General features: G+C 36.8%; 1 protein-coding gene and 1 long non-coding RNA gene across 6 annotated transcripts; both read left to right on the top strand.

Annotated features, from left to right (window-relative positions):
* Positions 1-14,152: 14,152 nt before the first annotated feature.
* On the top strand, positions 14,153-32,922 carry LOC145958254 (uncharacterized). 5 transcript variants are annotated; one of them, XR_014433947.1, is made up of 5 exons: positions 14,153-14,340; positions 14,496-14,551; positions 16,062-16,109; positions 16,249-16,567; positions 16,654-17,162. It is a non-coding gene; the product is annotated as an uncharacterized LOC145958254 (long non-coding RNA). The 5 variants fall into 5 exon arrangements; XR_014433943.1 differs by lacking the exons at positions 14,153-14,340; positions 16,654-17,162 and adding exons at positions 23,596-23,715; positions 23,798-24,099 and having other exon boundaries at positions 14,378-14,551; XR_014433946.1 differs by lacking the exons at positions 14,153-14,340; positions 16,654-17,162 and adding an exon at positions 30,953-32,922 and having other exon boundaries at positions 14,378-14,551.
* A 12,944-nt stretch (positions 32,923-45,866) lies between these two features.
* LOC145957865 (uncharacterized) lies at positions 45,867-54,576 on the top strand. The gene is made up of 6 exons (XM_083074288.1): positions 45,867-45,997; positions 46,416-46,497; positions 51,481-51,605; positions 52,515-52,599; positions 53,038-54,318; positions 54,439-54,576. Exons 1-6 carry the CDS (start codon positions 45,867-45,869, stop codon positions 54,574-54,576), a joined length of 1,842 nt encoding a protein of 613 aa, XP_082930414.1.
* The last annotated feature ends 17,513 nt before the right edge of the window (positions 54,577-72,089 follow it).

Here is a 72,089-nt window from a genome sequence, read left to right as displayed (position 1 = left end):
TCTTGCTTGAGTTTGAAGCTTGTCTTGCAAGCTTCTAAACTCAAGCAAGGTTAGCTTAACCTTACCTTGGTTCCTAAAAGAACCATGGTCAAGGTTTAGCTTCTCCTAGAAGCTAGCTAAACTGTAGGAGTTTAAGTTAATCCTACCATGGTTCTTAATGAACCATGGTTAGGGATAACTTCTCCTACAAGCTACTATTCCCTATATATTTGATTTTCCTACACTTGTACTCACTTTTGACATAAATGAGAATCAATCTTCAGATTTTTCTCTCAAATTCAAGAGTCCAAAACCGTGAGGAACTTTCTCTCCTAAGTTCTCTCCAAAGTTCTTCAAACCTTAGCTTAGGTTCCTTAAGCTTCTTCATCCAAAGGAAGTAACCGAACCTCCTTCTAAGGCATCACCTCCATTGAAGATTTCTTCAAGGAGATTTCAAGCTTTGATCCAAGGTCTACCTCAAGAGATTCGGTCCTAAGCATGGAGCAAAGTGGAGGAACATCAATAAAGTGCAATGAGGAGGAGGCACATTCCTACCTACTATGGGAGGGAGCTTATGAATAAGCTCCAAAGGCTCCAACAAAGAGACATGTCTGTAGAACAGTACAGGCAACAAATGGAGCTATTAATGATGAGGGCTTGTATCAGGGAAGAGGAAGCTACTACTGTAGCTAGATTTTTGAGTGGTCTTAATTTAGAAATAAGAGACCAAGTGGAGCTACTACCCTACAGGGACCTAAATGACTTGGTCCAACTTTGTGTAAGGGTAGAACAACAAAGAATGAGAAAATCTTACAAAAATAGCTCCAACTCTTCATTTCTAAAGAAAGATTCCAAGAAGGAGGGAAAAACTTTTGAAAAGAAGAAATCTTTTGAACCCTCCAAAAATCTAGCCACAGAAAAAGATAAGGGAAAGGGAAAGGACACTACACACACTAGTTCTAGGACTAGTGATATTAAGTGCTTTAAATGTTTAGGGAGAGGCCACATTGCCTCCCAATGCCCCACAAAGAAGGTAATGATCATGAGGGGGCATGACATTTATAGTAGCCAAGATGAGGTTACTACTTCCTCTAGTAATAGTGAGGAAGAAGCAAGTGATCAAGAGAAAGGTGTAGAGTCTACTTTTCCTTATGAAGGGGAGCTCTTAATGATTAGGAGACTCCTCAACAACCAACCTAGTGATACTCTATCACAAAGAGAGAACATATTTCATACTAGATGCAAAGTTTCAAACAGTGCATGTTCTCTCATTGTTGATAGTGGCTCATGGTGTAATTGTTGTAGCACTAGGCTGGTTGAGAAGTTGGGTTTAACTACTAATTCCCATCCTAAACCTTATCAACTCCATTGGATTAATGAGGATGGTGATTTAGCAGTTGACCAACAAGTAAAGGTCAAAATTTCCATTGGGAACTATGAAGATGAGGTGCTATGTGATGTAGTACCAATGGAAGCTTGTCACATCTTATTAGGAAGGCCATGGCAATTTGATAAGAAAACCATGCACAATGGCCTTACTAACGAGATTACCTTTACACATAAGGAAAGAAAGTTTGTGCTTCATCCTCTTTCTCCTCAACAGGTGGCTGAGGATCAAGCACAAATGAAACTCAAAAGAGATAGTGAAAAGAGATTTATAAAAAAAGAAGAAAAGAGAGAAAAAAAAAAAAAGTCTGTGAAACTTAAGGATAGAGAGGAATCTAGGGAGAAAGGAGTTCCCTTCCTAGAGGTCGTTAATCAAGAGAATAAAATTTCCAAACAAACCCTCTTGATTCAACAACCCTCTTATTTCCTTCTCTGTAAAGGAACTCTTTCTTGCACTGCCACATCTAGTGGACATGAGACTTTACCTAAGGGGGTAAAAACACTTTTAAAAGAATTTGATGATCTATTTCCTCCCGAGGGTCCAATGGGCCTTCCTCCTTCTAGAGGAATAGAACATCAAATTGATTTGGTGCCTGGAGCTAGCCTACCTAATAGGCCTGCCTATAGGACCAACCCCCAAGAAACTAAAGAAATTGAGTCTCAGGTCCAAGATTTGTTGGAGAAGGGCTGGGTTCGAAAGAGCTTAAGTCCTTGTGCTGTTCCAGTGTTGTTGGTTCCAAAAAAAGATGGCAAGTGGAGAATGTGTTGTGATAGTAGAGCCATCAACAACATCACTGTGAAATATAGACACCCCATCCCTAGGCTTGATGACATGTTAGATGAGCTTCATGGAGCCATCATATTTTCTAAAGTTGATCTTAAAAGCGGATACAATCAAATTAGAATCAAAGAAGGAGATGAATGGAAAACCGCTTTCAAGACCAAGTTTGGATTATATGAATGGTTAGTGATGCCTTTTGGGCTCACCAATGCTCCTAGTACTTTCATGCGTCTCATGAACCATGTCCTTAGGGATTGTATAGGTAGATTTGTAGTAGTTTATTTTGATGATATTCTCATATACAGTAGGAGTCTAAGTGATCATATAGGACACTTAAGGCAAGTTTTTGATATTCTTAGGAAAAATCAACTTTTTGGAAATTTAGAAAAATGTACCTTTTGTGTAGATAGTGTAGTTTTTCTAGGGTTTATAATTAGTAAAAAAGGGGTTCATGTGGACCCCGAGAAAATCAAGGCCATCCAAGAATGGCCCACTCCTAAAAGTGTTGGAGATATTAGGAGCTTCCATGGTTTGGCAAGCTTCTATAGGAGGTTTGTTCCTAATTTCTCCACACTTGCCTCCCCATTAAATGATTTAGTCAAGAAAAATGTGGAATTTATATGGGGAGAGAAACAAGAAAATGCCTTCATAACTTTAAAGCATAAGCTTACTCATGCACCACTTCTAGCTCTACCAGATTTTTCAAAAACTTTTGAGTTAGAATGTGATGCTTCTGGAGTTGGCTTAGGTGCGGTTTTGTTACAGGGTGGGCACCCTATTGCATATTTCAGTGAAAAACTCAAAGGTGTCTCTCTTAACTACCCTACCTATGACAAGGAGCTTTATGCTTTGGTTAGGGCCCTTCAAACTTGGGAACACTACCTTATTCCCAAAGAATTTGTCATTCATAGTGACCATGAGTCACTTAAGTATCTGAGGGGTCAAGGCAAACTAAACAAAAGGCATGCTAAGTGGGTAGAGTTCTTAGAACAATTTCCATATGTGATTAAATACAAGAAAGGGAAAAATAATGTTGTGGCTGATGCCCTTTCTAGGAGACATACTTTGTTAGTCTCTCTTGGATCTCAAGGAGGTTTCTATATTTCTGAGGGGTACTTGTATAAAGAGGGAAGAATTTGTATACCCCAAGGATCTATAAGAAAACTCCTTATTCAAGAAAGTCATGAGGGTGGTCTCATGGGGCACTTTGGAGTTGAAAAGACTCTAAGCTTTTTAAAAGAGAAATTCTTTTGGCCCCATATGAGAAGGGATGTTGAGAGGTTTTGCTCTAGATGTATAGCTTGTTTACAAGCAAAGTCTAAAGTAATGCCTCATGGCATCTATACACCCTTACCTGTTGCTAACTCTCCATGGGTTGATATTAGTATGGATTTTATTTTGGGCTTGCCCAAGACCCAGAGAGGCATGGATTCTATTTTTGTGGTAGTGGACAGATTTAGTAAAATGGCCCACTTTATACCCTGCCACAAAATAGATGATGCAAGCAACATAGCAAGACTCTTCTTCAAGGAAGTGGTTAGACTTCATGGTCTACCCAAAACTATTGTCTCAGATAGGGATACTAAGTTCCTTAGTCATTTCTGGAAAACTCTTTGGAGTAGGCTAGGAACTAAATTACTTTTCTCTACTACTTGTCACCCACAAACTGATGGGCAAACAGAAGTAGTTAATAGATCCCTATCTACAATGTTAAGGGCAGTCCTTAAGGGTAACCATAAATCTTGGGATGAGTACTTGCCCCACATTGAATTTGCTTACAACAGGGTAGTCCATAAGACTACCAAAATCTCACCTTTTGAGGTTGTATATGGTTTTAACCCTCTTACTCCTTTAGACCTAATACCCCTACCAGATTCTTCTCATTATTTTCATAAAGAAGGGGTATCGAGGGCTGAATTTGTTAAGAAATTGCATGAGAAGGTTAAAACTCAAATACAACAACAAAATGAGAGAACTGCTTTAGATAGAAGCAAGGGAAAGAAAGCCCTCATTTTTGAGGAAGGGGATTGGGTTTGACTTCACTTGAGAAAGGAAAGGTTTCCTTCTCAAAGAAAGTCAAAACTCAACCCAAGAGGAGATGGTCCCTTCCAAGTCCTCCAAAGAATTAATGATAATGCTTACAGGTTAGATCTTCCTAGTGATTATGGAGTAAGTAACACTTTTAATATAAGTGATCTTATTCCCTTTGCAGGTTATGATGAGGAAGAAGAACCTATAGATTTGAGGACAAATCCTTCTCAAGAAGGAGGGGATGATAGACCATGGGCCAAGGGCCCAGTGACCAGAGCTATGGCTAGGAGGATACAGGAAGAGCTGGATCTAGAGAAGACTAATGGGCTTGTCAGGCCCAAGATAATCTTCACTTGGAATGCTCTATCATGAAGAGAAGGCCTTAGTTCTACTTGTTTATATTGTACAGTTTATACATAGTCTTGTGTATAGGTTATTTTTGCCTTTGTATTTGTGAGGCACTTTACTAGCTTTTTCTAGTGTTTGTATATTGATTTTGAGGTAGGTTACTTGGAGAGTTTAACTCCATTTAACCTCCCTAGTTGACACACTCATTCTTTATTTTTTCAGTAGGAAAAAGGGGGTGACATTTAGCAAAGCTAGGGAGTGTGCTTAGAAATTGGGCCAGAGTTGGGCCTAGGCAAAATTTTACATATTGGACTCATTTTGCTCCTAATTTTTCATAGATTTGATTTAGCTAGGTTTCATCATCATATGATGAACCTAACTAAACCAAATCAAAGAATTTCAAATTAAATCAAGGAGCAATTTGAACCATGGGCCGCCTAGCTTCCTTCCTTCTCTTTGGCCGAATTTTTCAAGCATTCTTGCTTGAGTTTGAAGCTTGTCTTGCAAGCTTCTAAACTCAAGCAAGGTTAGCTTAACCTTACCTTGGTTCCTAAAAGAACCATGGTCAAGGTTTAGCTTCTCCTAGAAGCTAGCTAAACCGTAGGAGTTTAAGTTAATCCTACCATGGTTCTTAATGAACCATGGTTAGGGATAACTTCTCCTACAAGCTACTATTCCCTATATATTTGATTTTCCTACACTTGTACTCACTTTTGACATAAATGAGAATCAATCTTCAGATTTTTCTCTCAAATTCAAGAGTCCAAAACCGTGAGGAACTTTCTCTCCTAAGTTCTCTCCAAAGTTCTTCAAACCTTAGATTAGGTTCCTTAAGCTTCTTCATCCAAAGGAAGTAACCGAACCTCCTTCTAAGGCATCACCTCCATTGAAGATTTCTTCAAGGAGATTTCAAGCTTTGATCCAAGGTCTACCTCAAGAGATTCGGTCCTAAGCATGGAGCAAAGTGGAGGAACATCAATCTCCTCACCTAGTTCCATCACATGATCTAAGTTAAAGAAATCAATCTAATGGTAGGTTTTAAGAAAAAATCATTCAATTGAAAGTTATTGAATGATGTAATAATTAGTAAAAGTTACACCGATATAATTTGATCTCTTCTAAGGATCTGTTGACATCATGGTGTCAAATTAGTAAAATGACACCTTCAATAGTTTTTTATAGAATACAAATTCAACTAATCTAATAATTGTATTTGATGATATTCCACTCATGATCACACATTTCAAATTTCACATGAATTAGATTTTTCTTGATAGGTTATCTAACAATTCTTATTTACATGTATTTTGAATACATTTTATACTTTAAAATAAAGTTATTCAATGAACTATTGAATAATTTTAGAATCATATGAAATTTTCTTTTCTTGATCGATTCAGTAGTACAATCAAATATAATGGTAATTAAATTGATTAAATTAATTTTCATTTTATAAAAAAAATTAAAAATATCATTTCACTAATTTGATACACACACATACGCTTATTAAAAGAAGAATCTAATGGTCGGTTATCCTACAAGCTTTTGACAAAAAAAAGTTCACCAATTGTGGTGATAGCTATTAAGGATCCCAAAACACACACACATTAAAAGAAGATTTTGATGGCCGCTCATCCTACAAGCTTTTGACAAAAAAAATCACTAATTGTAGTGATAGCTATTAAGGATTCCAAAACAACCCTCATGTATTGTCAATAGATAATAAAGAGAAATGTTATTTATATAATAACTCACAATAAATTATATAATTGAGAGAAAATATATAAGATGCAATAAAATTCAAAAAACAAAATGTGTTAGGATTGACCAAAAGTGGACATTAACTAATAAAATCAACATTACTTTATGACCTATACCAAAATTGTAAAAGCTAATCTAATAGTTAACCTTTTGTAATTGACACTAAATTTGAAGCTATGTAAAATTAAAAAGGTTGGTCGACACCAATTGTGTTGACCAACAAAAGTCAACACTATGAAAGGAAGACATGATAAAAATATGTTATTGTTGCTAATAGTTTGGCATGTCTAACAAATCATCGTGTCATGTCCAAGTTGTATAATATTTAAGAAATTAATAGCATAGAAATGTTTTTGTATAACTTTAATTTCTATTCTTCTATCATTCAAAGAGTTGACACAAGGACAATAATATCTTCCATTACTACGTTAAACATCATTCCTTTAGAAAATTGTATAAACTTTGTCACTTCATTCTCGTACTCTTCACTCATAGATTTAACTTATAAATATGTATGTTTAACTAAGTAAAAAGATTTGGTACATTACTAACCTATGAAAGTAGTTGTAACCTAAGTTATATCAAACTTAAAACTAACGAACTAACAAACCAACTTAGGCTAATAAATTAGTACCTACCTATTCATATAAACTTAGGCACATGTTACTAACTATTAGAGTTAGGTATATATTAATAAACTTAAGTACATATAAAATTAGGTATATATTGAAAGTGAAACAAACATATAAAAGGGGAGGTTGAATATATGTGATAAGTTTTTCGCAAGCATTTTTGTAGAGGCACAAATATAACTTACAAAATCGTTTTCATCCAAAAAACAAGTGTAGAATATAAAAGAGAAATGAATGAATTTGTTTTTATACTATTTCACTCAACCTGAGCTACATCTAGTAGTTACCTTTGAACTTAAAGGATTCCACTAACAATTAGAACTTACAATTATTCTCGATGTCACTTATGGCTTACAGATGTAAGCTACTACTTACGATATTCTTTACAAGATAAAGTGTTTACAATATAACTTTCAAAGAACGAATATGTAAGTTCTATTTTTTGCATTTTAAATAAGACTAGAAGAATTTGGAAGATATATGACAAAAGCATAAATGTTTTGCCTTTTCACTATCACTACCAAACATCAAGTCAAGCAATGTAACATCTTAGGTTTTCATGCTTTAATGTCTCTAGAGAGTCACGTGAAACAAGCCCAAAAGATACAAAATTTTCTAATCAAGAAAATAATAATAAGAATTTTAAAAGAATAACAAGTTTTTCATAAGTAAAAACAACCAAGTTGTAAAAGAAAATAAAAAATGCTTAGGGTTTTCAAAAGCAAGAAAAAACTCTTTGTTGTAATCTATTAAGCTGAATTCAATTTCTTAAATTATGTTTGTGTTTCCTGGAAAGAATAAGGACTTTTTATTGTAGTTGGTTAAATGAAAATTAGTCAATTACATCATATTTTAGAGAACAAAAGGAAAGCCAACACCTTCTATTGTAATAAATTACATTAGAGTAAATGTGTTTCTATACAAAAGGTGTATCAAAAGTAAATGATTATGTATTTCTTAATTGATTGCGACTTTATGCCAAACCATGTTGCACAATCTAACCAATTTCATTTGGAATATGTAATAAGTTACATTTGTGTAGGTGTAAAAGCCATAAATGGAAATCGTATGTAGTAACTAATTACAATGTGTGGTACTCGATTACATTTACACATAACATGTTTTTGGGAAACCTAGATTTCCAACATGAGCAATGTAATAGATTACATAGCAATGTAACCGATTAAAATAGTTACGAAAAGTTTTTTTTTGTTTAAACCTTTAACTCTCATAACACACACATATGTGAGAATTCTCAAAGTGCATCAAAGAAGTGATTAATCTTGAAGCTTTTTCAAACCAAGAATTTAGTTCTTTCTTTTCAAGAAACCAAGAAAGATAAAATTGGATTCTTAGAGTGCATCAAAGAATCAATAGATCTTGAAGCTTTTTCAAACCAAGAATTTAGTTCTTGCTTTTCAAGCAACCAAGAAAAATGAAAATGAAAAGGCTTCACACATGTTAATTTGTTTCATATTTTTTTGTTGTAGGAATTAATATGGATTTCTAGGTAGTTGGTAATCCCATTCATAAAGTCTATAATCTAGGGATATGGCTTCTCAAGTGTACAAGTTAGGTAAGAGGTTTCTAATTGTAATATGAGGAAGGGGTTTCTATTAGGGGTTAATAGGAACGTTCATAATCTAGGTTTGATCTAGCTTGATTGTTTTGTAGTTACAAATTTTTGCATATAGTGGAAGTCTTGTAATTGGTGGTTGTTTACAGAAGATTGGATGTAGCTTTCGGTTTGAAAATGAACTAGTGTAAACCTTATGTGTGATCTTCTTTAACTCTACTCTTTTGTTACTTGTTATAACCTTGATTCATTACTTTAATCTGTTGAAAGTTTTTTTTATTCATTTTAATGAGTTCCAAATTTTCAAGATAACTCATTAAATAAAATCATTTTGATGAAACAACTTTTTTAAGATTTAAATCAAAGGGAGGAAACACGCTTCTACTTGAAAACTTTTATACTTCAATTTATCTCCTTCCTCCTTCTTGAGGAGCCTACATTTAAGCATAAGCATACTCAAGAAGGTAACTTGCTAAATTAATGATAGACTAACTTAAGTTTTTCATTATTCATTTGGTGGATGAAAGATTTCAAGACATAGAGCGAGAATATTAACAGTTTTAGCATAGTTAAAAGCAGGTTCAAATCATTGTCTTTAGTCTTTCAAGTCTTTATATATATATATATATATATATATAAGCTTTTTGGAATGGGATTGTTGTGTTATTTTGGAGCCCTTTAAGACCGACCTTATATATTTTTCGTCAATGCCTAACTGATTTATGCGTTAAAACATAGATGATTAGATTCAAAAGCTTGAAAAAGGCTACAAGATAGATAAGGTATAATTTATGCACACTTTTACCCTAAATATACTATTATAAAACTATTAAGAAAATATGTTTCTCTAGAAAAGATTAAACAAATCAAATTTCTTTATAATACTATAAAAGGGTTTACACATCTTAATTTTACTTAATAAAACTCTATTATTAATCAAATGAAATAAAAACAAAATATAAGTTCATAATATAAACTCAAACTAACCTTTACAAAATCTTCAGGAAAATCAACATAATAAAACAACTTTAAGTTAAAGGCATAAAATAAACACAATATTCTTTAACCCTAATGTCACACTATCAAAAAAAGGTAATGGCATAAAATCGCAACCTCAAATCTCATCTCCCTCAAGCTCAACCTCATATCCCTAATAAGCTCCTACATGATGTTCAACCTAAACAAGAAAACTACCACAAAAACAACAAGAGTAGTGAGAATATATCTCACACAAGTATAAACACATACAAGACATATGGATAGTCTACTAACACACCACATAACCACAACTCGTATCAATAAAAATCATTCGATAGTCAATATTCATGATACTTCATTCAACACATCAAACTCAAAATCATCCACATTACCATTCAATGACTCTTGCAACTCATGTTCCTAACTCAATATGTATGTAGTACCAATATCCATCATCACCAAAGGCACTCCAAATACAAGAGAGCCTAAGAGAATATGGACTAGATCACAACACACTTGATCACCCTCTCAATCCACTTTCAACTAGGGGAGATCTATTAGGATTCAGTTAGAGCATTACAATCGACAATGGACACCTCCCATACATGTTAGAGGTTCCTTACCATAATGCTCCCACGACCAAGGTAGAAGATCATAGAGACCCTTTTACATAGATTCAGATGACCTCCCAAAGAAATTATGTATGAATGCATGAACTACCATACAACACCATCAAAGAAAGCAATGGGTATGCTTTCATTGTACCATTTTGTGTGGATACATGAAAGAGAAAATAAAGCATATTTTCAATCATCTCAGGATATTATAACACTTATCAACGTTATTTTTGAACATGTATAAGGTTCAGTTAAAGCCCGAACGCATTGAAGCAAGCTTTGGACTTGTATAAGCTATAATAGGCAAAGCAAGGTTGGTCCTAACATTTTATGTGCCTTGGGAGAACGATAAATATAAGCCTTTTTATATCTTTTGATGATAACCATATTATTCTTACAAAATATTCAACCGACTTCATTGATAACTAATCTTTATCAAAGAACTTGATTGGTTATTTCAACATCTTATTAAAGGGAATCAAGTCCAATACCACTCAAATTAATGACTTGTTGATATGCGTACTTATATATAAATATTTTAAATTATAAACATCTATAACATAAATAGATGCATAATTTAAATAAAAATGACATATTTTATTACATTTAACAAATAACATACATTGACAAATCTAAAAATGATGTATTATATTTTTCATTCAACTTATTTCTATACTATTGTTTATTATAAGATGTAACACCCCAGTTTTCATATCTTATAACAAGGGAATGGACTTCTATTATCAAGGAAAGGAGCTCCCAAAGCATGGGAACAACATGTTATGACATCAAAAGGCCCAAAGCCTAATAAGGGTGTTTTAGTACCCCAAAGCGGGTTGTTCTCAAAACGGAACGGGTCGTTCCCAAAATTGGAATGGGGCATTCCCAAACTATAACGGGTTGTTCCAAACTACTAAAAAGACCTATAAACCTAGTTGGGAACGACCCGTTCTGGTTTAAGAATGGATCGTTCCAAACATGATCGTTATGAGTTAAACTCAACTCCAGAACGGGCCGTTTTGATTTAAGAACGGTCCGTTCCAGATGCAAATTTAGCACATGATGAAAGGATCCAGAACGGGCCATTCCAGATCCGAAACGGGCCATTCTGACCACTTCTGACATCTATAAATAACAAATTCTAACACTGCTCTTGGATACATTCTCTGAAGACTAAGGAGAACCAAGAGAAGGAGATCAACCAGATTTTGCTCTAGCTTCACCTTCTACTTGTCCAGGTAAGGGGGAGTGAGAAACCTTGCTCGGGGGTGTGGGAATAATTGTTGGGTAGTAGGATTGGCCCCCAATCCCTTGCCTGATGCATGCTCTAGGGATAGGTAGATTATGAAAGTTTTCTGTTTTAATATCTGAGTTTTCTGTTGGGTTTCTAGTTGGATGTGATGCATGCATATGTGTTTAATTTTGAAAATAGGCAAGCTTTGATATGAATTAGAATGCTCTGTGGGTTCTTGTGGGAACCCTATGAGAAACAGGCAAATTTCTAATGTTTTCTGTTTTTCTTTCTGAATGTTCTGTTGCGTTCCTTGTGTGATGTTGAGTGTAAAGATGTGTTTAATTTCAAAAATATATAGATAAGTTTTGCTATGAATTAGAGTGATCTGTGGAGATTATGTGAATATGATGAGACAATGTGAAAAGTGAATATAAACATGATGAGGATAAGAATCAAATGATGATCTTATGAGTATGACTGTGTGAAATGTGAACAAATGACATGAGACATAATGTGAATGACGTGCTATTGTGAGCACTATGACTATGAGAATGTGACACATGATGAAATGAGATAAGACATGAAAGTCCATGACAAGTAAAGTGATGAGTCCATGAAGTGTGAATGTGTGTGACATGCATCATGTGCATCTATGTGAAGGGTACGATGTGGAGTACACCGTTAGGGAAGGCCCTCCTTGTGTAACATCTTGGGGGAGTCCTAAGGGATAGTGCAGTTTGGATGTCTCGATTCTGCCCGTTTGTGAGCACGAGACATAACTTGCAAAGCTTCGCTATCCCGACCTGACCCTAGCAGTACATCCTTCTAGTTGAGAGTGTATGGATAGCTCCCTACATGTACTCCTAGACTACCTTAGGTGTGTTGCTTAGGCAGCACACCAGTGATATGTGATATGAGACTGACGGCACATGCATGCATTTATGAGTCGAGTCCATGACATCATTGCATGGTAAATGAGTGTGTATGTGATACTGATTGTGTATGTGTATTGTTTACATGTGATTTGTGCTTGTGAATTATGTTTATTGTGTGTGTGTTACTTAACCTTTATTTTTGTACCTGAACTTGAGTGAGATGTTTCTTACTCCCTTATTGTTCTTTGTATGTGTTTAAATTGTGTTGCAGGTGATCATCAGCATGAGGATGTTGGTGATGAGGCTTAGGCTTCAATTGGGCGTGCTTTGATAGGATATGTGATATCGGGGCATAGTTAGGCTTAGTTTGGGAATTTAGTTTCTTTCTTTTGTTTTGAAAAACCTTTAACTTTATTTCTTCTGTAATTTCTGCAAGTGAATTATGATTATGTTTACGAATGTGAATTCTCTACTCTCATGTTAGTGGAACCATGGTTTTAATTCAAAAGATTTATTTACTCCAAGAATATGTTTTCATAATTATTGTATATGTATGTTGAGGTAGAGGGTGTCACATAAGATATTATATAAATAGCATTGAGGACTAAAAGTGGTGTATTTTCAAATTAGAAGGCCTATAATAGGATAAAAAAATTTAAGGATTAAAGCCAAACTAGAAAAAATTTATAAAGACCAAAATCATGTTTTACTCTTTTAGGAATATGATACATAAAAAAATAATAATAAAAATAAAAGAAATTTATAATCAAATCATAAATTTATATTTAGATACAAAAATTAAATTTATCAGTAATAATTTTAATACTTAAATATGTTTTTAATCCATATAAAATGAGGGAGTATACAAATTTAAAAATATTAATAAAAAAAAACATATTAAAGAGACTAAAATAGAAATATGTTTTTTATATAGAAAAAAATATTTAAGTCTAATTTTACTTTTAAAAGTAATATAAAAAATTATATGACAATTATATATAGACGCATATATCCTTACAAATTTTAGTCCTCTTAGTTATGGGGGGTTGCACTTTTAGACAATACCCAGGATTGACTCTTGGATAGGAACGTTGATTTATCATATTGGACATTGAATGCATATTTAAGTTAGACACATAAGAATTATGTTACACTTTTTATTTTTATGTGTTTGATAGAAATACTATTATTAAGTTTGAAAATATTGTCTCCATAAATTTTTCCATAGATGCATGTTTCTTGACTTAGTCAAATTGTTAGTTATCAATATTATGACTTTAATTAGTGTTAAATATTCATAAATTTCTCTGATTTCAACACACTTAAACCAATAAATTAGTACAAATAACCTAATAACTAAAAAAACTTGTTACTTATTATTAACTTACACTACAAAAAAAATAACCTATGCCTACAGACACTTTTACTTATAGACCTGAATTAGTGTAGGTAAAACTAAGAAAAAAAATTTACCTACCAATGTTTAATGTAGGTATAACTCAAAAATTTATACCTACTTTTGTTTGGTGCAGGCAAAACCCAATACAACTCAAAATTCTTTTACCAACAAATTGTCAATGTAGGTAAAAGCCTTTAAAGACTTATGCCTACTACTACTTCATGTAGGTAAAAAGTTTACAAGATTTATACCTACAGTTGTTTAATATAGATAAAAGTCTATTTAAAACAAATAAATAATTATATATAAGACTAATTAATTTCATAGAAAATCAATATCAATACAAACTATATAATTAAAATATGAATTAAATAATCAATAGAAGGGAAAATGATTTTAGAATAAAATGTATAAAAAGGAAGAGAAAATAATGATAGAATAGAAGTGTGATTTAAAAATAATTATAAATATAAAATGATTTTAGAAAAAATTGTGTACGAATAATAGTTATCCTCGTGCCATGTCATAGAAGTGAATAAAATGACTTATTCACTTTACACCATTCTTTCTCTGAGTACCCATTCCATAGAAGGGAAAATGTCATAGTAGCACGCATTCCTCGCTCAGTTTCGTTGGGAAAATGTCATAGTAGCACGCTTTCCTCGCTCAGTTTCATTTCTCCGTTCTGAGTCTTAGTTTGACGCACAACCTTCAAATACTTCTTCAATATTGTTTATTAACAGGTTTATCTTGCTTTTGTTTCTTCTAATCTAGGTTTTGGTTCATATAATCCCAAGTCCTCTACTTCGTTGCGCTTTACTTTTGGATTTTATCTCGTACTTTTTTTCTTCTTGAGTCTAATGTAGGATTTATTTATTGGTACTGATTTTGCTCACAGATGGCGAAAATGCACTCACAGATCCCGTGTTTGAACGTTCATCCGTTTGTCAATAGGTATTTTATATCTTCTCACTCTTGGATTCTTCCTTTGTAGATTACATTTTAAGGATCATATTTATACTCTTAGATTCTTCTTTTATAGATTTTCAATTTTGTCCATGTCCTGAAAACTGAATCATAATTGTATTTTGTTTAATATATTTGTCTGGATCTTAATACTAATAATATTTTGTTAATCTGTGTTTTATCTCTGCTTTATTTTAAGCTTCCTAATTAGTAATTACAGATTGCATTGTTTATGCACATGAAATTGGATTCTCTGTTTATGTTAAATAACCTTTTGTATTTCTATCTTTTTCTGTTTTTATCTCATTTACCTAAAAATTAAAATGAATAACTTTTTTGTATTTCTGGATGTTGAGTTGTTGATTGTAGAGGAATTCTAACTTTAGAAATGGATAATCTGATTAATTTTTATAGTTATTCATAGCATTGGTTGCCTCTATCAGTTTGTGCTTGGTCCATGTGGCTGACCTGTGGGGTTGATTTTTGTTTTCTCTATTTTTCAGTATCAATATTACTGCAGGTTTTTAAAATCTAGTACTCTAGAAATAGCTAAATCCAAAGCACCGTGGTTAATAAAATAACCTGTGAAGCACTTCTATATTTTTATATTTAATTTTTAACAATTTAATGTGTAACTGGAACATGATAAATTTAAATGAAGACTGACTGAATTTTTATCATTTTAAATACCACACAATAGGTTGGATTACTGAAAAACAACAGTTTAAAACATTATTCCTTATTATAATCCGGAAAATTTTGTTATACATTCCTTCTAAGTAACTATTTTAAAAAAGTTTTAAAAAAATTAATTTGGTTAGCTTCGGTAATTGCCTCCTTGGAACGGTTGCTTGGAAAGGAAAAGAAAAAGGAATGACATAATGTTGTTATGGTTTATAATTTCAACAGAAATTGCATAATTTTGTAATTTCTGGAACTTACAAGGTTTCTTCCTGTATATGTAGTAGTGAAATGGTTCTGCTAATATGATATGAGAATGCCAACTATTGAAATATCAAATAATAGTTAATGGCAATAAAATTGAAGTTCAAATAGGAAGTATATGTACTATGGTTAGCGCAAAACAAAGTTGTGACAGACGACATGAGTTGGTGGTTTATGTATCAATATATTTATAAACTTAAATCACTTCCCATTAACTATAATTTTAATTTATTTAAATTAAATAGATATATTGTGATCAATATACATTTACCCCAAGGAGGACATCAACTAATGTTTTCCTGTCAAGTGTAGAGTAAATGATACTAGTCAGAGTATAATAAAGGCAAGTTAAATATGGAGTTGATACCAAATAGTGATGATAATGAAATGTTGTAGAATCATAATATAGTACTTTTTGATATTAACCATTGCACTCTTGCTTTAGCTCTAACTCTATCATTTTTTCTATGTAAATGTACATTTGTTATTTCTGCCAATAAGATCTTCCGGACTCACTTTTAAAGATTAATCTACATTGCAACTTGATCACCAGGTATATATGAGTTTTTCAACTTAATCTACATTGCAGCTTGATCACCAGGTATATACGAATTTATCACTTTTATTCTATTATTGTTTTTTAGCTTGTTAAAAATTCAAAAGAAAATAGTATATATGAGTTTTTTATGTCATTCTATCACTAGTTTATTGAGGCCATTTCACTCAAAAAAAATTTACAGTTTATTATATCAAATGGATAAGAGTTGGATACATGACAACTCTCTAAATAAAGAGAAGTACATTAGAGTTGGATAAGAGCTGCATGCACCAAGTCATAGGTTCTAGGATATATACTCAAAAGTTAAAGGACCTGAAAAAAGAGGACGAGTGCGTTGTCTTGGAAAGCTTCCACGACATGCAAGTTCATACCAAAGCTCTACCATAGACAATAGGATTCAAAAATTAGAGAGTTTGCTTGGAAATCTTGTTGCTGTCCTTCAATCACGGTTTGTAGACGATCCACAGATTAATCAAGTTTTACAAGCTGTAGCTGAAGAGGTATGAATTTTTATAATGCAATTTATTTAATAACTCAAATGATATAATTATTTATAAATTAAAAAATCTTTTTTTTTCTCATTTAGATACCTATAAATGTTTCAAATGATTCTATCAGTGAAAATCATCAAGCATGTGAGTGATGATGAGGCAGGGCTTATATATAGTCAAAATTGTCTTGACGAAATGCATATAGAATCCTATACGAGCCAAGACAATTCACAAGGCAACGCATTTGCATGATTCCATGAGAATTACCAAAGAGACAACCACCAGGCCAAGACAAAAACTAGAAAAAAGGAAATATGATAGGAAGGAACCATGGTAGAAACAGTAGAAGAATACTCACTGATTCGTGCGTTAAAAAGTACTCTTTTTTTTTCCAGATCATAATTTTCTCTCTTCATGTCATGTAATTAAGACTAGTATAATAGACGTAAGGAAAACAGTATTGAAGACAAAAGAAAAAGAAATTTCTCCTCTTTCAAATATTCAACGTAACTAAATATTTAGAATCTGAATTCAACATCATTAATTAAACGATAACAATTCATCGCTAATAGATGATAGAAAATACCATTAGTTTAGTTTATTTATCTAAATTTAATTTGATATTAAATATGTCTGTTATATTTTAAGATAATATAAAATAATATTATAATATATTTTGTATATATAGTTTTATTATTTAATGAAATTTAGCAAGAACAAAATATTAAATTAGATATATCAATATATCAATTAATGAAATTTGAACTATACTTCGTATAGAGTACACATATTCTCTATAAGAGATATATACATATATGTATGTATGTATCTATGTATATATATATATATATATATATATATATATATAGGTACAATAATAATAATAATAATAAATACTTTTACCTATAGTCAGAGCATGTAAGAATAAGTTAATGACTTTTACCTACGGTCATAACATGTAAGTACAACTTAATGGTGTTTACCTATAGTAGGGGGTGTAAATATAAGTCAATGACTTTTATCCACACATATTGCAAATTGTAGGTATCTCCTATAGTGACAGTCAAATGTAATTGTTGGTAAAATTATGTCTGTAGGTAAAACTTATAGTGATAGGTTATTAGTTGTCCCTATATGCCCTCTCAAAGTTGACAACTTCAATGTCCGTAGGTCAAAGTCCATGATACCTTTACCTATGGAATTTAGATTTTTAGTGACATTTTTTGTGTGTAGGCATAAGTCATTTTTCTTGTAGTGTTAGACCAATAAACCAGTACAAATAAACTAATAACTATATAACTAATAAACTTTGTTACTTATTATTAACTTGAACTATTAAGTCATTATGAGACAATTTAAACTAAGAAAGAGCCAAACATTACAGCAACTTCAAAATATATTTTTAAGAGGCATTTTAACGGATGTAAAGGTGCATATTCCAATCCGCACCAAATATCCTTTACGTAGAGTAAATAATAAAAAATCAATTCAGTGCAACCAACATCACCAACAACAAATCTAAATCAAACTAACCACAAATAAGTAAACCAGTATTTTAATATATATATATATATATATATATATATAAAATCGAAAGATGTCCCTATGAAGCAAATCGAAAGAGAGAAGAAGATCAACACCTACCTGGAACGTATTAGGAGTCTCATTTATTCATGCTAGAGGTTGAAAAGTCGAGTAAGTCGAACGAAAACTACTCGAAAAAGCAACAAGTTATTGGAGGTTTATGACTGTTAAAATGCAGCAGGGTAACTACTAATGGTCGAATTGGAAAAAGACGTGAAACGAGTGGTTATGAGAAGTTATATTTTGGATCCACGTAATATGCTTAGTGGGTAGCGGTTATACCCCAATAATGCACACGCTTAATATTAACCGTCTCTGATTAGCCTTATAAATATGAGAAATGTATTGATTGCCAGGGTTAGAAAACTCATACTAAAACAAGAATCAGAAGCACTCTCTGCCTGCGCATATGGCTTTCGTGCGAGGAATCGTTTTTTGGTATGATTAATTCTCGGCCACTTTCCTTTTGCTTTTTAGGGGTAGAATTAGTGTAGTTCTTTCAGTTTATTTCTTTTAATCACGTAGTTATATCACTTTGGCATTGTAATTCTGGAACATTATGCAAGTTGAACCATGATTTGTATTGCAAATATCTCAATTATTCATTCTGTTCATCTTAGCATTTATGTGTATGAAAATTATTGTTTGTTAATTATTAAAGAATCTTTAGAAACAAGTAATCATCAATCTTCCTACTCCTCTTCTCGTTTTAAAAACCTCACATATCTAAATTGAAACGTTTATCGTGCTAGTTCAAGTAAAAAGAATCCATAAAACAAATTCCACCGTAAACAAATTGGCACGCCCGGTGGGACCCTTTTAAGTTACAGACATAATTGGGCTAGTTTTAGGTATGCATGTTGCATGAGACCTAGGAGTGGAAGAACCATGTCTACATCTAATAATCAGATAGAAACAAATACGAACAGTAATAATCACGTAGATGTAGAACAAGCAAACCCTAACCCCGATAATGTGACTAATGTGACCAGGGGGGCACCATCTTCCCCTGTGTTACTCGAAAATACAGCTAGGCAAACAAATGTTACTTAAGAACTAGCAAACGTCACTAGGGAATATCCCTGGGGTATGCCACAGAATTGGCGAAATACCCAACCTGTACATGTCGAAATGCCAGTACCTTATTTAGGACCAAATCCAAAAATGCACATATCCCCACAGGGGTATAATCCTGGACCGAATGGCTTGGGTTTTGTCATGCAAGACCCATATCAACATGTAGGGACAAGCCAGGAAGGGTCTTTGATTCGACAGGGTAGTTACGTACCAACTGGTATTAGCAATCAAGCCATGATGACTCTTCGACAACAGATGGACCATAGTAATCATGACATGGTCAATTTGTTGTCAACCCAAATGCATAATATTATGACTCCTCTGTATGAATTGATAAATAAAATAGGAGATAAATTAGGTGAGGGACCACCCTCGAGAGCCATGAGTGCAAATCTAAACGAAATGGATAATCCAGATGGGAATGGGATTTTTCGACAAAACGTAGGTCGACCTAATAGGAATCCTAATGACAATATAGATCAAATAGTATAAAGGATATTAAACAGACATGGATTCGATGTAGGTCGAAATGAACGTCTTTATTTTGTGTCAGCCTTCCCAGATTATGTAACTCAAGTAGAATTGCCTAAGGGAACAAAAGTCCCAAATTTTTTGAAATTCGCGGGGGAATTAACCGAATCTACAGTCGAACATATAGCTAGGTATGTAGTCAAATGTGGGGATTTAGCGAACAATGAATATTTAAAGATGAAGTATTTTCCATGTTCGTTAACTAAGCACGCTTTTACGTGGTTCACAACCTTGCCCCCTAATTCGATACACACTTGGGTTCAATTAGAAGGTAGTTTTCACGAACATTTCTTCAGAGAAGAAATGAAAGTTAGTATAGTTGATCTAATGAACATTAAGAGACAAAGCCATGAAACTTTAGATGACTATTTAAATAGGTTCAGGCAATTAAAATCTAGATGTTATACTAATATACCTGAACATGAATTAGTTAGGATTGCAGCAACAAGGTTAGATTTCTCGATACGTAAAAAATTAGTAAATGAACAGTTGAGAGATATGGCCCAGTTAGCCGAAAAGGTAAGAAGGATTGAACAAATCAAGCTAGTAAAAGAAAGATTAAGAAAATTTGATAAATTTGTTCGAAAGGAAAAAGTGGCCTATCTAGAAAATTCTGAATTAAGTGACGATCCTAATTATGAGATTTCGAGTGAGGATTTTGTGGTCAACTTAGCAGAATTGTGTCCTGGTCCTACGTACCAGTGTCAAATGTTAAAACCAGGAGATAGTATAGAAGGAAATTCGACCAAGAGATACAGTTTCGACGTTACTAAGGCTAATAAGATATTTGATATCTTATTAAAAGATAAACAAATTGTATTCCTAGAAAACCATAAAATTCCTCCATTCGAGGAAAGAAAAGGGAAGAAATTTTGTAAATATCATAATATGTATGGGAATTGGACTAATAATTGTGTACGTTTCAGGGATTTGGTCGAGAGAGCGATTACTGATGGTCGCCTTGCTTTCGAGGAAAAGGAAATGAAGGTGGACACTGATCCATTTGTTGCCCATATTGGACATGTGGAGCCAGTTTCGATGGGAGTGAATATGGTTGAAGTCAGTGTTGAAGATGAGGAAAATATCGAACCTATTTCCGATGAGAAACTCGAAGAACTGATGGACGACTTCGCCAAGGAAGAGGAACCTATCTACCCAAAAGAGGGAGATAGTTTGGTTGAATTCCTGTCGAAGAAAAAAGAAGTTGACAGGGAGGTTATGCTGTGTCCTCGATGCAGTGCTATTTTCGATAGAGCTGCGGCTAAGGCTTTCGAGGAGTCAGAAATGATGAAGAACTACAAAGCCGAGAAGCTTCGTGAGAAGGCTAAATCTACTACTGGGTTGACCATGAGGCAGGTTCACATGCCTCAATATAACGCCCCTATGGGTAGGATGGAGATGTACAATTCATCGAAGTTCGGCAATACCTTTGTGCCGAATGCAAACGTCCCAGTAGGGAAGTGGAATGCTCCTCCAAGACCAATGGGTCGAGGAAAACAGGTGATGAATTATGCTGGGAACCTAGTGCAAGGAAACCTTGGGAAACCCTCGAATATGTCTGCAGGTCCTGGAAGATTTTCAACTGGAAGTTATGGGCACGGTTTTCGACAGCCCTTTAATAACTTAACCAAAACACAATGGAGGAGACAGCAAAGGATGAGAAAGGCCACCTTTGAAGGGTTCATAGGGAACCGTTTTTCGATTCTTGTACCTCAAAAGGGGGAATCCTCTCAAAAATTCCTCGAGGATGATGAGGATATGATAACTGACTACTTCGAAAGCGGTTTCGATGACTCCTTAGAAGATATTTGCGGGATAGTCTCTATTCTGCCTTCCGAGTATGCTAGAGCTATGGAATCCATAAACGAACAAGAGGATATTCATTGAGAAGATTTCTTCAATGATCCTAACTATGAATCCAAGATCGTATGGGTCAATCAAATTCCGAGGGTCATCCCCAAATTTAATTCTGTCGCGTTCGACTCTCCCACTGAGGAAATGAAAGGACACCTGAAGCCTCTACTGCTAACATTGATGATTGAGGGGCAAGAGGTGAATAAGGTTTTGATCGACGGAGGTGCAGCTATGAATATCCTACCTAAGACAATGCTGAAAAGGTTTGGGAAATCCATGGCTGACTTGAAGCCCCATAATATATTGATATCTGACTATGCAGGAAAGTCTTCACACCCAGAAGGGATGATTCTGCTTGATGTTCAGATTGGAAGCGTGAAGAGAACCACTATGTTTATAGTGACTCCGTTGAAAGCGAACTTTAATGTCTTGCTAGGACGCGAATGGATTCACGGGGTAGGAGCTGTCCCTTTCACGTTGCATCAAAAGATCTTCTTCTGGAATGATGATGAAGGGTTGGAGGTTCTCGATGCTGACCAGAAAATGTATGAGGTTGGTATGTATTTTGTTGATCAACAATTGACAACATTTGCAAAGACCAAGCCTTTCGATGCCTACAATTTTGGAGTGATGGATGAGGAAGAAGGAATTAAGAAAACTTTTTGTTGGGATGTGAAACAAGGTTTTATAATTGGAGCCGAAAAATATTCGGCTCCAATTAAGGAATGAAGGATTGAGATCCTTATTCGAGCTACTTAGCTCGAATATCGGCCTACATGGCCGATCGAACGGCCAACATGGCCGAGGAAAGACAAGACGGGGAAGTACATATCAATGAAGTCGAGGATGATGAAAATAGCACGGACGCTTTGGCCGAAGAAAAACAAAAAAAGAAAGAGGGAATAGATTTCGAGGTCAAAAAGAAGTAAGAAAAAAAAAACAAAAGAAAGAGGATGTAGACTTCGAGGTCGAAAAGAAGGAAGAAAAAGAAAAAACAGAGAAAAAACAAGGGGACCAGGCCGTCTCGAAACAAACAGAAAAAGAAAAAATGGAAATTAAAATGGACCAGGAGGTCGAAAAATTGAAAGAAGATAAAGAGCAAGAGTCAGAATTTAAACTAGATTGTATTTTCGATGATTCACCGTTGGGATTCGAAAGAGCAGCCAGAGATGATCATAAGTTGGAATCTCAGGATCCACACGAGGAAATCAATTTGGGAACAGTCGAAAATAGAAAAGTAACTTACATTAGCAAGCTCTTGCAAAGGGAATTAAAGGAGGAACTAATTCGAGTACTGAATGATTATAAAGATTGCTTTGCATGGGATTACGATGAAATTCCAAGATTAGATCGAGAATTGGTAGAGCATAGGCTACCCATGATCCCTGGAAAGAAACCACTGAAACAAAGCCCTCGAAGGTTCGCTCCTGAAGTAATTGGAAAAATCAAGGAAGAAATCGAGAGATTACTGAAAGAAAAGTTCATCAGAACTTCAAGATATGCTGAGTGGATATCAAATGTCGTGTCTGTTATAAAAAAGAATGGAAAACTCAGAGTATGTATCAACTTTCGAGATCCTAATGCACCAACCCTCAAAAATGAATATCCTATGCCCATTGCTGAAACTATGATAGACGCTGTTGCAGATAATGAAATTATGAGTTTACTTGACGGTTATTCTGGATATAACCAAATTTATATTGCAGCTAATGATGTATCGAAAACTTCTTTTCGATGTCCAAGTGCTTTAGGCATCTACGAATGGGTGATGATGCCATTCAGATTAAAAAATGCAGGTGCCACTTATCAGAGGGCAATGAATTTAATATTCCATGATTTAATTGGTAAGTTTGTACAAGTATATATTGATGATATAATTGTCGGGTCAAAACAAAAGGAGGATCACCTAAGCCATTTAAAATTATCTTTTGAGAGAATGAGAAAACATGGTTTAAAAATGAATCCACTAAAATGTGCTTTTGGTGTTACAGCGGAAGAATTTCTGGGGTTTGTCATACACCAGAAAGGGATCGAAGTGAATCGAAACAAGACCAAAGCTATCATGGAGACTAAACCTCTATCGAACAAGAAAGAACTTCAATCTCTCCTAGGTAAAATAAACTTTCTGAGAAGACTTATATCGAACTTGTCTGGTAAAACTAAAGTGTTTTCTCCTCTTTTACGTTTAAAAAGGGAGCAAGAATTTCGATGGAATGAAGAGCACCAGAAAGCGTTCGAGGAAATCAAAGTTTATTTGGCTCATCCTCTAGTGCTTGCACCACTCTCTAAAGGGAAGCAACTGAAGTTGTATATTTCAGCTAGCGATTCGACCATTGCGGGCATGCTGGTGCAAGATGATGATAATGGCATCGAAAGAGTCATCTTATTTAAGTCGAATGTTAGTAGGGGCAGAAATTAGATATACTCTTTTAGAGAAATTATGTTTAAGTCTTTATGTTGCTTGTACAAAGTTGAAATATTATATTAGGCCTTGTGATGTTGTAATATTTTGTCAAAGTAATGTGATTAAGTATATGTTGTGTAAACCTGTTTTACATTCTCGAGTTGGCAAATGGGCACTTGCGTTAACTGAGTACTCGTTAACTTTCGAGCCTTTAAAAGAAACTAAGGGACAAATAATTGCAGACTTTCTTGCAGATCACTCGAAAGAAACTGAAGAAGTTACTTTTTTAACCACCAAGTCCTGGCAATTATTTTTCGATGGCTCGAAACACGAATTAGGCACTGAGATAGGTCTTTTAATCATTTCTCCATAAGGATTCCCGACTAAATTATCATTAAAACAAACAAGGGATACTCGAATAATGAAACTGAGTACCAGGCATTAATAACGGGACTCGAAATTCTCAAAGAGTTAGGTGCTAGAAAATTATCAATTCGAGGTGATTCACAACTAGTCATCAAACAATTAACTGAAGAGTATAAGTGTGTAAACGAAAAATTAATTGAATTCAAAACTCGAGCTGTACAGTTGCTTAATGCGTTTGATGAAGTTGAGTTACAACATATTCCTCGAGACTCGAATACCATCGCAAATGAATTGGCCCAGATAGCATCCGGGTATAAGGTAAGTAAAGAATGTCTCGAGTATCTTATTCATACTGAAAACGAATTGATAGGCCATCTAGAGACTTTAAGTGTTGGTTCTTCGAGTCAACAAGATTGGAGAAGCAAATTGGTCGAATATTTGCAAAATCCCAATTTGAAGGTCGAAAGAAAAATCAGACTCCAAGCCCTCAATTACGTCTTGCTGAATAATGAATTATATAAAAGAGGTTTCGATGGAGTTTTATTCAAATGCCTTGGAAATCATGAAAGTTATATAGCTATGGCAGAAATACATGAAGGCATCTGTGGAGCACATCAAGCAGGTGAAAAGATGAAATGGGTGTTGTCGAGAAAAGGTTTTTATTGGCCAACTATGATTAAAGATTGTATCGAATTCGCAAAAAGTTGTGAAGAATGTCAAAAACATGGACCAATACAAAAGGTACCTGCAAGTGAACTGCATTCGATTATTAAGCCTTGGCCATTTCGAGGTTGGGCAATTGATATAATAGGGCAAATACATCCACCTTCCTCGAAAAATCATAAATATATATTGGTGGCCATAGATTATTTTACAAAATGGGTTGAAGTTATTCCTTTAAAAGAAGTCGAGCAAAAAGATATAATCGATTTTGTCGAAGATCATATTATTACAAGGTTTGGGATTCCCCAAACAATCACTTCTGATCAAGGCACAGTGTTTACAGGTCGAAAAGTTGCTCAATATGCTGAATCTCAAGGAATTAAATGGATGACTTCTACACCATATTATACACAAGCAAATGGTCAAGTAGAAGCCGCGAATAAAATGGTGATTGGTTTAATAAGGAAACATATCTCGGGCAAGCCTCGAAACTAGCATGAGACTCTTGTTCAAGTATTATGGGCTTACAGAAATTCTCCGAGAGATGCTACAAAAACTACCCCATATAAACTAGTGTACGGGCACGAGGCTATTTGATGGAACTAGTTGAAGTAGATTGATGTTTCTTCAAGAGTTCCATGCTAAGGACCGAAATGCCTTGAGGTTTACTCCTTAAGATCTCTGAAATCTCCTTTGAAGAAGCTTCAATGGAGGTGAAGTCTATGAAGAAGGTTCGGCCACTCCTTAAGCTTGTGAAGGAAGCTTTAGGAACCAAGCCAAAAGTAGAAGCACTTTTAGAGAATCCTTAGAGTGAGGGTTCTCTTTGGTTTTTGTGACTCTTGAGTGGGAGAGAAATTCAGATTATATTTCTCAAATTTGTCAAAAGTGAGTACATAGGAAGTATTTACAAATATATAGAGAAAAGGTAGCTTCTAGGAGAAGCTAACCTTAACCATGGTTCACTAGGAACCATGGTAAGGTTTACTTAACTCCCTACGGTTTAGCAAGCTTACAAGGGAAGCTAACCTTGACCATGGTTCACTTAAGAACCATGGTAAGGTAAGTGATGGAGGACCATCCTTGGTACTTCACTTCATGTGAGACCCATCACATGGTTCATGGCTATGGCCAATTTGATTAGTATAGGATTATTTTATTTTCCAATTTTACCCTTGTATTTTGGGGTATTTTAGTCATAGGATTTATTTTCTTTGTATTTCCCATTTTACCCTTGTATTATGGGGTGCTTTAGATGATTAGGGTTTTAATTTTGGGCTAGGGTGTTTTAGTGAGGAGGTGACGCATTTTTGGTGAGTCTTGGACATATTTTTGGTGTTAGAAAGGCTTAGGCCCAAGTGGAGGGCAAAGGTTGCATGGACTTATCATGCACCTAGTTGTAGCCAATCTAACCCCTTAGATTCCATCCTTGGCCACCAAGTAGCATCTAGGGTTCATTTGGCATTGCATTTGGAGTGCATTTGCCTTGTGAATTTCGGCCATGCATTGCTCCAAATGCAACCCTAGATGCCTCCCCTCCTATAAATACCCAACACCCCACCACTTGTAAATACTTTGGATTATATAGATTTTGAGTGAGCATTCTTATGCCTCAACGTCTCATCCTTAGTCCCTAGGGTAAGTTTCGGCTATCCCCCTCCTATCTCCACCCTTGGAGAGTAGGAAACCTAGAGTGGCCTCCACCTACCTTGGAGTGAGCCAACTTTGGGCACCCAAACACCACCACCCTAAGTGCTTCCGCCCAAACACCATCATTTTCACGCCAACTTCCTTTTCTTCACCATACACCTTCCTTTTGTCTACCTTGTTGAACCTAGATCAAGGGCCAAGGCTTTCTCCCTTCAATCCCTACGTCATTCATGGAAGGAGGAATCCATCAAGTGGTATCAAGAGCCAAGGTTCTTCAAGGGTAACATCTAGTCTTTTCTTGTCTCCTTGAGTCTTTTTTTTTGCTTTCGGTCATTCCTTCTTCTTGTTCTTCTTTGTGTGGCCGAATAGCTTTTGGTTCATGTTCTTGTCCTTGTGAACCTTCCTTTAACATTTTAGGATTCCATTATTAGGTGTTGCCATGTTTTTCTAAATTTTAGGTTGAGTCTCACATGAAAATACCATGAATATGCTTTTCATTTTTGAATCCACCTAAAAGTTTTGTCTTTGTATGTTTCCTATATTTTGTCCACATAAATTCTATGTATGTGCCAAACACTTTGCATGAAACACATCAACAAAATATGCCATCTTGCATTACATAGTGGGCGTGACATATATGAACCATCTAGGAGTCATTCATGCATGCTATTTAGTCCTAGCATGTTCTAAGTGATTTTGTGATTTCCATGTGTAAACATTTCCTTGCACATGCATAACCGCCCACTCTCCCTTGCATTCTCACTTGATTTGGTTGTCTTTCTATGCCAAAAGAAACCCTAAAAGAATCTAAGAGGTGTGATGAAATTTGGTGCATAACAACTTGTGCTAAAAAGAACAAAACCAATTCCACTCAAAAATATTCCCTAAGGACCTCTAAATTCACGCCACTTGTCCTACTCTTTCTCTTCTAAAATTTGACCTAAATTTACCACCCACAAGTGCAAAACCTAAGCAACATTGGACTAGACATTGAAAAAAAAATTGGACCCAAGGACTATTAAACAAAAGTTGACGTGAAAAATAGAACAAAAAAAAAAGGTATAAAAAAAAAAGTTTGGACCAAAAAGGACTTGTTGCTAAACTTGTGGACTTGGACCATTACCTTTGCTTTGGAGTTGGACTTGTGACCTTTTTGACCTTATTTTGGGACCTTAATTTTGGCTGGACCGAAACACATAAAGGACTTAATCAAGTGGACTAAACACTAACCTAATTCTAGTGCCTTTCTAGGATTACTCTTTGTGTGCTTCCTTTCTTTGATTGAGTCTTAATTTTTTTGCTTGTCTTTCTTGGCCTCTTTTGTTTTGTCTCCATAAATTCTCTCTGAGTTTAGCCTTTCCTAATTGTGCTTTTCAGTTTTATTTCTTGGACTCTTGCTTTGGGTTGGTTTCATTTTGATTGTAGGTGAAAAACCACTCTAGTCAATTTTCACACCTTTGGTGGATTTGAGTGGAGGGGTGAACCGAATCCAAGCCTAGCCTTTGGAGGGATTTACACCACATAAAAAGGAGTGAACAAACACTTGGAGAGGTCTAACAAATTTGCTCATTGTGAAGGAACCCAAGTGGAGGAGTTTGAAGACTTAAATTCTTGTTTTGCATAATTTTTGCTTGAAATTTTCTATTTTCGGCCTCTTTGTTTTTGGCCTTGGTTTCATTCTTTTGGTTTGTAATTTGGCCATTTCTAAACCTCTTCAACTTGGTTTTATTTCGTGCAGTTGAAGGTGATTTGAAAACCTTCACCTAGGACCTCGACTAGAACATGTTTTAAGTGCTTTCCTTTTGCATGTTTTAGAGCTTTTGGTAGCATAATTGTTTAGGATTTTATCTTTGTCTCCAAATCCGTTTAGAAGGCTTGCTTTGGCCTACTAGGGGTAACGTGCACACACACACTTTATTGTTGTGCCAACTTGTTTTTGTGAGAAAAGTAGCAAAAGGCTTAGTGATTTTTACTTGATAGGGCTTGGTTATTAAGTGATTCATTGTAGTCCACCTCCCCTTGAAAGTTCATTTTGTACACTTAGGCCTTTTTCCTACCTATCTTGCACCTTGAAAACCTTTTGTGAAAACTCTTTTATCACTCACTCTTTGTGAAAACATTTTCAAAACCTTTTTGAAAACAATTTGTGAAAACCTTTTCTTGATCAAAGATGAGTGATCATTCTAGTGTCCATGGTCATAACTCTTGTAGTACTAGGTCTAGTGTTAGGGATGAACATAGGCAACTCAAAGAGTACCTAAGAAAAAAAGAAGAGGAAAATATAAAAAGAGAGGAAGAGTTGAGAAGAAAAGAAAAAGAGTTTGAAAAAAATAATGAAGAAATAAAAAGATTGCTTGCTAGGCTAGTTGTGGGAGGAGAGGCTAGTGGTTCAAGACCAAGAGTCACTTCTCCTCAACCCTCAAGAGGAAAGAGGCATATGCATGCAAGTGTTCATGAGGAGGAAGGGCATCATACCCAACCTCCAAGTGATATCTTCTTTAGTAGTCATCACAATGATGACTACTATCAAAGACCCCCAAGGCATCATAGACATAGGGAGTCTTTCAATAGGGAACCTAACATCACTCTTCCCCCATTTCATGGCAAAGATAATGTTGAAAGTTATTTAGATTGGGAAATGAAAGTTGAACAACTATTTTCTTGCCATGGAGTGAGTGAAGAGAGAAAGGTTTCTTTGGCAACCCTTAGCTTCCAAGGGCATGCCATGTATTGGTGGACCTCCTTAGAAAAAGAAAGAAGAATAAACCATGAGCCTCCAATTCAATATTGGAATGAGCTCCGTAGTGCCTTAAGAAGGAGGCATATTCCTCCATACTATGACCGAGAGCTTATGGACAAGCTACAAAGATTGAAACAAGGGTCCTCTAGTGTGGAAGAATATAGGCAATCTATGGAGTTGTTAATGATGAGGGCTGGGATTAGGGAGGAAGAGAGGACCACAATCTCTAGATTTCAAAGTGGTCTTAATCTTGAGATAAGAGACAAAGTTGAACTTCTACCTTATAGGGATTTGAATGAACTTGTTCAACTTTGTTCAAGAGTGGAGCATCAACTTACAAGAAAACCTTTTCGAAAAGACTCCACTCCCTCTTATTCCAAGAGTTTTAAGAAGGAGGGCCACTCTTCCCTACCTTATCCCAAGGAAGAAAAAGAAAAAGAAAAAGAAAAACCATCTTTTAAGGCATCTTCCAAAGACACTAAAACAAGTGACATCAAGTGTTTCAAGTGTCTTGGCCGTGGGCACATTGCTTCACAATGTCCCACCAAAAAAACCATGCTTTTAAAGGGCCAAGATCACTATAGTAGCCTTGATGAAGCTACTTCCTCATCTTCAAGTGATGAAGAAGAAGTTTTAGCATCCGAGGAAGAAATCTTACCTTGTGAAGGAGACCTATTGTTGGTTAGAAGGCTCCTTAACAATCAAACTAGTGAAATTGACCAATCACAACGAGAGAACTTGTTTCAAACAAAATGCAAGGTCTTAGAAAGTACTTGTTCTCTCATTATCGATAGTGGGTCTACTTCTAATTGTTGTAGTACTAGATTGGTTGATAAGCTAGCCTTAACTACAAAACCTCATCCTAAACCTTACAAAATGCAATGGATCAATGAGGAAAGAGGTGTTGTAGTCAACCAACAAGCAAGCATACCAATCTCTATTGGCAAATATCAAGAAGAAGTTTTGTGTGACATAGTGCCATTAGAGGTTAGTCATGTCTTGCTTGGAAGGCCATGGCAATTTGACAAGCACATAATCCATGATGGCCTCACCAATAAAATAAGTTTCCAACACCTAGGTAAGAAGTTTGTGTGGTGTCCTCTATCACCCTCTCAAGTGAATAAGGACCAACTCAAACTCAAGGCTAAGAAAGATGATGAAGAGAAAAGCAAAAACAAAAAGAAAAAGAAAAGAAAAGAAAAAAAGAAGTTTTCCTTTGAAAACAAAGGGCTAGGTTCAAAAGAACCTTAACCCTTGTGCCATCCTCCTTCTTTTGGTGCCAAAGAAAGATGGCAATGGAGGATGAGCACCTTTTTAAAAGCCATCATTGCATAAAAGGCACCCAATCCCTAAGATAGATGATTTGGTGAATGAATTGCATGGGGCCAATAATTTAAATGGTGATGCCTCTTTGGCTCTCTCCTTTCCCTAGCACTTTCATTCAACAAATTGTGTACTTAAGGATTGCATCGCTAAAGTTTTAGTATTTGTTTTACTTCCCTAATTGTGGTTTCACATTTTTTTGAAGGATCAATGGAATGGAAGAGCTTAAAGATTTGAGGTCAAATCCTTCTCAAGAAGGAGGGTATGATGGAGGACCATCCTTGGTACTTCACTTCATGTGAGACCCATCACATGGTTCATGGCTATGGCCAATTTGATTAGTATAGGATTATTTTATTTCCAATTTTACCCTTGTATTTTAGGGTATTTTAGTCATAGGATTTATTTTCTTTGTATTTCCCATTTTACCCTTGTATTATGGGGTGCTTTAGATGATTAGGGTTTTAATTTTGGGCTAGGGTGTTTTAGTGAGGAGGTGACGCATTTTTGGTGAGTCTTGGACATATTTTTGGTGTTAGAAAAGCTTAGGCCCAAGTGGAGGGCAAAGGTTGCATGGACTTATCATGCACCTAGTTGTAGCCAATCTAACCCCTTAGATTCCATCCTTGGCCACCAAGTAGCATCTAGGGTTCATTTGGCATTGCATTTGGAGTGCATTTGCCTTGTGAATTTCGGCCATGCATTGCTCCAAATGCAACCCTAGATGCCTCCCCTCCTATAAATACCCAACACCCCACCACTTGTAAATACTTTGGATTATATAGATTTTGAGTGAGCATTCTTATGCCTCAACGTCTCATCCTTAGTCCCTAGGGTAAGTTTCGGCTATCCCCCTCCTATCTCCACCCTTGGAGAGTAGGAAACCTAGAGTGGCCTCCACCTACCTTGGAGTGAGCCAACTTTGGGCACCCAAACACCACCACCCTAAGTGCTTCCGCCCAAACACCATCATTTTCACGCCAACTTCCTTTTCTTCACCATACACCTTCCTTTTGTCTACCTTGTTGAACCTAGATCAAGGGCCAAGGCTTTCTCCCTTCAATCCCTACGTCATTCATGGAAGGAGGAATCCATCAGTAAGCTTACCTTACTTGAGTTTAGAAGCTTGCAAGGCAAGCTTCAAAACTCAAGAAGAACAACTAGGAAATTCGGCCAAGGAGACTTAAGAGAGCTAGGCGGCCTTGAACACATTTTGCTCCTTGAATTAATTTGAAAAATCTTGATTTGGTTTAGTTAGGTTCATCATATGATGATGAGACCTAGCTAAATCAAATCTATGAAAAATTAGGAGCAAAATGAGTCCAATATGCAAAATTTAGCCTAGGCCCAACTCAGGCCCAATTTCTAGTCACACCTCAAGCTTTGCTAAATGTTACCCCCTTTTCCCTACTGAAAAAATATAAAATGAATGTATCATCTAGGGAGGTTAAATGGAGTTAAACTCTCCAAGTAACCTACCTTAAAAAAAATATACAATCACTAGGAAAAAGCAAATAAAGTGCCTCACAATACAAAGGCAAAAATAACCTATACAAAATACTATGCATGAACTGTACAATATAAACAAGTAGAACTAAGGCCTTCTCTTCATGATAGAGCATTCCAAGTGAAGATTACCTTGGGCCTAACAAGCCCATTAGTCTTCTCAAGATCCAGCTCTTCTTGTATCCTCCTAGCCATAGCTCTGGTCACTGGGCCCTTGGCCCATGGTCTATCACTATTCTTCCTATAGATATCAACTTGCAATCAATTCATATATAGAAACAAAATGAATTACCTATTGAGGATTATTGGAATTTATTGTATGATGAATTGATTTCTTTAGAGGAAGAAAGATTAATTACATTGCAAAACCTTGTTCAACAAAAAGAAAGAGTCGAGAAGTCATACAATAAGAGGGTCAAAGCACAATGATTTCGAGTCCCATAGACCAGAAATCTCGATACTTAGGGAAGTGGTCTTATAATTGGGAAGGCCCATTTATAGTCGAGCAAGTATATTCGAACAATGCATATGTTATTAAAGAGATAAATTCGAATGTAAGCAAAGTAATGAATGGAAAATACTTAAAATGCTTTCATAGAAGGGCAGAATAATGAGTAATTGTTCAATACAGGCCAAAGATCAAAAAAAGGAAAATCTAATTATTACAATATTTGGACTTGAAATCTTTGAAGGCTTTGTAAGCTTCTTCCAAGCTTTGCCTTCGAGAAGAACACTGAGCTTCTAGATGCTTCTTTTGTTCCAGTGTCTTCGCAAGCCTGGAAGATATGACCTTGCCGTCCTCCTTGAGACCTGTTTGACGTTGCTTGATTTCTTGACTTTGGACTTTTATAGCATCCTTCTTCGAGTGAGTTTTATCTAATTCATGTTCCAAAGCCTTGATAGTTTTTTCTATATCTCCCTCCTCTTTTTGCAATTTTTGCAAAGAAGAAATCATTTCTTCCCTTGATTTCTTGATAGAAATCAACTCATTACGGAGGTTCTCAAGCTTAGCACGGTCCTCCTCGCTTTCGACCTCAACCTGGGCTACTTCCTGAAATGTAGAGGACCATTGAGCTCGAAGGTCCCTGTCGCCACCGGCCCGAAACGGGCTTTCGGCATTCGCGAAGGATGGTTGGACTCTTTTATTTGTTTAAAAATATGGATTGCTAGAATGACTTATTCTCAAACTGAGACCTCGTCAAACGAGCAATTTTATTAAAAGGCTCACCAATCCATGTTAATCCCAAGCGGGACCCTCCATAGATTAGCGGTTTTCATAAAAAGGAAGGGTTCATGGAGTCGCCACCAATGTTTTACTCAAAACATTGGAAAAAGGGATAAGGCAATTGATTTTATAAATCAACTTCGGCCATTACAACCAGAGTTGGGTAAGGGAGTCGGTTACGCGTGGGGAAGGTGTTAGCACCCCACAGCGCCCCTTTCGGGTTCCCTATGACAGATTATTTATTGAATAATAATGCAAAATTACTAAATTACCCCTATTTATTATAAGCAATTATGAATTAACTATCTACATGATGACAGTTTAAATATGTACACAGAAAGCAGTAAAAGGAAGGTCTTAAGAAGAAACCTTTGAAGCGTGCTTTTATATTCAAATAAAACTGGGAAGCTTTTTGGCGTTCCCTCGCTCTTACAAGCCCGCTCGCTTCCTCCTATAAAATTTTGACTATGGAAATCCGGAGGATTTCCTTTCGACTAAGTTCGAATCTCCAAACTAAATGCTCGGAATTCCAGAACTTCGTCGGATCAACTCCCAGAGAGATTTCTAGGGCAGAACACTGCTCAAAAACCCCAGAAAACTCAAGGAGGGAGTCAAAACTCTGTGGAAAAGTGTCCAATGACGTCCAAATGACGTCGTATTTATAGGGAACAGGCGCAATACGGTCCCTGGAATCAATACGGCCCGTATTGAAGTTTTGAACTTCAATACGGCCGTATTGAGTTCAGTGCGGCCGTATTGAAGTTCAGAAACTTCAATACGGCCGTATTGAGTTCAGTGCGGCCGTATTGAAGTTCAGAAACTTCAATACGGCCGAATTGAAGTTCAGTGCGGCCGTATTGTAGTTCAAAATGTTCAATACGGCCGTACTGAACTTTTGGGAGGCCGTATTGGGCTTCATTCCCTCCACTTTCTTATTTTTTGCTACTCTAAGACCTCTAAACCTACAGATTGTCATCCTAGGGTCTTCCAGGGTCTTCCAGGAGTCCTTCCGGCTGACTTTCCTTTGATCTTCGAGAGTCTTCGAGTTTTATTTCCGACCCGGACAATTTTAGGGGTCTACAGCTGCCCCCCCTTTACTTAGTCGGACGGCCTTTTGATGTACCGGCTGACAAGTAAAGGAGTTGACCCAATTGTCCGGGTGATGTGCCAACCTTCTGACTTGTAGCGTCTTCCGGTGGAAAATTGTTGAGTAGCCTCTCCAGGTTGTTGCATACCTCGGCGCTTCTGACAACCTTGGTAGCTAAGTTTACCCTCTCCAGGGTCAACTTCACTCGATGCCCGAGCCGGAAGTTGAATACCAACGTGCCTTCGACGACGCTGATGGTTGAGTACCGCCTCTCCAGGCCCTGCCTCTCAACATGAGGTAGTTGAGTATCGCCTCTCCAGGCCCTGCCTCTTAACATTCAGCAGTTGAGTATTGCCTCTCCAGGCCCTGCCTCTTAACATTCAGCAGTTGAGTACCGCCTCTCCAGGCCCTGCCTCTTAACATTCGGCAGTTGAGTATCGCCTCTCCAGGCCCTGCCTCTTAACATTCAGCAGTTGAGTATTGCCTCTCCAGGCCCTGCCTTTTAACATTCAGCAGTTGAGTACCGCTTCTCCAGGCCCTGCCTCTTAACATTCGGCAGTTGAGTATCGCCTCTCCAGGCCCTGCCTCTTAACATTCAGCAGTTGAGTATCGCCTCTCCAGGCCCTGCCTCTTAACATTCAGCAGTTGAGTATCGCCTCTCCAGGCCCTGCCTCTTAACATTCGGCAGTTGAGTATACCCTCTCCAGGGTCTGCGTCTTAACATTCGGCAGTTGAGTATCGCCTCTCCAGGCCCTGCCTCTTAACATTCGGCAGTGTGAGTTTACCCTCTCCAGGGTCTGCGTCTTAACATTCGGCAGTTGAGTTTTAACCTCTCCAGGGTCTGCGTCTTAACATTCGGCAGTTGAGTTTACCCTCTCCAGGGTCTGCGTCTTAACATTCGGCAGTTGAGTTTACCCTCTCCAGGGTCTGCGTCTTAACATTCGGCAGTTGAGTTTACCCTCTCCAGGGTTTTGAGATGATTTTTGTCTCCACAGTCCACGATGCTGCTTCGACGGTTTTTTCTGATTTTGTGCCGCTGAGGGCTGGATAACGCAGGGATCCGTCTAGGGGATGTGCAGTCATTCATAGGTTCCTGTGCCCCAACTTGCATTGCATTGTTGGTACCCATGGGGAATTTCTGACTCCTTGGGGTGTAGACACAGATGCTCTCTCTCTGAGTTGAGCGATGCCTTATGTTTGGCTGACGTCCTTTTGACGTAGGTGGAGTATCCCGGTTGTCCTTATTCGGGCGTCTCTTTTCGATTTTTGATTTTTTGTAGCCTCTGTGTAGGCTATTATCCGCTGGGGATTTTGTCATTGATTTTGATTAGCCTCTTCTGTTAGGCAGATCATCTTGACGCTTGATGTTTGGCTGAAAAGCCAGATTCCGCTTGGGGAATTGTTATTGATCTTTTGGATTTTTGCTTTTTTGTAGGAATGCCTCTGAGTAGGCGAGTGGGGATTTAAAGTTTATATATCCCAGAGTATTATTTAGAAAGCCTCTTCAGGCTTAGACTCACTCAACGCCTGAGTTGGAGAGCTATCTTCCACTGAAGAAGTTTTAAGTCCTTTGACTAGATATACTGCTTGGGCGATCGTGCTTCCATTGGGAATTTTGTCGATCTTGCTTTGATAGCTCTCGCTGGGGAATTTGGCCCGTGAGTGGGAGCTGAGATATCTCTGGGGAGTATTATTTCGGCGAGCCTCTCCAGGCTCAGTTATTCTGAAAGAGTATTATTTCGGCAAGCCTCTCCAGGCTTAGTTATTCTGAAAGAGTATTATTTCGGCAAGCCTCTCCAGGCTTAGTTATTCTGTACGAGTATTATTTCGGCAAGCCTCTCCAGGCTCAGTTATTTTGTACGAGTATTATTTCGGCAAGCCTCTCCAGGCTCAGTTATTCTGTACGAGGCGATTGATTTTCTAAATCTTTTTCCTTTTTTGTCGTTTTTGGCTTTTCCTGTATTTTTTTTGCCTTTTTTGTCATTTTTTGGCTTTTTCTGTATTTTTTGCCTTTTTGTCTTTTTTTTTTTTTTGGCCTTTTCTGTTGACTGCTGTCATACACAAGCAATTTTTCTATTTTTCTATTTTATGCAATTGCCTCATGATAAGGTCTTTGAATGTGCAATTAATGTGTGTGTGATGCACAAATGCAAGTTTTATTATTTAATGTTTTTTAGAAAAATGAATGGCTCTCCCTATCCTCCTTTTCTTGGAGGAATTTCTGTCATCGACGTGAGGGAATATTTTTGTGAGCCTTTTATGCAGGAGATTATGGATTTTATAGGAACCCCTCCAATTTTCTTTATTGACCGATTATTAAGGAATTTCATACAATTTTTTAGAAATACCAATTTAGAGGCATAATCACATGGTCAAGAGAGAAAAGAAATGAATAGATATTTTATTAATATTCACAAGTGTTTTTACAGAAAGATATATAGAAGGATTTTCTGAAGAATGGCTGGCCAGGGTAGGCTATATACATTGGGCTTAACAATCATATCTGTAATTGTCGCTCTTCCCGTTCCCCTAATTGCTTCAGCCTGAGCCAGGAGTGCAGATGCTGCAAGACGCTTGCTTCTAGAAGATAATCACTTGAACCGCCTTTCGGTTTTCGATTCAAGCGATCGTTGCGTGCTTTGCTCTTTCATCTTATTCTTTTGCCCCTAACTTTTGCCTAGGACGTATCCTAGCGGGGATGATTTTGCCTTTGTTTTGCCTAGTATCCTTGTACTGGCGGGCTTTTTGTTTTGCCCTAACTTTTGCCTAGGATGCCCTTTTTAGGGTTTTCATCCTAGCGGGCTTATGCAAGCAACGTTTTCAAGCATAGTACTTCTTTACCACGTCAGTGTTGACTGGGTATCGAAGTTCTTCTCCATCCATGTCTGTGAGGATTAATGCTCCTCCTGAGAAGGCTCGCTTTACCACGTATGGTTCTCCGTGATTTGGGGCCCACTTTCCGATTTTGTCCTTTCGAGTTGGTAGCAATTTCTTCATTACCAACTCTCCCTCATGGTAGACTCGAGGGTGGACTTTCTTGTCAAAAGCCTTTTTTGATCTTCTTCTGATAGGCTTGACCATGGCATATGGCATTCAGCCATTTTTCTTCAATGAGGTTCAACTGGTCAATACCGGCTTTGAACCCATTCTACCTCGGAAAGTTTTGCTTCCATAGTTACCCTTAGAGAAGGTATCTTGACTTCGACGGGTAGAACTGCCTCCATCCCATAGACGAGGGAGAATGGAGTAGCTCCTGTAGATGTGCGTACAGAAGTCCTATAACCACGGAGAGCGAAGGGTAACATCTCGTGCCAGTCTTTAAATGAGACAACCATCTTTTGCACTATTTTCTTGATGTTCTTATTGGTTGTCTCGACTGCCCCATTCATCTTTGGCCGATATGGGGAAGAATTATGGTGTTGGATCTCGAATTCTTGGCACAGTTCTTCCACCATTTTGTTGTTCAGATTAGATCCATTATCAGTGATGATTTATTTCTCCATGCTTCCACTAGATTATTCTAAAATTATTTGGGACAAGAGAGAAAAGAAAGGAAAGATATTTTTTGTTCTGAAGTTTGTGTTTTAGAGGGGATTTATTTTTCAAAAATGGTTTTTGTAAGAATGGATGGCCAAGGTAGGCTTATGTGTTTAGGCTTGTTTGATTAAACACTTATGAAGTTAAAAAGTCGTGTTGTGATTTGACAACTTGGATAGCTTCCCTTGAGCCTTTCTTTTTGAATTCGGTTCATGGTACCATCATGGATTTCTTTTGTTTTTTGATTGTCCTTATTTTTGCCTAAAACACCCTTTCGTGGTATTTTAGCGGACTTTTATTTTTTATTCATTGTTTATTTTCATAACCCTAACTTTTGCCTAGGTCACCTTTTCGTGGGATTCCTAGCGGGTTCTTTGCTCTTATTTTTGCGCAGCCCCCATTTTGGGTTTCCTGCCGAGCTTTTGTTTTTTAGGATTTTATTTTTTATCCATGATGGCGCTTTTCAAAGCCAAGGAAAGGTGCTCCAAGCTGTCATGCACTCTTCCACATAAAAATGATGCGGGTTAATTGTTATTAAGACAATTTTAACCTCATTCATGTTTATTCAAACAGGGTTAAAAATGATGTGGTTTAGAATTTTATTATAAGCAAGAAAAGAAGCAATGAAGAATGATTTTATTATAATCATAGTGGAAACATGTGTCCTTATTTCATCACTGATATGGGTCCCAATATTGACCTCTTTTATCTCTCGGCCATGCCCCAAATTCACAGTCTCCAATTTCTCTTGACGAGCTTCTTAATCTAGCAATCTTTGCAGATCCGGAGAAATGGTCTCCTCATCACTGTCCAACTCAACCCTTTCACCTTCGGATCCCGGTCAGAGCGAACAATTACAGACATAATTATTTTATTGGTTCTGTTTAGGTTTAGAATTATTAATGTTAATGAGGAAAGAGAGAAAAGAACAAAAAAGAGAGTAATGTGAAAAATGCCTCTTTATTGATATGTATTAAAACTGTACAAAAACCCTTATTTACATGAAAAGGTTCTCATGATCTCGGGTACTGATCATGAGTACCTAAAAGAAAAGAAAAATATGAAGGGGCCCTATCGTGGCTTGTTCTTCTCTCTAATCCTGCTTTGGCCGAGGATTCTTGCTCACGTCGGGCGCTATCGAATCGAAGGTGACCCATCCGGCATCAATAAGGTCTTGGACCTTGTATTTAAGAGCTAGGCATTTCTCTGTTGAATGCCCTGGTGCCCCCGAATGGTATAAACATTTGTCTTGCGGTTTGTACCAATAGGGATGAGGTGGATCAACCTTCTTTAGTGGAACGTAAGCTAGAAGACGTGCTTCCACTAGCTTCGGCAGGAGGTCGCTATATGTGGTCGGAAGTTTATCAAACTTCTTCACAGGGTTGAATTGCGACTTTCCTGACTTCGAAGTGGAAGAAGATGAGGAAATGGTTATGGCGCTGACTCTTCTCTCCTTCTTCTTCCCAAAGGTCTTCTTAGCTTTAAATGATTGGGAATGTTCAGCTAGCTTCCCACTTTTCAGCTCTTGTTCCACTCTTCCTCCAACATGATGGGACTCATGGTCACTGTGCTCAGCCCCGTGTATGTTGTGGTGACGCATGAGTTCCATCATTTGCGCCATTTGCTCCTTGAGCTGTGAGAGCTCGTCTGTAAGCTTCTTAATTTGTTCCTCCAACGCGTCCATCTTCTTGATTTTCTGCGCGCGTGAGGACAGAGAGATGACCAGCCACTTTCTAAAAATGAATATTTAATCTAATTAATTTATGGGATGAATACGCTCTTGACATGAGCTTGATAACCCTCCATTTTTAAGGTGCTGCCTTTTTAAAATGGAATGTTACCACCCTCCTTGACTTATGATCTCTCCTTAACGGAGAATCTCGATAATTATGGGTCTCTTTTACTCATGTCAAGAGGTATTGGTGAACCTAGAATGCATGGTTTATGAGGATGCATGATATCTTATTGGTAATGATGTACATGCTCCTTACTTTTATTATATTTTCACACATTGGTTTTTCCTCTCATGTCATGACATTTTCATGCATGGGGATTATTCTTTAGACCTTATCACGAGGTTATTTATTAATGCACAAACAATTGCACATAAGCATTTACACAAACAATTCACTCATCCACGAACAGTCACGAGCGAATCACGAGGTAGGGGTATCCTGCAGAAAAGTGCATATTCAAGGTGGTTCTAACTGTTCTCACCGGTCTGAGGCCCCCAAGGTGCCCCCATTATAGGGACCCAATTCCTCTCGTCGTAAGTCGATGGAAAGTTCCAACGCACTGTCGGACTTGAGTTCATGGTTATCACCTTGAGTGATGCTTTCCGACAACGATCTACGGGCACCTATAGACCCATTCGACAACCGGCCGTACTAACATCCACTCCCTATGGCTTTCCACTCATGCCCCTGGGTATAGAGGGAACTGTTGTGTGCAAAGGTTTGTGTGCAGTTTTTATTTCAAACAATTGCGGAAAATTAAACAAACAACAGTTATTAAAGCCAAATAGATAAACATGTTATCATACAAGCAAGGGGTAATGAAGTAATTTTAACTATTATTTGTTAAAAATAATCTGTCACTAAATGGGACTGACTCTCGAGGCTTCCCCAGCAGAGTCGCCATCTGTCGCCACCTGCCCGAAACGGGCTTTCGGCATTCGCGAAGGATGGTTGGACTCTTTTATTTGTTTAAAAATATGGATTGCTAGAATGACTTATTCTCAAACTGAGACCTCGTCAAACGAGCAATTTTATTAAAAGGCTCACCAATCCATGTTAATCCCAAGCGGGACCCTCCATAGATTAGCGGTTTTCATAAAAAGGAAGGGTTCATGGAGTCGCCACCAATGTTTTACTCAAAACATTGGAAAAAGGGATAAGGCAATTGATTTTATAAATCAACTTCGGCCATTACAACCAGAGTTGGGTAAGGGAGTCGGTTACGCGTGGGGAAGGTGTTAGCACCCCACAGCGCCCCTTTCGGGTTCCCTATGACAGATTATTTATTGAATAATAATGCAAAATTACTAAATTACCCCTATTTATTATAAGCAATTATGAATTAACTATCTACATGATGACAGTTTAAATATGTACACAGAAAGCAGTAAAAGGAAGGTCTTAAGAAGAAACCTTTGAAGCGTGCTTTTATATTCAAATAAAACTGGGAAGCTTTTTGGCGTTCCCTCGCTCTTACAAGCCCGCTCGCTTCCTCCTATAAAATTTTGACTATGGAAATCCGGAGGATTTCCTTTCGACTAAGTTCGAATCTCCAAACTAAATGCTCGGAATTCCAGAACTTCGTCGGATCGACTCCCAGAGAGATTTCTAGGGCAGAACACTGCTCAAAAACCCCAGAAAACTCAAGGAGGGAGTCAAAACTCTGTGGAAAAGTGTCCAATGACGTCCAAATGACGTCTTATTTATAGGGAACAGGCGCAATACGGTCCCTGGAATCAATACGGCCCGTATTGAAGTTTTGAACTTCAATACGGCCGTATTGAGTTCAGTGCGGCCGTATTGAAGTTCAGAAACTTCAATACGGCCGTATTGAGTTCAGTGCGGCCGTATTGAAGTTCAGAAACTTCAATACGGCCGTATTGAAGTTCAGTGCGGCCGTATTGTAGTTCAAAATGTTCAATACGGCCGTACTGAACTTTTGGGAGGCCGTATTGGGCTTCATTCCCTCCACTTTCTTATTTTTTGCTACTCTAAGACCTCTAAACCTACAGATTGTCATCCTAGGGTCTTCCAGGGTCTTCCAGGAGTCCTTCCGGCTGACTTTCCTTTGATCTTCGAGAGTCTTCGAGTTTTATTTCCGACCCGGACAATTTTAGGGGTCTACAGTCCCATGCGAGGCTAAAAGGCTTAATAAACTCTTGAAGTTCCAGGTTGATCTCAGAAGGAAGGTCTGAATAAGTGAGCAAGTCATCCACCATTTGCTCCACTTTTGTCTTAAACTCGGGAATGAGGAAGGCTTGATCAAGGTCTTCGACATATGCCTACGATCGGAAAGAGTCGAGCAAAGGTTGATAAGATGGTGTCTCAGAAACTTGCTCGATGACTTTTTCTTTTTCCTTCTCCGACCCAGAGGGACCACTCGTCCAGTTGCCCAAGACTTGGAAGATACTTTCGATATCCTCATCTTCTTCATTGAAGAAACTCATCAGATCCAAGTCTGTGGAAGGGATTGAGGAAAGGGCTTGGACAGAAGAGGTGGCACCTCCTTGAGTCGAGGGGGAAGTAGTGAAAGGTCGAGGTGATTCAGTCGAACCTGTACAAAAGGAAAATATATAAGATGGTTTCATTAAGAGTCATGATAAGATTGTAAAGTTGAAAGAAATATACCCTTGTTCGGACTCAAGGGAGGTTGTAGCTCAAAAGAAGGTTCACCTTGGGCAGAGTCTTGCAAAGCCTCAACGTTTGCCAAAGGTTCTGACTGGAGAATCTTATCCTCCTCGACCTTAGGAGGAATTTCAATCGAAGCCACAACTGAAGCGATCTCAGCAACGTTCAAATGGGGTGTGACCAACTACAAACAAGTGATGTGATCAGAGAAAAGAGATTAAAATTCACAAAAAATGAAACTGAGGAGACAAACTTGATGAGATGCCCTAGTGATGGGAGGAAGATCTCTCGACATTTCTCGAGAAGAATAAATGTGGATGACTTCGGCACCCTATGATGAACAAGCATTTTAGAAATGCCCAAGTAATAAGGGAATTCAGTCGAAATAAAAAATGAAAATACCTTAGGCACCGATTTCATGGCATCTTTAAGAAGCTTTTGAGTGGGAGGCTTCTGAGTTTTCTTGGAAAGAGAAACCACCAACTTTCCCTTCCCCTTATCAGGTTTTTTCGTGGTCGAAACCTGAAATTGGAAGGACAGCTTTAGTCAAGACTCAAAATGGAGAGTACCAGGGTAGATTAAGATACAACAGGATACTTACAGTTTTGGTGCTGCTCGAGTCCACCTTTTGTTTTTTGGAGGTTTCAATACTCTGAAACATAAGGACCAGAAGGAGTAAAGTAAAACAAATAAATCTAGAAATATGTTTAAAGGGCTAGCTCGAAAAGAAGTCTACCTTGGTCCGTAAAGAAACCTTGTCGAAAGCGGTCTTTCTTTTTTGACCTTTCAATGATGTCCCTTGGACATCATCATCATCACTCTCCCAGTCGAGAGTTTGATCAACGTGTTGTGGAACACGTTGAGAAATAGCAGCTGTAAAACAACATAGAAAAAGAAAAAGAAAGTGAGAAAAGTACAATCAAGAATTCGAGAAATTTCTTAGTTATAGTCATTTACCAGGGGGAGGATTAGTGTTATCGACCCAACACAATGGCCACCATCTTATCCGAGGAAAATCGTACAGGGAACATTTTGCATAAGTGACTCGATTCTTTACAAGAATCGCTTTATTTTCGAGATATAAGGGATCAAGTGTTTTTACCCAAGGAGGGTAAGATAAATATTTAGCGAAACCAAAAAGAGAATTTGGAAGAGGAGGTATACTTTTTGGACAAAATTTTTCGAAGTCAGTTTTCCCTCGAGGATTAATTACCTTTTTCGAACGGATGTTCCTCTATACCATTTTCGACATAGAGACAGATGCATCGAAGATGGTTCGACCAATGTTGTCAGGTCGATAACAAACTTAAAAAATTGCTCGAATTGATAAATAATAGTTCAGTTCCTGAAAGTACCTGATTGTTTGGGTCCCTGTGAACAAGAGAGAGGAGAATTAATCAACTTCTTCAAAAAACTATCAAAATCGAGGAGTTTATCTACAATATAATGACACCACCATCGAAGATAACACTTTGACACTAAGAAAGAGGGAGAGAAATGGCATGGGGTGAGTCTAAGTTCTTTGTCAGGTCGCAGAATAAACTCCAAAACTTCCTCATAGTTTCCAGTGTCGACACAAATGTTAGAGTCAATACTTTCTTTTCTCTGAAGGGGAAGAGGCTTCATCTGACAGAGACCAAATTGGCGAGCAAACATTTGAGGCTGGTAAGGATAGATCCTAACATCTTTTTGTCTCATACCAGAAATGATTATATCCCAGGAAAGGAACCCAAACCAGATCTTAATCGCATCAGAAGTAATATTTCCAACCTGGTTATTCTGTCGAAGCCAAGAGGGACCTGTCAAGGTGGGTCGAATAAAAGGAGCTAAATCCTCACTAAATTCGGTGAAGCTGAGAATGGCATCAATATATGTGGCGAAGTTATCAACTAAACGTTTTCGAGGAGTCAAAGTGGTTAAACGGGCACCCTCAAGTTCACAAGTGGGAGTGAAGGTCGAAGTCAGGGATAGTTTCTTCTCGAAAATGGTATTGAGCCATAGTTGAAGCAGCCATAATGGTCCAGAAAGATTTCGAGGCCCAGATTCTCGGAAAAGGCTTTTCGAAGCTTCATCGAGACAGGTATATAAGGAGGCCAATAAGAGTTTACTTAAACAAACTTTCTTTTTCGGATGTAAGGCTTGAGCAAGGGTATAATAGTATTTTGGAACCTGAAGCGAGGGAGTACAAAAAATGCAAGCAGATAACCAGTACATTAAAAAAGCTATGTGTTCAGAAATCGAAACAGTAGTACCAGGTTGTCCTACATGAGCATTGATAAAAGCTAAATAAGTCTTCTTGTCCCAAGTAATAGAGAGTTCCTTGATCAAATCTCTTCCTCAAAGGCATCAGGGTAAAACCTATCTCCTACGGGGGGTAGACCTGTTATTGCTGCTATATCCAACAGAGTAGGGCAAACGAAACCACAGGGGAACTCAAAAGCCCTAGTCTCTCTATTCCAAAAGAAAATTGCTGAAAGCAGCATTTGAGGGTCGAAAAGGTGCAGATCAAACTTTGCGAGTTGAACAAACTCGAGTATACCAGTTTCTGCCCAAGAGGATTTCATTGCGTCTTCTACACGAAGTAACCACTGGAGGTGCCTATCTTTAATAGGAGGAAAAGCTCAAAAAAAATTTGTAGTATCTCCAAACAGTGTTAAGTCTATTTTGGAAGAATGAATGAAAGGAAGAGTAGAGGAATCTTCAGGTAACAAAGTATTGCCAAATTTCTTCTTATTTTGACCAAGAAACGGCCCTAGAAAAGCATGCATACTACCATTCCCAAGAGAGAAGGGAAGAAGTACTTGAGAATTATAGATCTTGAGGCTGGCTTCCTCCATGCCAGGAATGGGTACAAAGGTCTCATTGCTCTCAAGGACAGTGCAAACTTGCGCATCATCAACAAAGGAATAGACTGAGTAGAGGTTGCAGTCGCCATTACAGTAGGGGATGTTGCAGTGGCCAACGTAGGAGACGATGTAGAAGCCACAGTAGGAGAAGACGCAGAAGCCATGGTTGGAGAGGATGCAGAAGCCAAGACCGGAGAGACTATTGACTCCACGGTAGCAGAAGACGATGCAGCAGAAGAAGCCATTGTTTAATGCAAGCAAGAAGTATATGGACGAATGGATGAAAGAAGAATGGAATGAGAAACCAAAGACCAAGAACCAGAGGAAGAACTGAGCAAGAAAGCTTAGGCGTGAAGGAAGAAAAGCACAGAATAGTAAAAATGATTTGACTCTAGGGTAAAAAATAGGGTTTTAATGTGTTGATGGGCCTAAGGTGAAACGATTTTGATAAAATAATTCAAAATTTAAATTGAAATTCGTAACAGCCGCCAAAACGGTCATTATCATAAGAAAAATTTACGGAGTCATGTGAGCACGCGCCGCCAGGGTAATCAATGTCCCATCAAACGATCATTTGCATTAAATATGGGATCAGAGTAGGTTTTCATCGAAGAAATCTCAAGTCACTGGTGGATGTCATTCGTGCAAAGTCGAAAACAACTCACAATAGGAATTCCAATCTCTCGTTAGTAAGTACATCAAGATTGAATTCCTAGGGGGGCATTTGTTATGACTACTCGAAAACCAAGAAAATCGAAAGATGTCCCTATGAAGGAAATCGAAAGAGAGAAGAAGATCAACACCTACCTGGAACATATTAGGAGTCTCATTTATTCGTGCTAGAGGTTGAAAAGTCGAGTAAGTCGAACGAAAACTACTCGAAAAAGCAACAAGTTATTGGAGGTTTATGATGGTTAAAATGCAGCAGGGTAACTACTAATGGTCAAATTGGAAAAAGACATGAGACGAGTGGTTATGAGAAGTTACATTTTGGATCCACGTAATGTGCTTAGTGGGTAGTGGTTATACCCCAATAATGCACACGCTTAATATTAACCGTCTCTGATTAGCCTTATAAATATGAGAAATGTATTGATTGCCAGGGTCGGAAAACTCATACTAAAACAAGAATCTGAAGCACTCTCTGCCTGCGCATATGGCTTTCGTGCGAGGAATCGTTTTTGGGTATGATTAATTCTCGACCACTTTCCTTTTGCTTTTTAGGGGTAGAATTAGTGTAGTTCTTTCAGTTTATTTCTTTTAATCACGTAGTTATATCACTTTGACATTGTAATTCTAGAACATTATGCAAGTTGAACCATGATTTGTATTGCAAATATCTCAATTATTCATTCTGTTCATCTTAGCATTTATGTGTATGAAAATTATTGCTTGTTAATTATTGAAGAATCTTTAGAAACAAGTAATCATTAATCTTCCTACTCCTCTTCTCGTTTTAAAAACCTCACATATCTAAATTGAAACGTTTATCGTGCTAGTTCAAGTAAAAAGAATCCATAAAACAAATTCCACCGTGAACATATATATAATATAATTAAAATTTATAATAAATTATATATAAAAATAATATATTTAAATATATAAAATATATTTAAAATAAATATATATAACTATTTTTAAATATATAATAAATTATATTTTAAATTTATAATAAATAAATTGTAGTAAAAATAATATTTTTATTTATTGATTTTTTTTGTTCGTCCTAGGAGTATCCACCACCGATAGCAGTGACTAATCTCCTTGCTACGTTAGAGGCACCTCAAAAGGTGGGATAACTGACCCCAAGATTTAATGCGACTGCATACATAAGGCAGGATTCGAACTCCTGACCTTACTTAAATGTGGATCAAATAATAATAATAAATAAAAATTGAATTAAATAAAAGATTAAATCCTTTTACAAATTTTTTTAATAAAAAAATATTTCCACATAATTTACAAATTCATATTTAATATATAATGTTGATTAAAGTAAGAAATGCGTGACGAATAATTACATCGATAAAAACAATGATGGAAGGCACGTCACCTGAAAAGAGATAAGGCAGACTCGAAAGTGCGAGAAAGGGGAAGCAGTGGACGAAAGATGCACGGTGAAGATTGGAGGGCTCGCAAGTCTTATTCTATTTCATTTTATTTATTCATTTATTTATTATTTTTTCAATTAAACACCTAATTTCTATTTCATTTCTTATTTATTTTCATCAAATATTTCTTCCTGCTTCATTTCTCTCGAATTTTTATTTATTTATTTATTTTTATCTCTCATTCCTTTCTAGTTTCTACCCTATACACATGAAGTCCTTCATCAATTTATATTCTGGCCTTGGTCTGGATGTGACATGATTAGTTTTAATTAATGATCATAAAACCAACATGTGATAAATATCACACTCTGGTGCATGCCCCAAACATGTATGAGTCCTGCCCTTTTCTCGTCTACGTTTTCCTTTTTTAACTTTCTAGATAAGACAGTGAAAGTTATCATGTGAAGGAAAATATTTGATAGACAGATAAGCCATGATAGAAAAACAATAAAATAATAATAATTTTATAGATTATTTAGTAAAAATAAAATAAATAAAATAATTTATATTTATTATATAATATAAATTTTCTTATTAAAAAGTAAAATGTATAAAAACGAATATTTTGATCATTTAATTATAAAAACAAATGTTATATATTTTTAATCCTTAAATTGTTATCGATTTTTATTTTTAGTTTCTACAAAAAAAAATTAATATAAATTTTAGTCTCAACTTAAGGATTAAAAATATATAACATTTGTTTTTATAATTAAATGACCAAAATATTCTTTTTTATACATTTTACTTTTTAATAAGAAAATTTATATTATATTATAAATATAAATAATTTTATTTATTTTATTTTTACTAAATAATCTATAAAAAAAATTCTATCATGCCTTAACTGTGTATCAAAGAATATTTGAATATTTTGTTTGAAGAGACAAATTAAAGAACACTTAAGATGAGTCATAATTGTCTTATAAAAGAATACTTATATATTTGTGAATGATAGTGAAATTTGATCAAGAACTGGACACAATTTTGATAGTTGAGACAAATTAATATAAAATATTTATGTTATTTGATTTACTTTGTTTACACTCTTATAGGCTTATTTAATAACTTTTTTTATTTGGAAAAGGTGTTGAGTTTTGAGTCTAGTATTCATCCTCTTTTAGTATTTTTCTTTTCTCCACCCTATCTTTTTCATATTATTATTTTTGGTTTTGGAAATATCAAAAATATAACTGGAGATGTTAAGGTCAGCTTGGTTTCACTATTTTTTGTTTTCGTTTTCAAAGAAAGGAGAAAATAAACTTGAAAATGTGTTTAGTTTTAATTTTAGAAAATGTTTTATGTGAAAATGTTTTAAAAAATAGCTCAATTTTGAAAGCATAAAAACTTCATTTTCAATTGAAAACATAGTAGTATTGTAACACCCTTCAAATTTGACAATTCAGCAGTTTCATTCTATATGGCACTTCACATAGTGACATTTTACATAACTTATTATTGGTCAGAACTCTTTACTAGTTATAACCCTCTATGGGTACCCTTTTTTGAGATACTTGGTCGCCTTTAGGATTAAGGAATGTCCCCATAAACTAACACAATACTTTTCAGCATTTTTTATCCTCACTGACACGCTTTTTAGGAAGCTTTCCAAAAGCCACTTATTTCTAAATTACTCTAAGTCAAGCATGTTTAACTGTGAAGTTCTTATGTGATAAGCTACAAAAAAGTAAATACATCTTGTTAATATAGGTAGTACAAATTAAATTTTTTAAGCCATTTTAAGCTATACAATCTCACACTTGAACAAATCTCACTAGTGAAAAATCAGACTTTTACGTCACCTCTTTGTTGTCGGACATATAAAAAACCGACGTAAAAAAGATATGGTGGCATTTTTGTAATTTTTGTGAACTTTTTTACGTCGGACTTAATAGGGTCCGATGTAAAATTTAAAATCTACGTTGGATGTATCTTGTGTCCGACGTAGATTTTACATTTTACGTTGGACCTCTATTATATTCGACGTAAAAAAAAGATTTCTATATACGCTCACATTGCGGCAAAGGTGCTTAATTGACCAGCATGAAAAAGAAACAAAGTGGATTTCACTGCTTCTCTCTTCCCGTTGATGAAGGCTTCTGCACCCGCGCGCTATTTGTAAACAAGAGAGTAAAGATCCTAACTTTCTTCTGCACCCTCTCGTTTCTTCTACACCCTCTCGTTTCAAAAATCTTGACTTGCATTAGCTATTTTGTTGATTTTACATCTGGAACGGGCCGTTCTACAACCAGAACGACCCGTTCTGCTTGTAGTCATTATGTGTTAATTGTGCAGAACGGCCCGTTCCAAATGGATAAGTAACACACAATGATTGCAAGCAGAACGGGCCGTTCTGGTTGCAGAACAGTCCGTTCCATATGCATTAAATTTGTGTCATCACAATTTTACGTCGGTTCTTGCCTTGTCCGACGTAAATTTACGTCGACTATCACAATCAACGTAAATTTATGTCTCCCGCATCGACGTCAGAGGTTTTTCCGACATAAAACCCCTAAAATAACTGACGTAGAATGTACATTTTGTACTAGTGTCTTTAGATTCCTTTCATTTTGGTGTGTTTAGGGTGTTATAGGTATCACAAAAATTATTGGATTCTTTTTTCCCTTGTCAACTTTTTTTGCTATTTCTTCTCAAATCGGTTCTTAACCGCCTTAAAACAACTTCTTTTTTTAATCCTTTTTTACTCATTATTTAAATAAATCCGAAACCTTAAATCTTAGACCCTTATAAACACACACGATGTATTACAGGTAACTTAATCGAGTGTTTTATATACATAATTAAATTTACTAAATGTCTTATATATTATAAATATTAGATACATCAATTCAATTGAGAATTAATATTCTAGTGTAATTAATGTGAATAAAAAGTATTTTATAATTTATTTGACACAGATTACACACACAAAACATATATTACGCGTAGCTTAATTGAGTTTTTACATACATAATTAAATTTACTAAATGTCTTATATATTATAAATAGCATACATCAATTCAATTGAGAACTAATATTCGAATGTAATTAATGAGAATAAAAAAGTATTTTATAATTTATTTTACACAATTATTTTATAAAATTTTAATTTCATGTGTTATATATTATTTAATTTAATTATTATTGAAAAAAATATATTATTTGATTATTAAAATTAAATACTAGGTATAAAATATGTTAAATATTTATTGTAATCGAAAATTGATGGCTAATTTTAAAGATAAATAATATCATTTATATATATATATATATATATATATATATATTTGTAAAAGTTAAGATATAATAATAATTATATTTATATTTATATATTTATTATATATAAATAATACAAAAAGTTAAATAATATTGAAGATATATATTATAAATTTTATGTCATAAATATTTTATGAACTTTTATTGAAAAAAATTAAACAAAACACATTTTCTAAATTTTAAGTTTGAAAAAAAAAAAACTTATTTTTTTTGAAAATGAAAGTAAGAAATAAAAAGTAAAAATAAAAATATTTTTTAAATCCAATCCCTGACCTTGCTTAATGTGAGACCCGATTTTCTTTTCCTTTTCTTCCACGAACACTCAACTCTCTTTCACTCTCAAAACTTTCTCATTCACTCCTTCTTCTCACATTTCTGATTCACTCTCATTGCTTGAATTCAAGGTGTTGAATAGGTGATTATCTTTCAGAACCGTGCCGTGCGGAACCTCTTCCTTCATCTTCTTCTCCAACTCTCTTCCTCTTTGTTTTCGTTTCTCTTCCCGGAAGCTCGGATTCTTCACCCGAGGTAAGGGAAGCTGGTTATTTTCGCTGTGTTTGGCTGTGATTGAGTTCAGAACTCATTTGTTGGTTGATGATTGTTGAATTTCAGGCTAAGATTGTTGACAATGGGGTTTTTGGGGGTTTCGGAGTTTTGATAAAATTTTGAGATTTATGATGAAATGTGGTTGCATGTTGAAAATGAGACGTTTTTGTTGATGTTTGATGAAAGAGGAAGCTTTTGGATGGTTTGCATGTTGGATTGCTGGTTGTTTTCGCAGGATTTAGTTAAGTTTTTCAAACTGGTGAGGTTGCTGCTGAGCTTCGCGCTGAGCACAGTTCTTCGCGCCGGGCGCGTGGCCACCAGGGGACCCCATTTGGCCAAGCTCGCCGGGCGCAATGATGAGTGCGCTGGGCGTGCTTGAGAATGTGGGTCTCTGGTTGGCCCGCGCTGGGCGCGATACCCGTTACAACATCCTTTTGGATTCTTGAGGCTGCGCTGAGCGTGGCCCTTGTCGCGCTGGGCGTGAGACTCCTTGGGAGTCTCTGCCTTGTGGGCGCTGGGCGTAATTTAAATTGCACCTGGACGCGAGACCAAGGGGAGGTCTCTGCCTTCCCCGCGCTGGGCGCTGGGTTAGGTACGCCGGGCGCGTGATACTCCTTAGAGTCTCTGCCTGGCCTGCGCTGGGTGCAATTGGTATTGCGCCAGGCGCGAGAGAGCCTTGGGCTCTCTGGCTGAGTCCCGTCGGGCGCGAGCATGCTTGCGCTGAGTGCGCTGGCCCCTGGGGCTCTTTGGTTGTACTACGCTGGGCGCAACTACGAGGGCGTCGGGCGCGGAGATGAGATATTATTATGTATTGAATTATGTTGTTCTATGCTAAGTTGAGTTGAAGTGGATGATTATAATTTGATGACTAGTAGATAATGTTGGTTGATTGATGTTGAGTTGTAAAGTTGAGTTGTGTTGTAAGTTGATATGTCGAGTTGTAAAATTGAGTGTGTTGCAAGTTGATATGTTGAGTTGTAAAAGTTGTGTTGTGTTGTATGTTGATTTGAGTTGTTGTAGGCCATAAGGGTTGAGTTGTTGTAGGCCTTAAGGGCTGAGTTGTTGTAGGCCTTAAGGGTTGAGTTGTTGTAGGCCAAAACGGCTGAGTTGTTGTAGGAGATCTCCGAGGTGGTGTGCATGACGACGCATTATTTTCTAATGGCTGGTTTGTTGTATAACCGATGAGATGTAGACTGTTGTTGTGTTGATAGTTGAAGTTGTTTCTGAGTTTTTTTTAAACCTTGCTATACGTTGTTCTTGTTATACTAGCTTACCCTTTGTTGTTTCCTTGTGGCTGGACTGCTGTGATCGTACTATGTACACGAGCAGAGCAGGGATAGGTGTGTGGCCTGTGGTGAGTCTGCGGCTGGCAGGCGAAGCTGACTTAGTTGCTGTTTCGTTGTATTAGCTACTAGGTGTAGCGGTTGACGATGTATTTTGTTTTTGGTTGGATGTTTTTAGCACACTCTAACTCTAGTCGGATTGGGACTTTGTATATACTTATATTCTAGATCCTATAATTATATACTCGCTCTTTCTGTCTGGTGTTTCCGGTGTTCAGTGGTGTGTGTGTAGTGACCAGTCGGGTCGTTACACTTTAGTGGTATCAGAGCAGTTCGAGTCTAGTGGACACTCTTTGGGGGTGGTTCCTTTAGGCTTCTGTGGTGTTGAACTCTGAGTTGCGATGTCTTAATGTGTTGATTGCTGTGTTGATTGTTGTGGTGTTTTGTTGTATTGCTGAATTGTTGTTTGGTTTAGATATTGTATATTAAAGATGTTGTTGCTTTTGTAGACAATGTCTAGAGCCAATGAACAGATAGCCCGGGCCATGGAGATAATGGCCATGGCTATGCAACTGCAAAATGCCTATTTTTCTAGGATGGAGGCGGAGAGAGCTGCAGCTAGTGCAGCAAGGCCCACTGGGTCACAGGAGAGCCGGGACTTGGCTGAGTTCCGGAAATGCCATCCTCCTCAGTTCAAGGGAGAGGCAAATCTAGAGGTGGATGACCACTGGATTTGTGAGCTTGAGAAGATCTTCACTGTACTGGGATGTTCTCAAGAGAGGAGGCTAGCATACGCGGTGTACATGCTTGTTGGAGAAGCCGAGCATTGGTGGAGGGGTACCCATCATATGCTAACTGCCAGAGGGGTGGTTGTGGACTGGGAGTGCTTCAGAAGGATGTTCTTGGAGAAGTATTTCCCTGAGTGTGTGAGACATGCCAAGGAAGCTGAGTTCATGCGCTTACACCAAGGAGGGATGATTGTTTCTAAATATGCGATGAAATTCGAGCACCTAGCTCGTTTTTATTCGCAAGGCATAGCTGAGGCTTGGAAGTGTCGGAAGTTTGCTGAGGGTCTGAAATATGATCTAAAGAGGGTGGTGGTGCCTATGGCCATCACTGAATTTCCAGCCTTAGTGGAGAAGGCGAAGGTGGTTGAGCGGTTGGAAGGTGGTAACCGCGGGGTGAAGACTGCTGATGAGCCATCTGGGTCCAAGAAAGGAGGGAACCAGAGGAAGCCGTATGATAGGCCCCAACCTCAGCAAGGGGGTATTGTCATTAGGCAACCTTCTGGTGCTGCTGGTGGTGGAGGACAGGGTGGAGGTGCTGCCCTTAGATGTTACAGGTGTGGTGGGTCCCATATGATCAGGGATTGCCCCCACACAGAGAACTGGTGTTTCAGGTGCCAGCAGATGAGCCATGTGTCTTTCAACTGCCCCACCGGAAACAGACCGGAGAGGAATACACGGAGGAGTGATGCTCAGAGAGGAGATGCTCAGAGGGGTGACAGACCCACCGCTGCTGGTAGGGTCTTTGCTTTGACAGGTGCTGAGGCTTCGACTTCTTCTGATCTTGTGAAAGGGAAGGGCAGAGCTGCTGGTAAGGATGTGGTGTTTTTGTTTGATTGTGGAGCTTCTCACTCCTTTATCTCTTATACTTGTGTTGCCATGTTGGGTGTACCTATATGTGATTTGGGGTTGAGACTACTAGTGTCGACGCCTGGGTCTGCTTCAGTAGTTGCTTCTGAGTTGTGTGCTGGTTGCCCTATTGATGTGAATGGGAAGAGGTATAAGGTAAACTTGATTTGTTTGCCTTTAGTTGATATTGACATAATCTTAAGGATGGATTGGTTATCTGCCAATCGTATCCTTATAGATTGTGCCAATAGGCGGTTGATCTTTCCTCAGAAGGAGGATGAGTTGTTGATTTCAGCTGGCCAAGCTGAATCATTGTTGAGGGATGGAGCAGAGTGTTGTCTTCTTCTTGCTGCCATGAGTGTGGAGACTAAAAGAGTTATTGCGGAGATTGATGTGGTACGGGATTTTGTTTAGGTGTTCCCAGATGAAGTGCCTAGGTTGCCTCCTACTAGGGAGATGGAGTTTAGCATTGACTTGGTTCCAGGAGCGGGGCCAGTGTCGGTGGCTCCCTATAGGATGGCTCCTGCTGAGTTGGTTGAGCTGAAGGGTCAGTTAGAAGACCTATTGGAGAAGCAGTTGGTGCGTCCGAGCGTCTCGCCGTGGGGTGCTCCTGTGTTGTTGGTGAAGAGAAGGATGGAGGTAGTCGACTTTGTGTGGATTACCGGCAGTTGAATAAGTTGACCATTAAGAACAAATATCCATTGCCACGGATAGATGACTTAATGGATCAGCTTAGGGGAGCATCCGTTTTCTCGAAGATTGACTTGAGGTCGGGCTATCACCAGATCAGGGTGAAGGAGGGTGACATACCAAAGACTGCTTTCAGGACTAGGTATGGTCACTATGAGTATGTCGTGATGCCGTTTGGTGTGACCAACGCCTTTGCAGTGTTCATGGATTACATGAACAGGATTTTCCGGCCGTTCTTGGATGAATTTGTGGTGGTATTCATTGACGATATCTTGATTTATTCAAGGACCCGGGAAAAGCATGGAGAGCACTTAAGGTTGGTGCTGGAGATTTTGAAGGCGAAGCAGTTGTATGCTAAGCTTTCAAAATGTGAGTTTTGGTTGAATGAAGTGAGGTTCTTGGGCCACGTGATTTTAGTTGAAGGGATTGATGTTGATCCGGCTAAGGTGGAGTCGGTGTTGCAGTGGGAGCGTCCGAGGACTGTCACTGACATTCGGAGCTTCGTGGGTCTGGCGGGTTACTATCGACGGTTCATTGAGGGATTCTCCAAGATAGTAGCGCCTCTAACCCAGTTGACGAGGAAGGAGCAGCCGTTCATTTGGACAGATGCCTGTGAGCGGAGTTTTGAGGAGTTGAAGAGGAGGTTGACTACTTCTCCTGTGTTGGTGTTGCCGGATTCTGGTAAACCCTTTGATGTGTACTGTGATGCCTCTCACCAGGGTCTTGGGTGTGTGCTGATGCAACACAGGAAAGTGGTGGCATATGCTTCAAGGCAACTGAAGAACCATGAGAGGAATTATCCCACTCATGACTTGGAGTTGGCAGCTGTTGTTTTTGCCTTGAAGATATGGCGACATTATCTGTATGGTGCTCAGTTCAGCGTCTTCAGTGATCACAAGAGTTTGAAGTATCTGTTTGATCAGAAGGAGTTGAACATGAGGCAGAGACGGTGGATGGAGTTTCTGAAGGACTATGACTTCCAGTTGATGTATCATCCTGGCAAGGCCAATGTTGTGGCGGATGCGTTGAGTAGGAAATTCATCCACATGTCTGGCATGATGGTGAAGGAATTGGAGTTGGTGGAGGAGTTCAGGGATTTGAATCTCTGTGTGGAGTTAGCTCAGGATCACATTAGTTGTGGGGCAATTACCATAACTAATGAGTTCTTGAGGCAGGTTGGACTCAAGCAGTTGCAAGATGTAGAGTTGGTGAAGCTTCTGGGTTTGCTGGGTACCGAGAAGGCGGTTGGCTTTGAGTTGGGGGGAGATGGAATCTTGATGTTCAAGGGCAGAATTTGCCTACCTCAAGATGTTGAGCTGAAGAGAGTTGTGTTGGAGGAAGGCCACAAGAGTAGACTTAGCATACATCCAGGTATGAAGAAGATGTACCAGGACCTCAAGAAGACTTTCTGGTGGTCTGGTATGAAGAGGGAGGTAGCTGAGTATGTGGCAGCCTGTCTGACCTGTCAGAAGGCGAAGGTTGAGCATCAGAAGCCGAGTGGGTTGATGCAGCAGATTGAGATTCCAGAATGGAAGTGGGATAGCATTACCATGGATTTCATTGTGGGGTTGCCTAGGTCAGCTAGGAATAGTGATGCTATCTGGGTGATTGTTGACCGGTTGACCAAGTGTGCACATTTCTTGCCTGTTAACATCAAGTGGTCCTTGGAGAAGCTGACGCAGTTGTATGTAAGGGAAATAGTACGGTTCCACGGGGTGCCTTCCAGTATTATTTCAGACAGAGATCCGAGGTTCACTTCCAGATTTTGGCAGAGTCTACACCAAGCCTTAGGCACGAAGTTGAAACTGAGTTCTGCTTATCATCCACAGACGGATGGTCAGTTAGAGAGGACAATCCAGTCCTTGGAAGATTTGCTGAGGGCTTGCGTGTTGGACCACTTGGGTAGCTGGGAGGAGGTCCTACCGTTGGTTGAGTTCACCTACAACAACAGTTTTCATGCTAGTATTGGGATGGCGCCGTTTAAAGCCTTGTATGGCAGGAGATGTAGGACTCCTCTGTGCTGGTATCAGGATGGTGAGTCAGTGGTTGTGGGACCAGAGCTAATCCTATAGACTACTGAGAAGGTGAAGATGGTTCAAGAGAGGATGAAGACTGCTCAGAGTAGGCAGAAGTCGTATGCTGACAAGAGGCGAAAGCCTTTGGAGTTTGCTGAAGGGGAACATGTGTTTCTGAAGGTGACTCCGACTACGGGTGTGGGTAGAGCACTGAGAGCAAGGAAGTTGACACCGAGGTTTGTGGGTCCCCATCAGATCATACAACGTGTGGGTCCGGTTGCTTATCGGTTGGCTTTGCCACCGTCTCTTTCAAACCTACACGATGTGTTTCATGTCTCCCAGTTGAGGAAGTATGTTCATGACCTGAGTCATGTGATGGAGCTGGATGATGTGCAAGTGAAGCAGAATCTGACTTTTGAGAAGTTGCCGGTAGTTGTGGTTGATAGCAAGCTGAAGAAGCTGAGGGGCAAGTCCATTGCTCTGGTGAAGGTGTTGTGGGATGCAACTACTGGTGAGGCTACTTGGGAGGTGGAGCAACAGTGTAGGGAGCGGTATCCGTTTCTTTTCCCAAGTAAGTTGGTTTTCGGGGACGAAAACTCTTGTTGTTGGGGAGGTTGTGAGACCCGATTTTCTTTTCCTTTTCCTTTTCTTCCCCGAACACTCAACTCTCTTTCACTCTCAAAACTTTCTCATTCACTCCTTCTTCTCACATTTCTGATTCACTCTCATTGCTTGAATTCAAGGTGCTGAATAGGTGATTTTCTTCCGGAACCGTATCATGCGGAGCCTCTTCCTTCATCTTCTTCTCCAACTCTCTTCCTCTTCGTTTTCATTTCTCTTCCCGGAAGCTCGGATTCTTCACCCGAGGTAAGGGAAGCTGGTTATTTTCGCTGTGTTTGGCTGTGATTGAGTTCAGAACTCATTTGTTGGTTGATGATTGTTGAATTTCGGGCTAAGATTGTTGAAAATGGGGTTTTTGGGGGTTTCGGAGTTTTGATAAAATTTTGAGATTTATGATGAAATGTGGTTGCATGTTGAAAATGAGACGTTTTTGTTGATGTTTGATGAAAGAGGAAGCTTTTGGATGGTTTGCATGTTGGATTGTTGGTTGTTTACGCAGGATTTAGTTAAGTTTTTCGAACTGGTGAGGTTGCTGCTGAGCTTCGCGCTGAGCGCAGTTCTTCGTGCCGGGCGCGTGGCCACCAGGGGACCCCATTTGGCCAAGCTCGCCGGGCGCAATGATGAGTGCGTTGGGCGCGCTTGAGAATGTGGGTCTCTGGTTGGCCCGCGCTGGGCGTGCCTTGGACCGCACTGGGCGCGATACCCGTTGCAACATCCTTTTGGATTCTTGAGGCTGCGCTGAGCGTGGCCCTTGTCGAGCTGGGCGTGAGACTCCTTGGGAGTCTCTGCCTTGTGGGCGTTGGGCGCAATTTAAATTGCGCCTGGGCGCGAGACCAAGGGGAGGTCTCTGCCTTCCCCGCGTTGGGCACTGGGTTAGGTACGCCGGGCGCGTGAGACTCCTTAGAGTCTCTGCCTGGCCTGCGCTGGGCGCAATTGGTATTGCGCCAGGTGCGAGAGAGCCTTGGGCTCTCTGGCTGAGTCCCGTCGGGCGCAAGCATGCTTGCGCTGGGCGCGCTGGCTCCCTGGGGCTCTCTGGTTGTACTACGCTGGGCGCAACTATATGAGGGCGTCGGGCGCGGAGATGAGATATTATTATGTATTGAATTATGTTGTTCTATGCTGAGTTGAGTTGAAGTGGATGATTATAATTTGATGACTAGTAGATAATGTTGGTTGATTGATGTTGAGTTGTGTTGTAAGTTGATATGTCGAGTTGTAAAATTGAGTGTGTTGCAAGTTGATATGTTGAGTTGTAAAAGTTGTGTTGTGTTGTATGTTGATTTGAGTTGTTGTAGGCCATAAGGGCTGAGTTGTTGTAGGCCTTAAGGGCTGAGTTGTTGTAGGCCTTAAGGGCTGAGTTGTTATAGGCCAAAACGGCTGAGTTGTTGTAGGAGATCTTCGAGGTGGTGTGCGTGACGACGCATTATTTGCTAATGGCTGGTTTGTTGTATAACCGATGAGATGTAGACTGTTGTTGTGTTGATAGTTGAAGTTGTTTCTGAGTTTTTTTTAAACCTTGCTATACGTTGTTCTTTTTGTACTAGCTTACCCTTTGTTGTTTCCTTGTAGCTGAACTGCTATGATCGTACTATGTACGGGAGCAGAGCAGGGATAGGTGTGTGGCCTGTGGTGAGTCTGCGGCTAGCAGGCGAAGCTGACTTAGTTGCTGTTTCGTTGTATTAGCTACTAGGTGTAGCGGTTGACGATGTATTTTGTTTTTGGTTGGATGTTTTTAGCACACTCTAACTCTAGTCGGATTGGGACTTTGTATATACTTATATTCTAGATCCTATAATTATATACTCGCTCTTTCTATCTGGTGTTTCCGGTGTTCAGTGGTGTGTGTGTAGTGACCAGTCAGGTTGTTACACTTAAGCGTGGATCAACCCTTACCGCTGAACCACACGTTTGGGGTTATTTAATAAGGATACCGATTATTTTCTTTATTTGTTAATGTTTATTTTTTTTTTTTATAAGTGTAAGTTACGACCCCTAAAAAAAATATTTGTTAAAATTCACGAGAGAAAGAAATGTAGGTTACATCGTCTAAAACTTGATAAAGAAATAAAATCAGGACAAACGTAAGAGAAAAAAAAAAATGTTTTTTCTTAAGGTTTTCTCTTATTTGTTTAGTAGAAAAATAGAAAAGATTTATATAAAAATGAGTCCCACTTAGATTTTGTTTCCTTCCTATATACCCATATTTTGAATGGAAATATATTTTGGCATCTCTTTATTGTACTTTTATTATTTATTCATAAACTCCTACTTCACTTTATTTTTTAGTATTATTGAGAGACTACATGCAACCATATATTTATATCATTCAGTAAGTGTTATATTTAAATTTAATTTAAATAAAATAAATTATAACATAAATAAAAACAATTTGAAATGTGAAATATAATATAAAATAATTGAACATGTAATAATAATCAAGTATATTTTATCATATTATTATTACATATAAACTTTAAATTTTAATTAATTTAAAATAAAATAATATAATATAATATATAGATAAAATCAACTTTTCATAATATTTTTAAAATTTATATCCTTTCACATTTTTATATAACTAAACAAATGAAATTAAATCACTTTATATAATTCCTTCCTAATTCTATTCATTCAAACAATACAAAATCTCATCCCAAAATTATGTCAATTAATATCTCTTTTATTTATTTATTTATATTTGATGTTTTTTTTTTCAAAATTTCACTTTCTTTCTGATCAAATTAAAGGCAAGGAAAATATCATAGAAATTGGAATAATTAGTGGTTTGGTATCATTGAAATAAGGTTGAGGAGGAATAAAATGGGGTAAATTCCACAAGTCACAAAAAATACTTCTGCATACAAATAGGGATTTATGTAATAAGGTGCCATTAGTGAGTTTTAAGTCATTTGATTGATTTGGCTCCATAAAAACAATATACGCTTTCAAAACAGGGATTTTGGCTTTCAGCATTCCATATCTATCATTTCAATAATTGCATTATCTAACTCATTTATGATAGGTTGTATTTCTCAGTTTTGGACTGATGTTTGTATACTTAAAGAATTTCTTATCGTTACTCGCCCTTTTAAACCCCTAGTGGTTACATAGGTCGATTGGCATCCTCCAACTTGTGAGTTTGTAAAATGTAATTCCGATGGTGGCACTAAGGCTCTCCTAGCCCAACTGCTTGTGGTGGTCTTTTTCGAGATCATTTAGGGGACTTTATAGTTTTTTTAGGTATTCTAGATGCATTATATGTTGAACTAGCAACGATTATGTGGGCGATCGAGTATGCATTTGATGTAGGTTGGCGTAATTTGTGGTTGGAATTTGATTCAAAGCTAGTGTTGGATGCTTTTCAGAATGTTCTTATTATGCCTTGGTCTATTCGATGTCGATGGAAGAGGTGCTTACAATTATTTTCACATATGCATTTCTTTTCTTCACACATTTATAGGGAAGATAATGATTGTGCTAATAAGCTTGTTGCTTATAGGTTAAATCATTAATGTAATTTTGTTTGGTGAGATTTCCTTCCTAGTTATCTTAATGAGGATTTTTTTGCAATCATTATGGGTTGATTACTTTTCATTTTTGTTAGTGTTTCATTGGTTTTGCTCTAGTTCCCATGATCTTTGTTATTCTATTTTTACTTGTTTTATATATTGGGTGTGTTGCAGATGATAATTGGTAGACCTTGAGATACGAATATTATTGGGATGTCTTGGTCCTTTAATGATGTTTTTACACCCATACCTTTTTATAAATAAAAAAAACCATTTAATCAATTATAGGTAAAGTATTAAATCGATTAAATGGGTTAAATTATATTTTTAATATTTTTAATTTATTTTTAGTCTCTATTTGTTTTTAAGATTTAATTTAGCTCTATTATTCTTAAAATGTTCAATTTATTTATTTAATTTAAAAAAATATATTTAATGTTATCCTTTCATCCAAATTAACATTAATGGGTTAATGAAATTAGATAAAAAGATAACATTAAGCATTTTTTTTTTTAAATTAGAGGATTAAGTTAAACAATTTAATAATAGTGGGTTCAAATTGAATATTTCAAAAAATAGTAGGATTAAATTAAATAAAATTTATCTAACATTTCTTTTCTAGATAAATTTGATTTATTTTTTACTCGAGATCATGATTAATAACAAATTGAGTACTTGAAATTAAAAGCTGATCACAAAATAAAAAATTTATCTACTAAAAGAGATTATTAAATACATAAAATAAAATTTAAATTTATTTAGATAAAAAATGTTAGATGAATTTTTGTTCAATTCAGTTAGATAAATTTATGAAATATTCAATTTGATCCCACCATTTTTAAATGATTCAATTTGATCATTTAATTTTTAGATAACGTTCAATGTTGCCCTTCGATTTGATTTCATTAATATCGTTAGTGTCAATTTAGATAACAAAATAACATTAAATATTTTTAAAAAATTAAAGGATCAAATTGAATTATTTAAAAATAGTGAGATCAAATTAGATTTTAAAAATATATAAAAATTAAAAGTATAATTTGACCTTAATTAAATTGACATGTTATATTAGTCTTAAATTAAAAGAAATAAAAAAAATGATAAAGATAGGAAGAGTAGCGCAGACAGGATTGAGATCATCTCCATTTCTTTCTTTTCATTTCTTGTCCATTTATATGACTTTGAATGTATAAATGACGTTGAATGTTAATCATAAATGGAGAAGATCCAAATTCGTACAGACAATGTTGAAATTTGTGGTGGTCACAATTTTTTTTTGTTTTTTTTTTGTTTTTTTTCATCAATGACCTAAGATTTTGCTTAGAGATGTCAATGGGGTGGGGCCAGTATGGGTAGTAGCTCCTTCACTATCTTCCTTGTTGAATAAATATTCATCTCATACTTGTTCCTATATTTGTATAGATATCTATTAAGTGGATATCTGCATATTTTTTCAATCTCTTTAGATATCCATGGGTATCTAAGAGTATTCACTAAAAAAAATACTTTAAAAATATTCAATAAAATATTTTAACCATATATTTTAGTTATTTATAATAATTTTTTCTTTTAAAAGTTATAAAAATCTGCATATTTTTTGAAGATTATAACTAAAAGTTAAATAAAATTTGCATAAACAAAGTTTGAAGATTATAAAATTAAAATTCAAATACTCTTTACAATTATACTAATAACAATAAATAGATCTAAAAACTAAATTTTAAACGTTCAATCATATAAGTTTAAAGTTCAAATAATAATTGTTGAAATAAAATAGTTTGATTACACAAACTAAAATAAAATATAATAAAGTATAATACTTAACTATTATAAGTCCAAACAAAGTTCAAATAAAATCAAATTTATACAAGTTCAAATAAAATTAAATTCATACAAATTTAAATGAAATTAAATTTATACAAGTTTAAATAAATTGAATATTAGTGAGTACAAGTATCGGATATTATGATACTCATACCCCGTTAACATGCAGATATAAAAAATTTTCATATCCGTTATATGCAGTTATCTTTTGTGGATTTTATTTATGAATATCCATATATAAATTTTTTTTTGACATTTCTAATTTTGCCTATACTAATTTGACTCGACCAATAAATAAGTAAAGTCTAACTAAAAATTATTTCTATCAAAAATTAAACTCAAATATTATTTAAATGATTCAACCTTGTGTTGAATACATTAATCACATGTACTCTATTATAATTATTTGGTTTCATATGAGAATTTTAAATCGGCAGATGTTGCAATTTTTTATTTTTTCAAATGCTTCTTACAGTTTTTAAGCCACCGCAATTGTTATTTTTTTTTTTTAACAAATATTCTTGAGACTGCCCGAAACTGTTGAAATTGGTTAAAAAATATTGTAATCCAATGAAAAAAAATCGTTCTGATATTTATTGTTCTGATGTATATAAATAATTTAATTATACTTTAAGTCTCTAAATTTAAAGTATATATATATATATATATATATATATATATATATATATTCTTTTTCTCTATATTTAAAACATATTTTTTTATTAAAAAAAACTATTTTCTACCTCCTCATTTCTCAACAACTAAACAATCTGCATTTTTTTTTTTATATTTATCATCCATCTACCATAACCAATCTGGGAATCAAAATGATGAAAATAGTTAAATTAAAAAAAATGACTAACGTGACAACATTCACTATTTTCAAAGACAGCAATGATTGTTTACTCCAAACCTAGATAATATAATATAATATAAGAATAAAAAGTATTAATAAATTAATTAATATATAAAAAATTATATATCATTATTTATCGTATAAGTTTGCATAAATTATAAATATATAATATAAATATATATTTTGTTAGATAAAAAAGTGTAACTCTTTTTCACTTGATAAACTTCTATAAAGATAAAATGATAATTTTAGTCATAATTTCATGTCTAAGTTAGAGGTCAAACTTTGATCTTTAGTTAAATAAAACAAGTGTTAAATTGTTTATGCTAACTACCTTTACTTGTATAATGTATATATAGATATTGGAATATAAATTAAGTTGTTACTAGTTAGCTAAGGTTGACCAATCTTCAACCTAAACCTTAAGGTGCGTTTGGGATAGATGATTTGATAGGAAATGGAGAAGAAAGGTAGGGATTATTAATGAATTAAAAACAAAGTGTTTTTGAAAAATAAAATTTAAGTAAATTTGAAAGGATACTATGATATGATCTATGTAGATTTAATTCTATTCTCGTATGGATGAATTTGTGTGAGAATTTTTCACAAAGAATACTTGGACAAGACTATCTTACATCATTGTTTAAATGTACATTTTAAAAAAAGTTAATAAAAGATAAAAATGTAATTGCTTAAATACTTTTTACATAAAAATCTAACTAAAAAAATTTAATTTTAAAATATCAAATTTTCTTCTATTTTTCATTTAATTCTACTACACCAAATAATTATACTCTATTGCTCTTTTTTTTTAATCTATTTTCTATAAAAATTAATTCTCACTTTTTTATTTTTATTTTTTTAATGGAACTACATATTGGGTGCCGCTAACTAGTGTGTTGCCTTTGAGACACTTTAGTCGACACTAGCTAGTACTGGAAGTCTAGAACTGCTGTTTCCTTTCTCAAACGTTGCCACACAGATTAACATATTACACAAAGTATTAAGTTAGAATATTATGGTGGATTTTGTAATATTTTTAATCAATAATAAATAAAAATAAAAACGTTGTCACATAGAAAATTAGAGTTTATTTAAGTAATTTTTTTTACAGAAGTATTTATAGAAGAAAAAAAAAAGAATTCTCTGTAAATCATAATTACTTTATGCAAAAGTTAATTTGTAAAATTTATCTCTTATTTGATTTTTTTAAAAAAAATTAACTTATACATGAATTAATTTTAATTTATTAAAAAATTCAAATGAATTTTTTTCTTTTAAAAATACTTTTGAATAATTTTATTCAATCTGGACTGATTTAATTTGAGCTTTGACATCATGCTTCCTAGGTCCTAAGCTAGCTCCTGATAATTTTTTTTATTTATTTACTTACTATTTTTGTTTTGTTTAGAATGGTTCATGTTCTACTATGAGTGTCAATCAAATAATTCACGTTAATCTTCTAATATCTTAACTTTACCAAAACCGTTTTTTGTTTTGTTTTGTTTATGTATCTTCTCTTAATGGCTAAAAGATGTAATCATTAGTATAAAAAAGATATTTTACGTTTGTTATTTTGGATTTTTTATATCAGAAAAAATTCTGATGTCAATACGGGATATGTAAATTTACGTCGGGTCCGATGTAAAATGGTTGACAGACAAACAAAAAAATAATCTCAATCCGTGAACACATCCAAAAAATACCCAAATGCTTCAATCCAATCGGAGATATAGGTCCAAGATAAAAAAATGGGTCTTGCTGTCGTGCATCGTGAACAGAAAACGCCCAAAAGTCTCGCACCGCTGTCGCCGAAAATTGCTGGAGAGAAAAATAGTGTCAAAACACTCGCGTGCAGGAATAAAAGAACCTTTCTACATAAAAAGATCAATACACGCATGAAAGCACTAACCTCAATCCATGAAAATGCCTAAATGCTTCAACCCAATTAGAGAGATAGATTCAGAATCAAAAATGGGTTTCGCCATCGTTGTCGTCGCCGCTCACCGTGACCGAAAAATAGCCAAAGGTCTCATACCACTGTTGTCAGAAATCGCTAGAGGAAAACCCTAAAGGAAAACAATGGAAAAACACTTGCGCGCACGAAAAAGACGAAGGTGCTGGGGGAATAAAACAACTTTTTTACATCGGGCCAAAAGGTGTCCGATGTAAAAGATGAAATCTACGTCGGACTGTACTTCATATCCGAAGTAGATTTTAGATTTTACGTCAAACCCCTTTAGTCTAACGTAAAAAGTTTATATTAATTTCACAAATACTACCACGTATTTTTTACGTTGGGTATTTTTATAACCAACGAGAAAATACTAACATAAAAGACTGATTTTCCACTAGTAAATAGACTTTTATTTATTTATTTATTTTTATTTTTCCCTCTCTTTTAAATGGAGTCGTATACTAGCTATTAGCACCAAATGAGGTAATTTGGGAATGCTCAAAATACAGGGGCTCTCGAAACCGTGGGTGATCGGAAAATAGTAAAAGAGAAGTTCTAGAAATGGAAACATACGAAGTATAAGGAGAATCAGGATATACTCGATTACATCTTTCATGAAGCACTCGAAATCCTTGAAGCTGCCACTCATGAAAAGGCTTCACAACTTCGCAACCTCTCAAAGTACAGGAAGAATCAGGAAACACTCGAGTATATTTTTCGTGAATCACTCCAAATCCCAGGGACCTGGACATTCATGAGTATACTTTGCAACCTTTCAAAATGAAGAACTTAAGGGAGACACGATTAAGAGAGGTCGAAGTAAATTGAAGGGATAAGTATCAGACTGCAGAGGGGTTTGGGGGGTTATAAGCAATTCCAGAAGTTATTAAAAGACGTGCATGAAGTGACCCACGATTTGGAGGTTTAGAACGGTTATGCATTCGGGGCACGTCAGATACAATTATTATGATCCTGTAAATCTCTATAAATTGACGAGCATTGCTCGTAGAAAGGGGTCAGAAATCGCATTACTCACGAAACCTCACAAGCACTCCTCGCCTGCGCATATAGTTCACGTGTACGAGACGGCTGAGTGCAATTTCTTGACCATCCTTTCTTTTTCCTCTTTAACGTAGCATAGCGTACCATAGTTTAGTGTAGTGTAGTTTTCTGAATACTCATTATTATCCTTATGCATTGTAATTCTATCACTGTTAAATGAAGGATATGATTTCTGCAGTCAATATACATGTTGTTTATTTGATTCAAATCAACGTTCACATGCATGAAATGGATTGTATGATAAACATAGATATTCTGTTATGCTAAACAAGTTTAATTGCACCCTAATTAATTCACTCTATATGCTGTATGTATGATTCACCCATGAAAACTGTTAGAGCTTGTCATGTTACACACGCCTGAATTAAAATCGTGCTAATTTGAATAAAAAGAACCTACGAACGAAAATCTCCACAAACAAATTGGCACGCCTAGTGGGACCTGTTTGTCGAGCATAATTGAACTAATTGAACTAGTTTTAGGTGTTTTTATATTTTTATGAGACTTAGAAGTGGGAGAACTATGTCTACATCCAGTAGAAGAGACACGCATAATGAAGAATAGGGTAATGGAGAAAATAGGAATACAAATCAAGAAAATGTGGCAAATGAGACCAGGGGGGAAATGTCTCCACCTCCTGTAAGTATTCCAAACTCCACGGGATTTCTGAATGCGTCACAAGAAATGGTGAATGCTACCTGCGAATACCCATGGGGGATGTCTCCGAATTGGAGAACTACCCAGCCCATGAGCGTAGAAATGCCAATACCATATTCTGGGCAAAATCCTCAAATGCAAATATCATCATATGGGTATGATGCAGCCCCAAATGGGATGGGCTTTATCATGCACGACCCTTACCAGCATGTTGGCACAAGCCAAGAAGGGTCATTGGTTCGACAAAGTAATAATGTACCTACGAGTATAAGTAGTGAAGCCATGATAGCCCTTCGACAACAAATGGATCATAGTAACCACGATATGGTAAATTTGTTGTCTACACAAATGCACAACATACTCACACCCCTATACGAGCTGATGAACAAAATAGGAGATAAAATCAATGATAATCGACCCTCGAGAGATACGAGTGTGAACTTGAATGGCCTCGAAAATCTGACAGTTAATGAGACGAATATTCGAGAGGTTAGAAATCGTATCCACCTCAACCAAGGGGGACCTCTGAGAAACATCGAGGAAAATTTGGATCATATAGTCGAGAGGGTACTGAATAGGCACGATTTTGAAACGAGGTGAAATGAGCACCCCTACTTTGTATCTTCCTTTCCTGACTATATAACCCAATTGATGGAAGAAACTTGAAGAGGATTGTTGTTCTTCAAGATTCAATCCGTCCAAGACCTTTTCACTATTGAGGAGACTCGGTTTTGATGCTTGAAACACCTTGAAGAAGTCTTCAATGGTGGAGAAGCACTTAGGAGGTTTGGCCACTCTAAGAAGATGAAGAAGCTTAAGGAACCTTGTTCAAAGGTTTGAAGAACCTTTGAGAGAAAACCTAGGGAGAGGTAGCTCCACAGTTTTTGGTGACTTTGAGAAGAGAGAATTTGTGTAAAATTCTGAAGTTCATTCATCAAAAGTGAGCTACAAGGTAAGAATTACAAATATATAGGGAGAGGTAGCTTAGGGAGCAAGCTAACCTTAACCATGGTTCACTAGGAACCATGGTAAGGTCACTTGACCGTCCAAGTGAGTTTAGAAGTTTGTGGAGCAAGCTTCTCACTTAGCTTGCTTGGGAAGCAAGCTAAGCAGAAGCTTGTAGCGCAAGCTTCTCAAGCTTAAGAGAATGAAGAAGAAACTCGGCCAAGAAGGTGAGCTAGGCTAGGCGGTCATTTGGCTTGTTTTTCTCAAATCCGGTTTTGAAAGAAATGTTGATTTGGTTTAGTTAGGTTCATCTAATGTTGATGAGACCTAGCTAAATCAAATCCTTGAAAAATTAGGAGTAAAATAAGTCTAATATGTAAAATTTTGCCTAGGCTCAATTCTGGCCCAATTACTAATCACACCCTCAAGTATTGCTAAATGCCACCCCCACTCTTACTACTGAAAAATAGAAAAAGAATGTATTTCTAGGTTAGGTTAAATGGAGTCTAAGTTCCCAAGTAACCTATCCTATAAACATTATACAATGACTAATAAAATGCAAGAAAGTGTCTTACAAATACAAAGGAAAAAATAAGCCTATACAAGAGAACTATGTACAAATTATTTACAATTGGAACTAGGCCTTCTCTTCATGTTAGAGTAGTCCAAGTGAAGAATACCTTGGGCTTAGAAAGCCCACTAGACTTCACAATGTCCAACTCCTCCTGAATGCTCCTAGCCATAGCTCTGGCCCATGGTCCATCACCAATCTGAACTACCCAGGGGGATGAAAGTCCCAAAATTCTCAAAATTCATAGGGGAGTTAGGTGAATCCACCGTAGAACATATAGTGAGATATTTAGTCGAGTGTGGAGACCTAGTGAGTAATGAATATTTGAAAATGAAATATTTTCCGTGTTCACTAACCAAACATGCTTTTACGTGGTTTACGACTTTGTCAACTAATTCAATTATTACTTGGGCACAACTAGAAAGGAGTTTCCATGAACACTTTTTTCGAGAGGAAATTAAGGTGAGCATAGTTGATTTAATGAATATAAAGAGGCAACATCATGAGACATTGGACGAATATTTGAATAGATTCAAGCAACTAAAGTCTCGATGTTATATAAATATTCCTGAGCATGAGTTGGTGAAAATTGCAGCCACTAGACTAGATTTTTCGATTTGAAAGAAACTTGTGAATGAACAACTAAGAGATATGGCTCAACTAGCAGAGAAAGTAAGACGAATTGAACAAATTCGAGCAGAAAAAGAGAGGTTGAGAAAATTTGATAAGTTTGTTCGAAAAGAAAAAGTGACATATTTAGACAATATGGACGTTAAAGATGATAATTTCGAGAGTCTAAATGAAGATATGGAAGTGAACTTAGCTGAATTACAACCTGGTCCAACTTATCAATGTCAATTATTAAAACCCGGGGAAAATAATTCAAAGGTTGGTTCGAATAGAAAATATACTTTCAATATAACGAATGCCAATAAGATCTTCGACATTTTATTAAAAGATAAGCAAATCACACTTCCGGAACATCATAAAATTCCTCCTCTTGAACAAAGAAAAGGAAATTTTTTTTTGTAAATATCACAACATGTACGACCATTGGACTAAAAATTGTGTACGTTTCAGGGATATGATCGAGAAAGCGATTACTGATGGTCACTTGGCTTTTGAGGAGAAGGAAATGAAAATCGATACTGATCCATGTAGACCCCTAAAATTGTCCGGGTCGGAAATAAAGCTTGAAGACTCTCGAAGACTGAAAGAAGATCAGCCAGAAGGACTTCCAGAAGGCCCAAGGAGGGTTCTCTATAGGTCTAGAGGTCTTAGGATAGCTAAAATAAGAAAAGTGGGAGGAATGAAGCCCAATACGGCCTCCTAGAGGTTCAGTACGACCGTATTGAACATTTTGAACTTCAATACGGCCGCACTGAACTCAATACGGCCGTATTGAAGTTTCTGAACTTCAATACGGCTGCATTGAATTCAATACGGCTGCACTGAACTTCAATATGGCTGCATTGAATTCAATACGGTTGCACTGAACTTCAATACGGCTGCACTGAACTTCAATACGGCCGTATTGAGGTTTTTGAACTTCAATACGGCCGTATTGAATTCAATACGGCCGTATTGTAGTTCAAAACTTCAATACGGACCGTATTGACCCCCAGAGACCATATTGAGCCTCATCCCTATAAATATGACGTCAATGGGACGTCATTCTACACTTTCAGACTGAGTTTTAACCCTCTTCTTGAGTATTCTGGGTTTTTTTGAGCAGTGCTCTGCCTAGAAATCACTCGGAGAGTTGATCCGACGAAGTTCTTGAGTCACGAGCCATTTGCTTGAGTCTCGAACCTAGTCGAAGGGAAATCCTCCGGATTTCCATAGTTAAAATTTTATAAGAGGGAGCGAGCGGTCTTGTAGAGGGAGGGAACGCCAAAACGCTTCCCAATTTCTGTCAAGATATATAAGAAAGCACGCTTCAAAGGTTTATCTCTTTAAAGTCCCTTCTTTTACCGCTTTCTGTGTGTACATATTTAAACTGTCATCATGTAGATAGTTAATTTATAATTGCTTAGAATAAATAGGGGTAATTTAGTAATTTCGCACTATTATTTTTTAAATAATCTGTCATAGGGAACCCGAAAGGGGCGCTGTGGGGTGCTAACACCTTCCCCACGCGTAACCGACTCCCTTACCCGACTCTGGTTGTAATGGCCGAAGTCGATTTTTTGAATCGATTGCCTTAAACTTCTTTTTCCAATGTTTTGAGTAAAACATTGGTGGCGACTCCATGAACCCTTCCTTTTTATGAAAACCGCTAATCCATGGAGGGTCCCGCTTGGGATTAACATGGATTGGTGAGCCTTTTAATAAAATTGCTCGTTTGACAAGGTCTCAGTTTGAGAATAAGTCATTCTAGCAATCCATATTTTTTAACAAATAAAAGAGTCCAACCATCCTTCGCGAATGCCGAAAGCCCGTTTCGGGCCGGTGGCGACAGATGGCGACTCCACTGGGGAAGCTTCGAGAGTCAGTCCCATTTAGTGACAGATTATTTTTAACAAATAATAGTTAAAATTACTTTATTACCCCTTGTTTGTATGATAACATGCTTTATTTATGTGGCTTTAATAACTGTTGTATGTTTAATTTTACGCAATTGTTTGAAATAAAAACTGCACACAAACCTTTGCACACAACAGTTCCTTCTATACCCGGGGGCATGAGTGGTAAGCCATAGGGAGTGGATGTTAGTACGGCCGGTTGTCGAATGGGTCTATAGGTGCCCGTAGACCGTTGTCGGAAAGCATCACTCAAGGTGATAACCATGAACTCGAGTCCGACAGTGCGTTGGAGCTTTCCATCGACTTACGACGAGAGGAATTGGGTCCCTATAATGGGGGCACCTTGGGGGCCTCAGACCGGTGAGAACAGTTAGAACCACCTTGAATATGCACCTTTCTGCAGGAAACCCCTACCTCGTGATTCGCTCGTGACTGTTCGTGGATGAGTGAAATTGTTTGTGTAAATGCTTATGTGCAATTGTTTGTGCATTAATAAATAACCTCGTGATAAGGTCTAAGAATAAATCCCCATGCATGAAAAAAAAAAAACCATGACATGAGAGGAAAGACCATGTGCGAAAATATAATAAAAGTGAGGAGCATGTGCATCATTACCAATAAGATATCATGCATCCTCATAAACCATGCATTCTAGGTTCACCAATACCTCTTGACATGAGTAAAAGAGACCCATA

Source organism: Cajanus cajan, chromosome 5, assembly GCF_000230855.2.
Source record: "Cajanus cajan strain Asha chromosome 5, NIPB_CcT2T_4, whole genome shotgun sequence".
In the NCBI taxonomy this organism is placed as follows: domain Eukaryota; kingdom Viridiplantae; phylum Streptophyta; class Magnoliopsida; order Fabales; family Fabaceae; genus Cajanus; species Cajanus cajan.
Note: the sequence above shows the minus strand (reverse complement) of the source record. Positions and strands in the feature narration are given on the sequence as shown.

Coding starts and splice junctions, on each gene's coding strand:
- LOC145957865 (XM_083074288.1), top strand. CDS start 45,867: ATGTCCCATCAAACGATCATTTGCATTAAATATGGGATCAGAGTAGGT. Junction 45,998..46,415: donor AATAGGAATTCCAATCTCTC/GTTAGTAAGTAC, acceptor ATTGATTGCCAG/GGTCGGAAAACTCATACTAA. Junction 51,606..52,514: donor CTCGCCGGGCGCAATGATGA/GTGCGCTGGGCG, acceptor TTGTTATACTAG/CTTACCCTTTGTTGTTTCCT.